Source organism: Dromiciops gliroides, chromosome 2 (assembly GCF_019393635.1).
Source record: "Dromiciops gliroides isolate mDroGli1 chromosome 2, mDroGli1.pri, whole genome shotgun sequence".
Classification (NCBI taxonomy): Eukaryota; Metazoa; Chordata; class Mammalia; order Microbiotheria; family Microbiotheriidae; genus Dromiciops; species Dromiciops gliroides.
The window spans coordinates 410223297-410295385 of NC_057862.1; the positions used below are offsets into that span (position 1 = coordinate 410223297).

The window sequence follows — 72089 nt, forward strand, 5'->3', positions numbered from 1 at the left end:
GCAACTGGGGTTTTTTGAGTAGGGAAGTGACATCAGCTCTTAAATTAAGGAAAATAACTTTTAAAAAATAAATCCAAGTTACAATTTTATTCAAGACTATAGCCAGATTTTTATATACTTTAGTGGTTTTACACTGCTGCTTGAACATCAGGCTAAAGAAACCCATAAAAAGTTAATATGTTAAAAACAGCAGGCATCCAGATGTTTGCCACTCATTCATAGAGTGGTCTGTGGTTGCTGTAACTGGTACTTGAGAATGTGTAGCTTTGTGCTTACCAGCTAGTACTGTAGAGGTCTTCTGCTCATTCACTTCTGTATAATTCACATAAATGTACAGAGGTTTTTTTTGTTTGTGTTTTTTTTTAACATTTTGATTTAAAATGAAAATTGAAGGAATTTAAATTTAAGATAAATAAATAATAAATTAAAAAACAATAAATTAAATAAATTAAAAAGAAATAAAATAAATAATAAATTTAAGAAAACTTATCCCCTGAAACCAACACCAAGACAAAAGTTCAAATTCAATATTGTATTATCAGTGTTAGGTAATTTTCACTGATCAGGGTCATTGGTGGAAAACAGTGACTATAAGAAGTTCTCTTTGGCAGTTTTGTAGAGGATAGATTAAAAGAGAGAGAGAGAGAGAGAGACAGGAAGCAGAGAAACCAATCAGGAACCCACTGTAATAGCCCATGTGAGTGAGAGTTGATGAGAACCTCAAGCAATCTGGTGGCTATATGAATAGGAAGACCTGGGTTCAAGTCCAGTCTTTGAACTTTCTACTGTGACCATGGCTAAGCCTCAGTTTCCTTATCTGTATAATTTGGATAATAGTACCTGTAGTATCTACCTAACAAGTTTGTTGTAAGACTCAAATGAAATTAAGGTATGGAAAGTACTTTGCAAACCTTGAAGCACTATATAAATGTCAGTTATTTTTATCCTCTCACCAAATAGACTTTAAACTTTTAGAATTATGTCATGTTTTTCCATCCTTGTATCCCCAACACTTAACAGAATAGGCACTTCATTAATGTTTGTTGAATTAAATTTGTCCATTCTTGGGGGCAGCTAGGTGGCGCAGTGGATAAAGCACTGGCCCTGGATTCAGGAGGACCTGAGTTCAAATGTGGCCTCAGACACTTGACACATACTAGCTGTGTGACCCTGGGCAAGTCACTTAACCCCCATTGCCCCGCAAAAAATAAACAAACAAACAAACAAACAAATAAACAAACAAACAAACAAATAAATAAATAAATTGTCCATTCTTGTTGAATGACACCAGGGAAAAATGGTGAACTATTTTCCTCCCTCCCTCCTTCCCTCCTTCCCTTCTTGCCTACTTACCTTCCAGGCTTCAGCCTTCCTTCCTTCTTCCCTGCCTTCCTTCTTTCCTAACTGCCTCCCACATTTACATAGCCTTTAAAGTGTTCACAGCCCTGTTCTAAGCAATGGGGGAGATATAAAAGCAAGTATTACACTCCCTAACCTCATGGAGCTTAGTATAGATACCTGACTATGAATACACCACATTATTGTAATCCCTGTCCAAAGCCCATAGGTATGGGACTTTCTCCTTACTGGTGGAGAAGAATGCTCTTCTCTGTGTGAGGGGTGAGGCAGAGCTAGTGAGAACCAAGGAGCTCCAGCCTTCATTCTTCTTCCAGACTCTTCAAGCTTTGAGTGGCTTAGGGCATTTCTGGTTTCTAGATTCAAGGAGGAAGATGGAAGAAGTCAACCCCACTTAGAAAAGACCCTGCAAATACATGAGAGGAGCAGACAGTCTCCATCCTGTCCATATCCTCAGCTTGCTATCTGTGAGGTGTTTCCCCTTGGGCAAGATCTAGGACATTCTTTTGGTTGATCTGAGTTATCTTTTTTTTTTTTTTTGGTGAGGCAATAGGGGTTAAGTGACTTGCCCAGGGTCACACAGCTAGTGTCAAGTGTCTGAGGCTGAATTTGAACTCAGGTACTCCTGACTCCAGGGCCGGTGCTTATCCACTGCGCCACCTAGCTGCCATGATCTGAGTTATCTTGCTCCGAATGGGGGAGCTCTTTTACTTTGTATTGTTTGGTTAATATTCTCTTCTGTATATTTTCTCTGATTTCTGTTTTGCTACTGATTTGGATAAATTGGTCTTCTTTGATGATTGCTATTTGCTATAGGTGCTCATTGTGAAACTGGTATTAGGTGAGAAAGGGATGGATGTAGACCTTGGGGTTCCCCTTGCCCCCAGTAATGAGAAACAGTGATCAAATATTAGATTGAACCAGATCATATTCCCTAAACTAACACTATTGAAGGGAATGACACCTTCTCTCTCTGAAGAGAGTACAGTGGCCTCTGGCCTGAATTTCCTGTTTCCCCTCCTGGCAGGAATTAAAGTCTCCTGTGGAGAAGGGTAGGGAGAGAAGAGGCTAGAGATGTCTACTCTGCCTCCCTTCAAGCCACACAAGGACAGTCCTCACCATACATGGTCCTATGCCACATCTGGGGTCTTGCTACATATGGACTTTTGATACATTATATTTGAAAAACATGAGGGAACTGCAAACAAAGTGTTATGTGAATTTTGGGGGCTGAGGGGAAGGTCATTGCTGTCAGCATGGATAAAGGAAGGCTTCCGGGAGGAGGTGGCATTTGAGTTGTGCTTTAAAGATTAAGTTGAAATTCGCCAAACAAAGAAGAGAAAAGAGGATTTTCCGGGTGTAGGGATTAGTTGAAACCAAAGCTTGGAGATGGGAGAGTATAGGGCACATTAATGGAATAGAAAGTGCAGTTTAGCTGCAAGATACAGTGCATAGAACAGGGGGAAAAACCCAACTGAAGGCTGGGTATGCATGGCGGTACCAGGGTTGTGGTGGGCCTTGAATTCTAGCAAGGCTTCAAACTTTATTTGGTGGGCAAGAGAAAGCCACTGAAAACTTTAAGCAGAGGAATGACCTGACCAGACTGATGTGTAAGTCGTTAAAATTTATTTTCAATGCCCCAGTCTCTGTTTTGTAAGCTCTCTCCTATACTCCACTGTCATTCTCTCCTTCCTTGGATGCCCAGAGTTTTCCTTCCCTTTCCCTAGAAAATTTGTTCTCAAGACTAGTTTGAAAGGCATTCACAGTCTCTATAATTTCTGCAGGAGAGATCTTAGTGAAACAGATGTTACATTTATTTAACAAGTGGGCCCCTGAAGTCTCTGAGAACTCTGGTTCTGGGGGCCCTTGTTACTTTTCCTGTTTTGAGTAATCAGTTATACAAATCATGCCTCAAAGTCTCTATTTAGTATAAATATTAGCAGACCATGAAAGAGACACCAATCTAATATTAAAAGTTGTTAAGATATGAAAGCCATGAAAATTTAAGAGGAAGTCAAATTGTAGTCCTTCTCTGATGTCCATATATATGTGAATATCATCCCATCATCTTTAGAGCTGGTTGAAGGTGTGAAGAAATCTTTTGGGGAAAACTTATGAGGTATGGAGTGGTGGTTGGGAAACTGTCCCTTGTCATATGGGCAGATGGAGTGAGGAAATTGTCAATCAGTCTTTGTTGAAGATTTTCAGCAGGCAGCCATGCTACCCTCTTGAGGGAGGTTGGAATCTGTTGAAGTTCAGCAGTCATCAGGATTCTTCTAGGACTCCTAGGTTTGGGGTCCCCATAACAATACCATTCCATGCCTTCTCCTTTCTGTATCCCCACTCTGATCCAGGCCCGTAGCTTGACTCTTTGTTCCCACTCTTGCCACCTCAGGAATAGCACAGGATTTCTTTTTCCATGCTTGCTTCTCAATTTTGCCTGGCTCTTTACCAGGTAATTCTCTCCTCCCCCTTTTAATTTTTTTCAAGTTCCTTGCCTCTTCTTGTACCCAGGCTCAAGGCCCAAGGGGAAATCCAGTGGCCTAGAGCTTTTCCCTATGAACAGGAGTTCCCCTAACTTCTCATTGTGGATATAAAGCTGTTCTGGAGTGTTTCCCTTAAAGGTGGGTAACCCCCATCCATATGGATCGAATTAATGAAAAAAGCAGTTAAAAATAACTACGTTTTAAACATTAATTTAAAAAAATTTTTGAATTCCAAATTCTCTTTTCTTCCAGCCCCTCCCCCACCCAATGAGAAGGTAAGCAATATGACACTCGTTATACATGTGAAGTCATGCAAAACATATTCTCATATTAGCTATGTTGTTAGAAAAATAAAGTAGAAAAAATTATGCTTCACTCTGCACTCAGAATTTAACAGTTCCCTCTCTGGAGGTGGAAAGCATTTGTAAAGGCATTTATTAAATTCTGACCATGTGCTGAGCACTATGCTAAATGCTGGGATATAAATACTAAAGTGAGATAGTCCTTACTTTCAAGTAGCTTTGCACCCTAATATTTGTGGGGGTGGCGATAAGACATATGAGAGGATTCAGTTGTATGGATGATAGAAAGAGATTAAAGTCTTAAGAACTTAGTATAGTGGATAAGGTGCTGATCTTGGAGTCAGACAAACCTGAATTCAAATATTGCCTCAGTAATACAAAATAAATTCAAGGTTATGGGGAGAGTGAGTAAAGGGAGTCATTAGCCCCTGGATGGATGAGGAAAGATTTCATAGAAGAGGCAGCCTTTGAGCTGAGCCTTGAAAGAAGGGAGGGAGTCTTTGGGGCACGGGTTGGGAAGAGCCTGTACAAAGGAATGGAGAGGGAAAATGGAAATTCTGACTGAGGAATAGCAACTAGGCAAATTTGGCCGGAACCAGAGTACTTTTAATCATCTCTGATGTTTACACAGCGTTTTATTTATTATTATTATTTTTTTAGTGAGGCAATTGGGGTTAAGTGACTTGCCCAGGGTCACACAGCTAGTAAGTGTTAAGTGTCTGAGGCCGGATTTGAACTCAGGTACTCCTGAATCCAGGGCCAGTGCTCTATCCACTTCGCCCTCTAGCTGCCCTTTTACACAGCGTTTTAAACTTTATAAAGCACTTTACCCATTATCTAAATGATCTTCATAACAGCCTGGTGAGGTAGGAATTATACAGATGAATATCCCCATTTTACAGATAAGGAAAATGAGGTCCTGAGAGATTAAATGACTTTCTGGTGTTCGCATAGTTCCTTATTTCCCACCTGCTGTACTCATCATTTTAGCCTTCTTTCTCCTGTCACGGTCATTTTAGACTTTTTTGGCTTCTCCAGACATATTTGCACTCTTTTTGGATTTTTTTCTACGTCTCCAAGCTGGGAATCTTCCAGATTGAGTTTGGGATTATTCTGCACTGCACTCCCCTTAAATTTTAAGCTTCTTGATGGTATATATGTCTTTTACATATATGCATCCCCAGAATTTAGCATAGTAGACACTTAACAAATGCTTATTGACTATTGATTTGTTTCAGAGATACCACGGACAACCGGGTCTCTTTATTGGAAGTATAACTCTCTTGCCACTACATTGCACACCTCAAACCCCCACCCCCCCATTGATATTTATACAGTATTTTTACTGATTCATTTAAATTTATTAAGTACCTATTACTTGGCAGGCAATGGAGGCTTTGGGGATAGCAGAAAAAAAAAACACACAGAACAACAAAAAACCCAAACCCAAACCCAAACCGAAACAGTTCCTGCTCTGCAGGGGGATACAACGCGTACGTAGATACATAAAAATAAACTGAATACAGAGTGATCGGAGGCAATGCGATTTCATGGGAAAAGTGCAGGGACCGGTCTTGTTTAATTCCTATCTGTCATTTATTTACCAACTGCTGCGACCCTAGGTTAGGCAAGGCACTTAGCCTCGCCGCTTCTCAGCTTGTAAAACGCGAAGGAATTGGATTGGAGGGCCTCTAAAATCACTTTCAGGTCCAAATCGAAAGTCCTATGCCCTCATGCTCAAAAAAACGCAGCCTGTACTGCCGTGGACAGCACAACTTCGCCTTCCCGCCAGAAGGGGGAGACACAGTTGGGTCTCGATATGCGCAGACGCGGCCAGGCTCGGTGCCTGCTTGAAGGGGGACGTAAGTAAGTCTTCCTCTGATTGGGTCTCTGTGTTTCTGGCTAGTCTCCAATCAGAGACGTCCGGTGGATTTACGTCACGGCATCCCAGGGTGCAGCCCGCGGAAATTTGAAATGGCTGAAGGGTTGGTGACGGCTGATGGCTTGGGGACTACGGAGCTGGGCCCAGAGCCCGGTACGCCCGAGGTGCCTGCGGACCAGCAGCAAGGTGCGTATCCCCTCCTTCCCCAAGGAGGCCACGCTGGGCCTGACGGACGGGCAGGGGCCACGGCTGTCGCCCGTTTTTTGCGCTACCTCCCTCAGGCCCTTCCGGGGCCCCGGGGCTCCCTCCTCTGCGGGGCGGCGCGTCCTCGGACCCCTGGAGGCCCTGCGGGAGGGAGCTTGGCGGTATCAGGGCCGGAAGGGCCCGGGGGTGGCGGTGTCAAGCCCAGGCTTGAGGTGTTTGGGTCGCGTTTTCTCATCCCTTCTGTCTGTGTGACTTTGGTCGGGTCACTCGACCTCTCTGGGCCTTATTTCATTTCCTTGGTCTGTGAAAGGAGGGGGTTGGTGTGGATAACTGATCTCTTTTCTGGAAGAGTAGACGGGGTGGGGACGGCTGCACAGCTGTTCTCAAGCACATTACATGCTTCTCGGGAGGAGTAGAAATAGCAGTAAAGGGAGAGGCGAATTTAGGCTTGATGTTAGGAAAAATTACCTGATTATTCAAGCTGTCCAAAGGCGGAATGGGTGGTAGTGAGTTCCCCATCGCTGGAGATTTTCAAAGCCACCTGTTTGGTCGTGTGTCAGGGATATTGTAGAGGAGCTTAGTGTTCGGGTAGTGGTCAGACTAGGTGACTTCTGAGGTGTTTCCCGGCTCTGAGATTCTGTGAAGTGCTCAGGGCCTGTCCAGCTAGAGAGGGGAGAGGGAAAAGTGTGGAGTATGTCTGCCACTCAGTGAAATGGAACAGATATAGTGTGACTTTGTGCAAGTGCAAACTTAGTAAATGATTATTGATTGAATGACATATGGTTTATTCCTGGCTAAGATTTAAAACTTTTAGGATACTCGTGTTCAGTCTTTGAGAACCCAGTTAACTCTACCACCCAAGGCATTAGAGGACAAAGATTACCATAGCTAATTGCCAATAAGAATACCTAGGATTTTTATAGTGCTTCAAGGTTTGCAAAGCTCTTTTCAAATACGGCATCATTTTATCTTCAATAAACCCAGGAGGTAGATGGCTAATAAATCTTGACCACCCAAGGTCAGACAGATGGTAACTGTGACCACCTGTGACCACCACCACTTCAGTGTTCAAAGCCATGGAGATGGGGGGGAGGAGGGTTGATACTGGTTTGGTTGAGAAAGTACACTGAAACAACAATGGATCCCTGAAATATTGAAGTATTATACTGTAAGAAGCAGGATGATCCAGTTTAAGGTCTAGGACCCAATTTCCTGGGAGAACAGTAGACTTGGAGTTAGAAGACTCAGGTTAGAGTCTTGCTTCTGACTTTTGACAAATCTCTTTCCTTCTGTGGGATTCATTTTCTTTCTTTCTTTTTCTTCTTTCTTTGTGGGGGTAATGAGGGTTAAGTGATTTGCCCAGGGTCACACAGCTAGTGTCAAATGTCTGAGGTCAGATTTGAATTCAGGTCCTCCTGATTTCAGGGCTGGTGCTTTATCTGCTGCACCACCTAGCTACCTCCTGGGCTTCGTTTTCTTTACTTGTAACATAAGAGAATTGGATTCAGACCTCTGATTTTCTGTAACCTGGGTTGAATTGTTGACTACAGGCAAGTCACTTATTTCTGAGTTTGAGAGTAGATTTTATTTTTCCTACTCATTTTGCTTAGGTCTTTTCTTTGTGTTTATTACATCCTATCCTGTAAGATATGTCTCTCTGTACACATTATATAAGTTCCTTAAGGGTGAGATTGTATTATTTTTGTCTTGGTATCGCCTGCCACCTACTTCAGTACTGTGCCCATAGTAGTTATTAAGAAATATTTCTTAAATTGAATTAAATCTCAGTTTCCTTCTTTGTGAAATGAAAAAATAAAATACTTTTTCTACAGGAAGCCTTCCTAAACTCATATTAATTCTAGTGCCTTCTGTCATTTCCTATTTATCATGAATATATCTTGCTTTGTATATTATTTGTTTGCATGTTGTCTCCCTCATTAGACTGTAAGCTCTTTAATGACAGGGATCATCTTTTGCCTCTATTTGTATCTCCAGCACTTAGCAGAGTGCCTGGCACATAGTAGGTGCTTAAAAATGAATTTATTGATTAATTTTTGTGAGGAAAGCCTTGAAGTTACATATAAATCTGAGTTGTTATTACCTTTCACACCAGTTCTTATGAGGAAAGTATTTTGTAAAATATAAAGTTCAAAGTAAGTGATTTATTGCTATTGTCAACTTTAAGGCTTCTCTAGTTTCAGTCTAGTCAGTTTTTTCATTCCTGAAACGTAGGTCCCTACTGCACTGTAAGCCTCCATTGCTGTACTGTAGGGCTAAGTAAAGCCAAGTGCAGGCCAACAGGGCAGTCCCAAGATTTGGAGTAGAAAAGAATCTAAGAAAACAGGAGCAGTGGGAGGTAAGAGAAGTAAGTGCTACCAGTATTTAGTACATGCTAATATTAACTTGCTCTGATGCTACTTCTGTCAACCTTAAATCCATCTATTGATACTAATGTAAACATTGGTGATGATTTTCAGTTGTTTTCAGTCATATCTGACGCTTCAATACCCTACTTAGGGTTTTGGCAAAGATACTTAAGTACTTTGCCACTTCCTTCTCCAGCTCATTTTTATAGATGAGAAACTGAGGCAAACAAGGTTAAGTGACTTGCCCAGGGTCGAGCAACACAGCTAGTAAGTGTCTGAGGCTAGATTTGAACTCAGGAAATTGAGTCTTCCTGACTCCAGGCCCAGTATTTTATCTACTGCACCACTTAGCTGCCCCTAAACATTGGCGTGTATTATTAATTGGATCATGTTATAGTATGGTTTGTTACTGTATAGAATACTATGTGGGAGACAGGCAAAATTGGGAAGTTGTCATGGAAAGATAATTCCTGCTTTGTTACTCAGCTATTAAGAGTAGAAACAAAGAGGTAAGCTACAGGAACTACTCTAGACAGTAAATGTTTGATATCATTATGATTAATTATTATCAGTGAGGGCCAGTTTATAGGTTGTTTTTTTTTGTTTTTTGTTTTTTTACAGTTTTTTAAAGTGCTAAGGTCTCCAATGAGGAGGAATACCATAGCCTATGTAAGATGAAAGTAAATCTTTTTCTATTAAAGGTTATTTTAATCACTGTATATTGAGTGAGCACTGTGAACTTGAAGTTGTATTAAAAAAAGAGAGGCTCTTAGTACTCTTAACAGTGCTAGTCTTTAAAGAAGAGTCATAAATCACCCTTTTCTCTATTTCCTAGCAAATTTATAGTATTGTTATGAAGCAAATACCATCTGATTATAAAATGTTGAGTAAAATGAAAAAAGTTAAATGATAGTAAAGAATTAGAGGTGTAGTCTTTGGAGAAAAGCATCTTCTTTTTTTTTGCGGGGCAATGAGGGGTTAAGTGACTTGTCCAGGGTCACACAGCTAGTAAGTGTCAAGTGTCAGAGGCCAGATTTGAACTCAGGTACCCCTGACTCCAGGGCTGATGCTTTATCTACTGTGCCACCTAGCAGCCCCGAAAGCATCTTTTGATGTAAAAATCTAAACTTGCAAATAGCTCTTAGGATTTTGAAACAGAACTTTTAATTTGATATGCTTTCAGGCTTGCTTGGATAAACTATAGTCCCATATGACAAGGAGAGAGGTAAATAAACTAATACCTGAATACTCATTTGTGCTTTTCTGTTGTTCAAATGAGTAAGTGCTTTAATTTTTGTATAATTGAAAAACATTGGAAGTGTTTAGGAAGTTGAATGTTCTTTATTCTTTTAGACTTATTCCAAGATGAAGATACATCCAGTGATTATGGCAGTCATGATAAGCCAGGGACCATTTTGCAGAGGTTTGTGCCAGAAGGGAATGTACCTTTTCCAGACATCTTCCAAACAAATCAGCTTTTGTTCTATGAGCGATTCAGAGCCTATCAAGATTATATCCTAGGTAAGTATGCACTTTGCATGTAAGATGTGTTTTCTTGCTTCTCATATTTTCCGTGTCTTTGTAATTTGGTGGGAATATGGTATCTTTTTACTGCACTGCGGTACCCTAGAATCTACTTTTGGAATTACTGTGTAAATAGGGCCCCTATTTCTGAGATAGGGAATGGAATCTTCTTTCCGTGCTATTCATTGGTTGTGGGACTTTGGGCAAGCAATAGAAACTCTAAACCTCAGTTTCCTTATCTGTAATATGAGGATGGTAATATTTTGACTGCTTCAAGGAGTAGGTACTATAAAGAAATGTGTTATAGTTATGCATTTGAGAATAGTCTTGTCAGTTGGCCTGCAGTGTTGTATTGAGAATGGAGTGCACACATCGAATGGTTGGGTGGACAGTAGTTTCCTTCTGCTTTATGTAGTATAAATTCTTATTTCAAGTATTTAATTTGTTTGTAGCTGACTGCAAGGCTTCCGAGGTACGGGAATTCACAGCTGAGTACTTGGAGAAGGTCCTTGAACCATCTGGATGGCAGGCAATCTGGCGCACTAATGTGTTCGAGGTGCTGGTTGAGGTAAATTTAATTCACTTGTTAAGACATTTGTCTCTAGCTAAAAGCACTTTACTTCAGACTGTTATAGCCAAAGTACTTATTTTTAATTAAAGTTTATGAGCTGATTGAAAATAGCATGTTTTCCACATCTAATTGCCACGGTGGATAAAGCATTCAAGCAAATTTTAAAAGCAACTGAAGGAAAGCTATTTGGGAATCTCAGTAGTTTAAGTTTCAATGTCCTCCTGGTAAGGGGAAGTTGACTATAGATCTATGAAGTGTAGGTGTTCTGAACTCATTTTAAAAAGAAGGTCTAGTTATAAAATCAACAGCAGTTTCAATTAATTTTTTGTTGTCTTAATTGTAGCACATTAAATAGCTCAAACCAAATAGGCAATATAAGACAGCCCATTTTTTGCTTAACAAATCTGTAGTTATGTGGTTAATCTCTTGGTAATGTGCCCCATTGCAGAAAGTAAAACAATCTTATTTTTCAACTGACTGGGTCTTTCCCATTAAATTTGCACTCTAATTACAGCTGTGAATTTTCTGAGTGTTTGTTAACTGGACCACAAAAAAACCCCGATAAACTGTAATGTTAAACCGACAAGTGTGAATATAAGAGCTATACTGCAACTCCTTTAGAAAAAATTTCACTTACTGCAGTACTTATGTACAGGACAGTGAATCAGATGTTGCTTGTGAATTTTTGGTCTTAACTTTGGATTTCTGTATTAATTTGGAATAAAGTTCAGACTAAGAAACTTTTAGTAGAATAGTTCTTTGAGAATAATTTTTTAATCTTTGAGATCAATATTTAAAAAAAATTTATATTTGATAAAGACATCTTTGTTTTTTCTAGCCCAATTTATATGGGAGTGAGGATACCTTCTGTTGTTTGATGACATCTCGGTACAGATTGACTTTAAAGTGGATGATGTCTATTGTATTCAGATTGTTAATTAGTGACTTATTTACCTTAAAAGATCCATGATTATATCAGTATGGTGTTCCCTCAGTATTGTAATAGAGAATTGTAGGGGTTACTTTGGCCAAAAAAAAGTTTTGTATCAATTGGTGATTAATTAATCTTCTGGTGGTGAACCTGTCTGTTCTTAACTATGCTCGTGTTTAGAGGATAGTTTGTTCCTGGGCTAATATCTGGTTTTTGTGAGGCAATTGGGGTTAAGTGACTTGCCCAGGGTCACACAGCCAGTAAGTGTTAAGTGTCTGAGGTTGGATTTGAACTCAGGTACTCCTGAATCCAGGGCTGGTGCTCTATCCACTGCGCCATCTAGCTGCCCCCCTGGGCTAATATCTGAAGCAGTTCCAGCCTGATAGAACTTTAGGAGCTTATGCCTTAAGAGTATAACTTTCAAAAATTTGAAGTTACCTTAATAACACCATGATGCATTGAAGCCAATCGGGTTTTATTGGAACCATTTCTAGATAGAGAAGGGTATTTGTTTTTTGTTGTTTTTTTCCCCCAAAATTTAGTTTTTAAAATTCTTAACTTCAACACAAAAAGATCATTTCCATAATACAGTAAAACACAAAAGAGGATTCTGTATGAAACGATGAATCTTCATGTCACGTTGCTTACTTTTTTATTAAAAAAAAGTTTGCAATAAATTCCACTTGTTACTTTCAAAACGGTCTTTCTTTAGATGAGGATTTTTAAAGGAAGCTTAGTCAGAAAAATAGCCATAAGATGAATATTTGTGGTGAAGAAAAATTAACAAGATTTTTCTCACACTTTGCCATGTTCTCTCTGAATGTATTTTTTTCCTTTACCACTGGGTACTAAAGAGGTTGCTTTCAATGCAATTTGAAAGTTTCAGAAGTCTTAAAGACCCTTTGATTATGGGTATAGTACTATCAGGCTATAAATTGTGACAGTCTTATATATATATATATATATGGTCTTTCTGTTGAAATTCTGCAGTATTAAAACTAATGACATTCACAGTAAACTTTTGAATTTAGGAAGATGCTTATATTTTTGGAGTCAAATATGGATATTTGTGATTTAACTTTAGAATCTCTCTCTTTCTCTCTCTGTTAAATGTTAGCTTAACCTTGGACTGTTCAGTGTTCTTTAAGCAGCACACTAATAACATTAGAATTTGCCTGACTATATATTTTAGAGACAATTTTGATCTGGTCTTTAATACTTTAATGGATTAGTGTTCTCTTTGGTGTGGGTCGTCTCACTGATACAAATCAAATACTTATCCATACCTTCTCATTTTTTCATTCTTGTGCATGTCTTTCTATACATCCTTCATAGTGAATCTATCCAACATGTTGGAGGCCTTCCTATTTTCTATTTTTTAAAAATAGTTTATGGGTAGCCATGCAGTTTGCAGGATTATAGATTGAAGACTGGCATGGACCTTAAAGGACACTTGCTACAAAATTTTCATTTTGCAGATGAGGCAGCTGAGACCTGGAGAATCAAAGTGACTTGTTCTAGGCCACCCAAGTGGTCGGCAGAGCCATCATTTGAATCCAGGTCTTCTAATTCCAAACCCAGCCCTCTTTCTGCTGTACTGGCAGCTTGGTGGCAAGTGGAGCAGAGTGATAGTTTTGGAGATGGAAGACTTGGTTTCTAATTCTACTTTTGCCATTTTATTTCCTGTGTGACCTTGGATTGTCACTTAACCTGTTTGAGTCTCACTTGCCTCATCTGTAGAAAAAGGAAAACTGCTGGGTGGCTAGGTGGCGCAGTGGATAAAGCACTGGCCCTGGATTCAGGAGTACCTGAGTTCAAATCCGGCCTCAGACACTTGACACTTACCAGCTGTGTGACCCTGGGCAAGTCACTTAACCCCCATTGCCCCGCAAAAAAACCAAAACAAAACAAACAAACAAGCAAAAAAAAAAACAAAACAGAAAAAGGAAAACTGCTAAGCTTCTTTCCAGCTCTAAATCTATTATCCTGTGATCTCTAATTCTTAGGCCATTATTTTCCCAACTTGCTGCATGACTGACATCTCTTTTTTAGCTCTGATGATACTGTTCATCCTAAACCTGATATATATTTCATTGTTGGTAATGGGCTGCACCTGAAACTTTATTCAATTTAAAGTAAAACTCCAAATACTACATTAAACTATGGAAGTCATCAAATAACTTATTTAAAAAGCCAACTGTAACTGCTAAAAAGGCAGTTGAAGTTAGGTTTAAAAAATTATTTGGAATTAGGCATTTTCAGGCAATCAGCAATCATTTATTAAGAACATTCCACATGCCAGGATCTGTGCTAGGTGTGGAGGATACAGAGAAAGAAATGAAACATTTTGTGTCTCCAAAGAACTTACCATCTTTTGATGGGACAGTCTGTGTGTTTAAGAATGTACAAAATAGGGGGCAGCTAGGTGGCGCAGTGAATAAAGCACCAGCCCTGGATTCAGGAAGACCTGAGTTCAAATCTGGTCTCAGACACTTGACACTTACTAGCTGTGTGACGCTGGGCAAGTCACTTAACCCTCATTGCCCTGCAAACAAAACAAAACAAACAAAAAAAGAATGTACAAAATATATAAAAATAAATACAAGCAATTTTTGGGGGTGTGCAGATGAGGATCAGGAAACGTTTCATGTAGAAGGTGATGCTTTTGTTAAGTTTTTGAAGGAAATGAGATTGTGAGAGGCAGAGATGAGGGAGCACATCCAGGCCAGGGGGAGTAGTCAGCTATACAAAGGTGGGAGAGAGAGTGTGTTGTATGAAGAACATTGAGAAGGTCAGTTTGGCTGGACCATAGTGTATGTGAAGGGAGTGAAAGGTAAGGCTGGAAAGGTAAGTTGAGGCTCAGTTGTGAAAGGTTGTAAATACTAATAAACAAAGGAGTTTCTATTGCATCTAGAGGTAATAGGAAGCCAATGGAGTTTATTGAGTAAAGGAGTAGCATGGTCATTCCCGCACTTTAGGAAAATCATTTTGGCATTTATGAGGAATGGATTTAGGAAGGGAGAGACTTGAGGAAGGGAGATCAGTAAGGAGTTAAGTCCTCTTTAAACATTATATACATATATATATATTTTAATTTTATTTAATTTTATTTTTTTTAGTGAGGCACTTGGGGTTAAGTGACTTGCCCAGGGTCACACAGCTAGTAAGTGTTAAGTGTCTGAGGCCGGATTTGAACTCAGGTACTTCTGACTCCAGGACCGGTGCTCTATCTACTGCGCCACCTAGCTACCCCAACATTATATATTTTTGAAGTCTCAGACTATAGATAGCATTTTTTTTACCTCTGATTTGTTAAATTTTCAGCAATTTTTTGTGTTTTCAAATGAAACAGAAAACCTACCTACAAACTCTGCAAAAGAATTTTGTAGACTGAGTTGGAAGGGACATTGGAGGCCATCTAAACTAAGCCACAAGTGAACTGGAATCTTGACATTATCCCTTACAAGTGATCTTCTAGCCTTCTTAGAAGACACTACACCCCTGCCTCCTGGGATCAGGCAGAATAATTCTGATTTCTCTTTCACATGACAGCCTGTCAAGTACTTGAAGATAGCTATTATTTCCCTTTCCCCAAGTTTTTTCTTTTTTGGGGTTAAAAAGCTGTAATATCTTCATTTTCTCTTTATATGATGTGGTCACTGTTCCATTGCCATCCTACTTGCCCTTTCCTAGATGTTCTCCACTTGTCAATACAGATCCTAAAATGTGGCATGTATAACTAAATATAGTATTCTAGATGTGGATTGAATGAAGCAGGGACTGCCACGTCCTTATTTACATTTCTTAATGCCGCCCAAGGTTGAATTAGTTTCTTTGGTTGACGTGGCATGTTGTTGACTCATTCTGAGTTTTCAGCCCACTGAAACCAAGCCTCCAGAGCTTTTTCTGATGAACTGTTGTTATCTAGTTGTGCCTCCTTCATCTTTCATTTGGGAGTTGTTTTTTTTTTTTTAAGGTGAAGTGTGTAACTTTGTATTTATTCCTATTAAATAGTATCTTATATTTGATCCATCATTCTAGACCGCTCTTTTGAGATCCTGGCTCTTATTATCCAGTGCATTTAGTTATCCTTCCTAAGCTTTGTGTCACTTATATACTTGATAAGCATGCCATCTTTTCAAATTGTTATATTATTTTAAATTTCAGGTCACAAATGTGGATTTTTCCTCTCTGAAAGCAGAGGTGAAGCTTACTCACCCTTACCTTTGTGAATCTCGGGTTAGTACCTTTACACTGGAATGCATGAAAGAACTGCTGGAACTGAAAGAAAACCTGCTACCTCTTCAAGAACTGTGGGTGGTGTTTGATGGTTCAGGCGAGTTTGACCAGACAGCACTTGCAATTGAACATGTCAGGTAAGAAGAGAAATGTATGAAAATGGTCTCATAACCAAAAATATTGGATGGAATTGAGGTAGCGAGGATCCTCAGACTAAGCCATCTAACTAGTTATTTTGTCTATTTAAAAATGCTTAACGGTAGAGGTTTTTTTTCTTTAAATATATGCTTGCAGAATCAGTGATATTAAAAAACAAAACAATTGGAGAAAAGACTTTTCTTTAGTGTGGTGAATTTTTGTAGGAGCTGGGTTATTTGGAAATTATTGCTAGAGAATTTTTAAGATTTTGGGAAGCTGGGGCTTATGGGCAATATCTGTGAATTTAAGGGAAAATAAATATTACATGTTCTGAGAGAATTCCAGCATTGACGAACTGACTTTTAATAAGATGGTAGAGAATGACATGTGCTATAAAAACTTGCCCTGATTTTTCCATGTGTCTCATATTTTCTCTCTTCTTTTTTTAAAAAAATCAGTTTTTGGGTTAATGCTGATTAAAACAAACCCTTTGTGCTCCTTCCTGTACTTTTTCAGAGAAAATTCTGTTTTGATCAGTACTTTTTAGCATAATTGATTTTAGCATTGTATGGTTACTGTTAACTTATTCCTATACTTCAAATGATATTAAAACAATATACCAGAGCCTATTTTTATTGACTTGTATTTTCCTGAATTTTTTAAAAACCATAAAATAGGATCACTTACATCTCAAATCTCATTTATTTTGTATAGCTGGTTTTTGGATCTTTAACTGATTAATTCAGGAGAGTGATTGGATGTTCCATTTCATTAAAAAAGGTTTAAATTTTTTTTTAAAGAGGCTTAATTTGGTTATTCAAGAAGAGAATACATTATTTTTACTTCTTAATTTTATCCAGAAACTGGAAGATAGTCCCTATGTGATTAGTAAACTACCCATTTCCATTATATTTTAAGAACTCCGTCCAGGTTTTATTGATTGAAAATCCTTCTCCTTGTCATCATCTTCAGCCCTAGATTGTAAGTAACATTTCTGACAGTGTACAAAAACATTTAGCACAAAACACCATCAGTGCTTCTATGCTAAATATATATTTCTTCCCTCAACTGTAGTATTTTATTTTTTTCCCAATTACATGTCAAGACAATTTCTGGAATTCATTTTTACAACATTTTGAGTTCCAAATTTTTCTCCCTCCCTTTCTCCCCTTCCCAAAATGGGAGGTAATTTTATATAGGTTATACAGTGCTATCATGGAAAACGTATTTCCATGTTAGTCACAGTTGTGAAAGAAGAAATGGATCAAAAGAAGAAAAAAACACGAAAAAGAATAAAGCAAGTGAAAAAATATGCTTTGATCTGCATTCAGAGTCCATAAGTTCTTTATCTAGATTTGGATAGTATTTTCCTTCCTGAGTCCTTTGTACTTGTAATGGATCATTGTGTTGCCGAGAAGAGCTGAGTCATTCATAGTTTATCATACAATGTTGCTGATGCTTTGTACAATGTTTTCCTGGTTCTGCTCATTTCACTTTGCATCAGTTTGTTTTTCTTTTTTTTGGCTTTTTTTTTTGGTGAGGCAATTGGGGTTAAGTGACTTGCCTAGGGTCACAGAGCTAGTGTTAAGTGTCTGAGGCTAGATTTGAACTCTGGTCCTTCTGACTCCAGGGCCAGTGCTCTATCCACTGTGTCACCTAGCTGCCCCTTTGAATAAGTTTGTTGAAATCTTTCCAGGTTTTTCTGAAATCTGCCTGTTCATCATTTCTTGTTGCACAATAGTATTCCATTACATTTATATACCACATCTTGTTCAGCCATTCCTCATATGACGGGCATCTCCTCAGTTTCCAATATTTGCCACCAGGAAAAGAACAGCTATAAATATTTTTACACATGTAGGTACTTTCCATTTTTTTATGCTCTCTTTGGGATACAGACCTAGTAGTAGTATTGTTGGACCAAAGGGTATGCACAGCTTGGTTGCCCTTTGACCATAGTTTCAAATTGCTCTTCAGAATGGTTGGATCAGTTCACAACTGCACTAATAGTGCTTTAGTGTCCCACTTTTCCCACATCCTCTCCAACATTTATCATTTTCCTTTTTTTGGTCATATTAGCCAATTGGATAGGTGTGAGTTGGCACCTCAGAGTAGTTTTAATTTACATTTCTCTAATCAAAAGTGATTTAGAGCTCTTCACATGACTATAGATAGCTTTGATTTCTTTATCTGAAAACTGCCTATTCAAATCCTTTGACCATTTATCAATTAGGGAATGGCTTGTATTCTTATTTAGATTTGACTCAGTTCTCTATATATTTGAGAAATGAGACCTTTATCAGGGATATTTGCTGTGAAGATTATTTCCCAACTTTCTTATGCTAAGTATATTAAGGTGGGTTTTTTTGGGGGGGGAAGGGGGAGTACTTTATGGTTACAAAGTACTGTATCTCATACTATCTTCTCAGTTGATCCTCTCTGACTTATTCAAGATCATATAGCTAGTGTGTGGGGAAAGCTGAGTCTTAAATCCAGATCCAACACCCTTTCTCTTTTCACCATAACATATTGCCTTTCCATGTCCAAGAAGCTGTGTTCAGCATTATTAGAAAAGTGAAGTATTCATCATGGTTCTACCAGTGTTTCTATTAAATAATGGAAACAATTTGAGGTAAAGGAAAACTGCTTGTATTTTAAGGAAATTATGAATAATAGTGTATGTGGTTGAGAAACTCTTTGGATTTGTAGATCTCTCAAACTCGTTAGAAAAATCCAATCAAAATATTCATGTTTGGGTGGCTAGGTGGCGCAGTGGATAAAGAACCGGCCTTGGATTCAGGAGTACCTGAGTTCAAATCCGGCCTCAGACACTTGACTTACTAGCTGTGTGACCCTGGGCAAGTCACTTAACCCCTATTGCCCAGCCCAAAAAAAAAAAAAATATTCATGTTTGCTTTACCAGTAAGGTTTTGGTCATAAGATCAACTTTTTGGGAAAATTATATAACTATTTCAAGATTTTTCTTTGTCATAATTTTACATAAGAAGCTGGTGTACATTAAGTGATTCAGGATATTTAGAGCTATTATAATTTTCTTCTGTGAGCTGTTATTCACTTTTTTGGGCTTAGGTTTTTAGGTATCACAAGATGTTATTAATCAGGCACCTCATTTCTTTGACCAGCCCATGTCATCACATGATGATTTATTAGTTTCAATTTAGATGACACAAATCTGGCATTTAGAACTTCCTGATTATGAACCATATGAAAATTAATGTGGCCAGTAGATCTAAAGGGAAAATTTAAATGTTTTTCCTGATATAGAACATGTGAATTTTGGCCATCATAGATACACACATGTATATTCATGTATATGTATTTCATACACACATATAAGCATATGGTAGTGGATATAGAACTGGTTTTGTTAACCATGAAAATCTGGTTTTCAGTCCTACTTGTAACACATAGTAGCTGTGTGACTCTGGGCCAGTCACTTAACCTCTTATTGTTTTAGGCAATTCTCTTAAGACTGTAAGTTGAAGAGAAGGTAACAACCTGCATTGGTAGAAGGAGTTACCTTATTCAGGAGTTCCCTATACCAGTGAGCTCACAAGTTTAAGCCCACTGTCATCCCAATTCTGAATTTGTAATACTTATTGTATGGTTTTTTTTTTTAATTGGGGGGGCAATGAGAGTTACATGACGTGCTCAGGGTCACACAGCTAGTAAGTGTCAAGTGTCTGAGGCCGTATTTGAACTCAGGTCCTCCTGAATCCAGGGCCGGTGCTTTATCCACTGCGCCACCTAGCTGTCCCCATAATACTTATAGTAATACTAGGCATTTGACAACCAGGGGCTAATTGTAGTGTTGTCTTGTTTTAACTTTTCATGCATTTATTTGTATTCTTCCTCCCAAAGTAATTAATTGTTCAGTCATTTTCAGTTGTGTTCGACTTTTGGTGACCCTATTTGGGGTCTTCTTGGCAAAGATCCTGGAATGATTTGCCATTTCCTTTTCCAGCTCATTTTACAGATGAGGAAACTGAGGCAAACAGGGTTAAGTGACTTGCCCAAGGTCACACAGATTTGCACTTAGCAGGGTGAGTCTTTCTTACTTCAGGTCTGGGGCACTATCAACTGTACCACTTAGCTGCCCTAGTTAATCATTACCTTGAGAAAAAGAACCATGCCATAATGCTCTTTGCATTTATTATAGTGTCTTACTTATTAATATTTGTTGTTTTTTTTTTTGGAAAAAAAAGAATCAGTGATTCTGGAAAAACTCCACAAGTAGGTAGAAGGAATTTTTACATCTTATTTCATGATTCTGAGTTTTTATTAGGATCTGAGGGAATGTTTTATGTTGTTTGGGATACTCCTGTAGTTGACATAACTGCTTTGATTTATTTGCAAGTTCAGTTTTTATTCTACCAAAAATTTTATATTCTGAGCTAGTGTCTGAATTTTTAATGTTTTTTTTTTTTTAGGTTTTTCTACCAGAATATTTGGAGGAGTTGGGATGAAGAGGAGGAAGATGAATATGATTATTTTGTCAGATGTGTTGAACCTCGATTGCGTTTGTAAGTGTATGTCATTACTGTTCTCAAGATGGCTTAAATCACTGTCTGCAGTGATGACAAGTGCTTTTAGCTAAATTTTATTTTTATTAAATTGTATGAAACTAGGGCTCATAGAGAAATAGGATCATTTGCAAAGGCCAAACCTGCCTTCCAGTCACTTGAGGGCATCACCTGGTAAAGTGGTGTTGGGGGCAGATTAGGGACTGGGGTGGGATGGGGATGGGTTCTTGAATCAGAGCTTATATAAAGTTAAGAAAATATATTAAACTGAAAAAACTCACATCACCATAATTGTTCTAAATGATGTCATTTAGTGAAAAGGGTGGTAGGTTTGGAGTTTGAAGGCTTGAGGTCAAATTTTGTTCTTGCCACTCACTTGCTGGGAAGCCTGAGACAAGTCATTTACCTCTTTGGGCCCTGGTTTCCTATATGCACAATAAGAGACTGCTGAGGTCTCTTCTAATGCTGAATCTATAATCTTATGAATCTCACTCTTTGAAAAAAATTCAAGGTATTTAAAAAAGTTTTCTTAATAAAATTACAGAATTTGAGAATTGGAAGTGACTTCAGTGTCTTTCTAGGTGTCATGCCTACACCAAAGGAATCCCTCTTATAAGTCCAGTCAGCAGGCATTAATTAAGCTGTATTGTATGCCAGGCACTGTGCTGAACTCCAAAAATACAAATACAAACAAAAAGAGACATAGTCCCTTTCTTCAAGGAGCTTACATTCTAATGGAGGAAGACAACACATGAAAGAGAGCTGAAAAGGAAAGGCAGAGAAAGTCCAGAGAGTCAGGGGTAGAACCTGGAGCAGAAGGAAGACGTAGCTAGCTAGTACTTTCTTTTAGATTGGAGTTCTTGGAGTAGCCATCTAATAAGGGGATGAGGCCACAGGGACAGAGTGAATTTCTAGAGTGAGATGGTCAGGGTAGAACTTCCAGGGTGAGAAGGCTGCTTTGGTGTGATAGTTAAAAGTGGAGCATGGAGAGGTGGGAAGACAACTGGCTTGGTCACTCTCCCTAAAATGGAGATTCAAGAAGTAGCTAATCAGAGGAAGGGGCCACAGGGAGGGGAGAAAATTTCTAGGTGAGAGTGCTACTGTGGCATGTTAGAGAAAGTCTGTAGAGTCAAGAGTGGAGCCCCAAGAAAAGTGAAGCTCTCTATATATCTAAATCTACAACAGATTTGGGTTAAAAGTAATATTGAAAAATAGTAAAAATTACTTGAATTATAGAATATTTTTCAATGAATATAGTTTTAGTCCAAGTTCAGATGGTAACACAAATTAAGCTAACAAAATATTGTCAGGGTAATTTATGAAGTAGAAATCCTTGGATTTGTTAAAATGACTATATAAGAATGAGATTTAACAATTGATAACCAATTAATATTGGTTATGAATGTAGGCTCACAAATGCTTAACTATTACTACGTAGGCTAAATAATGCCCTAATTAAACCATTTACACAATTATTTTGCAAACTCTTTTTTATGAGAAACTTGAGCTCTAATTATGCTCAAACCTTTACTAGCTCTCACCCTGGGAAAGTTTTCTAACCTCTGTATGCCTCCATTTCTTCAGCTGTAAAATGTGGATAATAATATAGCCCCTACCTCTCCAGGTTGTTGTGAGGAGAAAGTAAGATAATATTTGTAAAGTGCTTTGTAAACCTTAAAGCACCATGTAAGTGCTAGCTATTATTCATAGATAATTCAAAGATAAATGTATCTTGTTGTTGTTTTATAGTCTGTTATTGAATTCTAAAACATTAAAATGTAGGGTAGTCTGAATTCCAGTTTTGGATTACTTACACACTACACATTTTTCTATATAGCCAACTTTTTTCCTCCTTGAAATTATTTTCTTAAAGATCTAAAATGAATTTCTCACTAAATAAATTGTTCTATACTACTCTCCTGATTGCTTAGGTAATGCATGGTTTTGAGCTTTCCACTAGATGGTGCTACAAAACCAGATAACTGTTCTTGCACTCCCGAAGGGTGACTTAAACAGTGTTGAAATGTGAATAAAAGTAGGACTTGTATTTCAGAAAATATTTTTGAGGCTGACTTCTTGTATAGAAAGTGATTTGGTTTTATATGTTAATACATTAACCCCATCAATTTTTATAGAGGCTTAATTGCCCAAGGAAGGATATGTTGATCTAATTGGCCAAAAAAAATCCCAACAACAACAAAAAAAGAAAGATGAGAGAGACTTTAATAATAGTTCTTTTAGGTTTATTGTAATATATGATTTCATTTTTTTCACAAATAAGCTGGGATTTTTATTATCTCCTTTCCCTCTTAATTTATAAGTTGTATGCTTGGCAATAGAATGCCAGAATTGTAGTCAGCCAGAAAATTCTCAGGGTACAATATAATTTCTCTTAAAGAATAATGATTTATTTTTACCTAAATGACATGTAATAATAGTTGAGTGCTATTTATATCTGGAGAATTTCATCTTTACTTTAAAAAATGTATTCAGATTCAACAGTCTTATATGGCTAGACAAGAATAAATGATTTATACATATTTTGCAGAGCACCAGCAAATGATAAAGCAGAAGGGAAGAACTGTTTTCAAGACTTGAGAAGTCTTTCCTGTTGATGAGTCTTAAATACTATCATATAGAGGAACATTCTTTAAGAAAGTCTCAGATAAGAGTAGAGCTGGAATTAGGCAGTACTCAGGGAAAACCAAACTATACCATTATGGTTTTATAGTACACAGTAGATATTTTTCATTTCTAATTCAAAATATCATGCTTTAAAACTTGTTCTGAGTTACAGAGATGATTTTTTTCCCTTGTCTATCCAAATTCTAGAGAATCAATATAAAAAATTAAAAGATGATTGGTATAAGTATCAGAAATATTAGGATGCTTATTCTTGGACTCTGACTTTAATTTTTCACAACTTCATAAACTTTTGGTCAAATAACTAATGTTTTGTTTCTTCATTTTTTGTTTCTAAAGCAGAATTTTAGAATGGCTTTAAATATTCATAGATTAATCAATGCAGATAAAATGCTTTCCTTTCAAGATTCATCTGATGCTTTTATTTGAAAAGAAATGAGTTAATTTTATATTTATTTAAATACTATTTGTTTTCATCATAATTTGATGTTAATTTGTTTAGGATGTGAGTTCAGATTTTTTTCTTTATATTATCCAGGAACTGTCTTTTTTTTTTTTTGGTGAGGCAATTGGGGTTAAGTGACTTGCCCAGGGTCACATAGCTAAGTAAGTGTCAAGTGTCTGAGGCCGTATTTGAACTCAGGTCCTCCTGAATCCAGAGCTGGTGCTTTATCCACTGTGCCACCTAGCTGCCCCCAGGAACTGTATTTTGTAATTTGGTATTTATGTAAGGTTTTTGCTTTTTTTATTAAACCAGACCTCTGATTTCATAGTTACAGGGAAGCTCCTACTGAAGAACTTAATTTACTAATGCAGATCAGTACTTTCTTTGCAACTTAGAGAATTTTAGAATTGCCTGGGACACAAAGGTTAAATGACTTATTATAGGGACACAACTAAGATCTTGCAGAAGTGGGACTTGAACCCAGATTTTTCTGACTGATAATAAAACTCTTATCTTGAAACTGTTTTTGATGACATTCTTTTTTTTTTTTTTTTTTTGCGGGGGCAATGGGGGTTAAGTGACTTGCCCAGGGTCACACAGCTAGTAAGTGTTAAGTGTCTGAGGCCGGATTTGAACTCAGGTACTCCTGAATCCAGGGCTGGTGCTTTATCCACTGCGCCACCTAGCCGCCCCGATGACATTCTTTCTCTGTAGATGGTAATGATTTTACATCTTCTCTAAAAGTCATTAGTTTGAACTCCAGTGTAAATATATAAATTGGTTTGTTGATCTGAAAAGAGGTGAAATTTTCTAGTTTTCTCTGTGGTACTTTTGAGTAGGTAGCTAAGCAAATAGTATTAGTATAAAGTAGATCTATAGGGTTGTCCAGCTAAAACCATCTATTATTCTTTTATGGTATTTTTTTCAATTAAGTGATAATTTTCTATTTAAAATTCCAAAGGTTTAAGTTTTCTAAATTGTTTAATCATCTTCCTAAGTGAAGATTCAGCATAATTAGATATAGTACTGCTTAAAGGCAAAAGGAAGACTTGAATTTCTTGTGACTCTTAATGTGTTACAACCATAGTATTGTTTTATGTTATATTTTAGACTTCTGGCAAATACATTTTTAAAGTATTGTAGTTACTTTTTTTTCCCTTGAGACTTCTTTCCCTTATTTTGCATCCTTTCCCTTTCATTTATGTATTGTCAGTCATTTTTTTCAATTTTACATATGGGAGAAGAAAGGTTACTTTATGATAAGTTATCAATAGTATAAGGTGAAGAAGTATCATCTTTTCCTGATGGATTTTTAGTATTAGAGAAGTACCTTGGCCCAAGGGGACAAAAATAAAGCCAACTTTTAAAAATACTTAATGATTTTCCTCTCTTACCTGCCTTCTGGTAGATTGTCGTTCATGTACAATGGCTTAATTTAGAGTTAGAATACATTTGAGGGTGTAGAATATTAATACAAACATCTTCCTATCTATGTCTTTAGGAAAGGCCTATCCAGTCCTCTGAAAGGCAGTGATATTAATTATGTTTTTAAACTTCCAGGCATTATGACATACTTGAAGAACGGGTCCCTTCAGGGCTCATTGTTGACTACCACAATCTACTGTCTCAGTGTGAAGAAATTTATAGGAAGTTTTTAAATCTGAGGAGCAGTATATCAAATGGTGACTCTGACACTGAGTTGGAAAATGTTTCCATGGCAGAAGGGTTAAGGCTGTATTCTGAAATAGAACAGCTGAAACAGAAGTTAAAACTCATTGAGAACCCTCTTCTAAGGTAGTGTATTACTCTTAGAATGATAATATTCACCACATGGCTCTTGTTGAGAACTGACATATATTTGATACCTTTAAGATACGTGTTTGGTTATCAGAAGCACACTGGCATTCAAGCAAAAGGAGTTCGTCCCACTGGTAGAAAGATAACCCATGTTGTATCAACTTCCATGATGGCTAGTCTGCTGCATTCTCTGCTCAGGGACAAGCTTTATCTGGAGTCTCATGAAGAAATGGAAATTCAGGTATGTCCAGGTATATAAAATAGTTCAGATTTTTACAAAACCTACACATGATTTCCTAGAACTAGGACCTACACATAGGAGGTTCTTAATGTTTGTTGAACAAATGTATTGTCAAAATTCATCATCAGTGGCCATTTGTGTTTGATATCATATATATCAAAACATTTTTTTTTTTTTTGCGGGGCAATGGGGGTTAAGTGACTTGCCCAGGGTCACACAGCTAGTAAGTGTCAAGTGTCTGAGGCCGGATTTGAACTCAGGTACTCCTGAATCCAGGGCCGGTGCTTTATCCACTGCGCCACCTAGCCGCCCCCAAAACATTTTTGTTAATGATATATTATGATTTTCCAAGTTGAGATTTGAAATTATCTGCAACATCTTTTTCATGCTGCTTCGAGTTAGTTTAATATTTTTTTCTTTTCTAGTTTCATAATGACCCACTGTCAGCTATAAATGCTTGCTATGAAGGGGACACTGTCATTATTTGTCCTGGTCATTATGTGGTAAATGGCATGTTCTCCATTGCTGACTCCATTGAATTAGAAGGTATGTATAAAAGATCACCTAACCAACTGATGTGCACTGCACGCTTAAGAGAAATAAGTTACCAGCCTTGACTAGGGTTCAAGAATATAAACTTAGTGTTTGAATGATTTCTGTGAAAGTTTCTGGGTGAGTTGTCTTAAAATCTATCTTAGGCTTAAAGTTGGTTTTTGAGTAGTTTATTCTTTATAGTCCCATATTTTTGTGGTGTATTTGTGTTTTGGAAATATATTTGCAGACACAAGATGTAAAAATGGAAACATTTTTTGAAGAAACACTCCAAACATTTTCTAGGCAAATTGTGTGTGTTGAGATTTCATTTTTACAATTTATATCTGAAGTGGTTTTAAGCTTAGGGTTTCTCTTGATCTTCTGGCTTTCTCTTCTTTCATACATGTTGCAGGCATTCTATTGTAAATTCAACTTATTTCCCTGAGAGAAAGATGGGTATCATATTTTGGGAGTTGGCATAAACCAAACTATTGTTATTTCATTTAATTCTTTAAAAGCTTGGTGACATTACACATTTTCTTTGTACCTTGACTGATGTGTTCTTTCTTTAAAAAATTTTAACACTGAAAGAACCTGTTTAAAAAAATAATAACTTAGTAACATTTGGTCTTAGCATACATTTGGAGTGACTTCTCAATTTGGGTTATTTTACAGTCCTTTATCTTTGTCCAGTATATTTCCATAATGTGTCAAATATAGATGCACCTGTTCCACTATTTACCAAAACAGCTTCAAGTTAGCAATAAAACTTGTAATGCAAGAAACCATATATCATTTTGGGGCTTCTGCAGCTGTTCACAAACTGCTTAAGCTGTGTTCTTTATCTTTATCTTGTCAAAACTTCTTAATGGAAGGAAGGCTGGGAGTTTAATTTCCTGCTGTTCACCACTACATCATCTTATCCCCCTTTTTATTTTATGTGTATAATTTTCATTCTCTTCCTCCTTTCCTACATTTGATTTATAGAGCTGTGTATGTATAAATAACACATCTGCAAAATAAATCACTGCAATAAAAACACCTTTTTCTTTAGCATGGTGAAAATAATATTGGTATCATGGATTGTGTGGTAGATGAGAAGATTTCTTGAATTGGTGAGGAAATTATAGCATAATTGCTAGAGCATAATAAAATACCCATAGAGAATCCAAATAAAACCTTTTAGGGATGACTGTTGGTAGCTATGAGGGGAAAGGAGTGTGGATTTACTAAATGGGTATTTTTGGAAATTTGTAGTTTACTTGACTTGTTTCTTTGATATAAATAAATAGAAGTTGTAAGTACTTAGGTTTTGTATTCTACTAGCAAGAAATTGAATACCTACTGGCTTATATAATAAGTTCTTCTCTTATCACAATGTAAACTCCTTGAGAGCAAGGATTCTCTCATTTTTTATCATTATATTTCCAGCACCTGTCATGGTGCCTGGCACATAGTAAATGCTTAAATGCTTATTGATCATTAATGTATAGATCTGATTGCATTATTCCCTTGCTCAGTATCCTTCACAGATTCTCTCATATATAAGGTAAAATATGAACTACTAATAATGGCATTAAAAACTTGACATATAGGGGGCAACTAGATGGTATAGTGGATAAAGCACCAGCCCTGGATTCAGGAGGACCTGGACCCGAGTTCAAATGTGACTTTAGACACTTGACACTTACTAGCTGTGTGACCCTGGGCAAGTCATTTAACCCACATTGCCCCGCAAAACCCCCCAAAACTTGACATATTCTGGTTCCAGCCTGCCTTTTCAGTCATCTGTCACACTAATCCACTTGTATTATTCTATATTCTAGCCAGATGGAACTTCTAGCTCTCTCCTGACTTTGTCCTGCCCTCTTTAACCTCCATAAATTTGCTTTCAGCATTCCTCCATTCTTGGAATGAATTGCTTCCACATCTTACCCTCCCTTTTTTGAAATCCTTAATTTTCCTTTAAGGTCTAGCTCAAACTACTACCTTCTCTATGACACCGTCCCATTGTCCGTCCCTGTTTCTCTGTCTCTCCTCAGAAATAGATGTAATATATTTTTCCTGAGTCTCTTATGTCTTACTTATTTATCCACTTAATGCATCTTAACTTGCATGATTATTTGTATATGTGTCATTCTTGGCAGCTAGATTGTGCAGTGGATAGGGCCTGGAGTCAGGAAGACTGTGTTCAAATGTGGCCTCAGACACTTCCTAGCTGTGTGACCCTGGGCAAGTTACTTAACCCTGTTTGCTTCAGTTTCCTCATCTGTAAAATAAGCTGAAAAAGGAAATGGCAAACTACTCTGCTATCTTTGCCAGGAAAACCCCAAAGTGGGGTCACTAAGAGTTGGACACGATTGAAATGACTGAGCAACAGCATTCTTTCTACTAGCCTGTAAGGTCCTGGACTATATAATTTTTCATCTTTGACTCCTTAGTTCAAAGCACATTGCCTTGTGTATAGTAGGTGCTTAATATTTGTTAAATTCAGCCAATGCAGGGTATTGAGAAAAGTGTACTCTCGTTTTTCATCTTTTATCTTAGAAGAAGTTATTTATGCTTTTTGTCTTTACAGATATGTGTATTATGTGGGGTCTGGGTAGTGAGAAGTGTGTTCTTCAGGTACCTCAGGAGTAGCTGGCCAGCTGGGACGTCTATGCAGAATGGTCTGATTCAGGGTGCTCTCTGATGGTTGTCCTCCCAGGCTGAGCCCTACAGGCTTCTGAGCCTCAGTTCAGGGTCAGAGCAGCACAGCTACAGGGTCCAAAGATCCTTGGCTAGACCCTGCAGCAGGATCCCATTTCCTTGTCCCTGCTGTACACAGCTTCAGGTTCTAGGCTTCCCTAGATATTGGCTCAGTCCTGGTTTGTGAAGTGGAAAACTTCTCTGCTTTGTGCTTAAGGCTCAGTCTGCTGTCTGGATCTGTTTTCTATTGCCTACAAGCCTCTGGCTGTGGGGACCTGAACTGGTAAAATACTCAATATCATTTCTTGGATTTCTTGATCATTTTCAAGACTGGTATGCTTTTTTTTTTTTTTTTTTTTTTTTTTTTTAGTGAGGCAATTGGGGTTAAGTGACTTGCCCAGGGTCACACAGCTAGCTAGTAAGTGTTAAGTGTCTGAGGCCGGATTTGAGCTCAGGTACTCCTGACTCCAGGGCCGGTGCTCTATCCACTGCGCCATCTAGCTGCCCCAAGACTGGTATTCTTTTAAAAATTCTTGTTCGACTGGTTTTGAGAGAATTGAACTGTTCCACTGCTATGCATCCCACCATACTGAAGGGTGGCTCCTCCTTTGTCTTTATATCATGGTTATTTCCTTTCCTTACTCTGCCCAGACTGAACCCTATCTGGTGACAAAGGAAAGCAACCAAATTTCTACTGTAGAGATGCTCCCTTATAGTCTCTTCAGGTTTGAGGTATGTTTTGTTGTCTCTTCCTAAGGACCATCACTGGTTTTTGAATTACTTATGGTGTAACTTCTTTTTCATGATCTTGTTGTTTGTGGTGTTGTAGTTATTATCTATATTCTTTAAGTTCTGCTTATTTTGCTTAGTTCATATGAATATTCCACATTTCTCTGAATTTCTCATGTTCTTCATTTCATGCAGCACAATAATATCCCATTACATTCATATACCATATTTCTTTTTTCTTTCAGTTATAACCCAACTGCTGGGCACCCACTTTGCTTCCAATTCTTTGTTATTTCAAAGAATGCTCCTTTGAATGTGTTCTGGTATATATTGGACCTTTATTTCTTTCTTTGTGTTCCTGGAGGCAAATGCTTAGGAGTGGGATTGCTGCATCTAAGGGAATAGATATACTTAGTCATGACTTTTCTTTCATGTTTCAAACATACCCTGAATGATGGAGCTGCTCCAACATCTGCTGTTAGTGCCTTGCTCCAGTCTCTCCAGTACTGACTCTTACTGTCATTTTCATTTTTGCCAATTTTCTTGGAGTGAGCTAAAAACTCAGAGTTTTGAAACTTGTATAAATCATACTATTAGTGATTTGGAGTATTATGCTTTCATAGTTTCATTTATAATTTGCCAGTTTTCCTTTAAATATTATTTATCTATTGGGGAATGGTTCTTGGTGTTATTTTTTCCAGTACCCCACACATTTTGGATATCAAGCTTTCTATTGTTAATAATTCATGTAGATATTTTCCCCTGACTCTTCTATTTCTCTTCTAAATCTCTTTTAATTTATTCTTTCTAAAGCCTTTATATTTTATGTAGTTAGACTTTTCTGTTTTATCTTTTGATAATCTCTATTCCTTGATTCTCAAATTTTCCTGGAACATTTACTCTCTCTTTCTCCCCAGTATATCCTACCTTGTATTATGCTTTTCTCTGTATGTGTCATTATGCCAGTAGTAGAATATAAGCTTCATTTTTATTTTTGTAGCTCCAGTTCCTAGAACAATCCTTTGTCTATAGCAGGCATTTAATAACTGTTTGAATTGAAATGGAGTGATTGATCGATCATGCACATTAAATCAAGGAAATAAGTAATGGTCTAGAGCCTTGCAAATAGTACCAAGATCCACTGATCCTTTGATGCCCTATTGTGCAGTAAAGATGACGCTGGGTATTTGAAAACCATTACTTTAGAAAGAAAGCTCTGACAATATCCTACCAAGGTAGAATAGCCTGGATGAGTTCAAAGGTGAATCATCAAAAGGTTGACCACAGGGTAAAAAGATTTTTTTATCCATATCAGGTCATGGAGATAATTACTAAGGTGTGGGTATGTTATCTGTGTCAGTGAAAGCAACCTGTTGAAATTACAGATGTTTTGTATTATTTGAAGTAAGGTCTCAATTGTTCCAAGTAAGGCAATCTTAATCAAGGCCTTCCTTTTGTTTCATTAAAGTGCAACTTAAAAATTTACCCACTTAAATATGCAAATTTGGATATGTGGAATATACAAAAACACTTTCTTGTGTATTTAGTGCATAGTGGTACGTTCATACTTAAAATCACTGAATTGAGGAATTAAGACATGAGTAAGAAATTCTGCTCCTGACCTGTCTGGATATGCTTTGAGATGAAACAAACAAACAAATACATACTAATGCCATGCACAGAACATCTTTTTTTCCATAGTTGACCATTCAAAGGGCCTGGTATGTTTTCTGTTTTTTGAGTGAGATTCGTGGAAATCTTAGTCATAAACCTTTTAGCTATGTAACAAGGCAGGAAAGAGGATTTTAAAGATTTGAAAATTGAATAGTTGGATTATGACCCTAATAGAATGTCCACATTTTTCTTTTCTGTTGTAGACGTTATTCTTTATTTAGTGCCATAACCACTGAAAATGTTGTGTCCATGTATTATGCTTTTCTTTCATATAGAGTGGAATTAGCAAATGTTTTGATAATCTTTTTTCAGCATTTTGGAGGAAAAACATTAAACATAGTGCCTTGCATATAGTAGATGTTCAATAATGAAGGGAGGTTGGATTTTTTTCAATAATGAAGTGTATGGTTGTTATTAAAATGTATTGATTTGATTTAATATTTTGAGAGACTCGGGTTTGCCTTTTTAACCTAATTTAGACTGGTTACTGTATCCTTTTGATTCAATTTTTTATATTTAAGAATTATAGCAATTTTGTGACCAAGCTTGTTAGTGACAGTGATTGTTTCTGATTTGATTTTCTAGCAAATACCCAGATGGATGTGGCTGAAAGTCACAAGGAGTAGTTTGGGGAAAATGTTAGTGCCATTAGGTGACTGTAACGATTGGAATAACGCCACCTGCTGGATACTTACTGTAGAGGAGTTCTGCCCATGAAGGGAAGGTCTTTGAGGGCAAGACCAGGAGTCAGGAAGTGATGCGGGCTAGTGAGAGGAGGAAGGAAGAGACTGGCGCTCAGTCTCGCGCTTTTTCCTGGGGACGCTGGCGGAGAAGGGAGCTAGAAATGTGCTCTCCCTTTAATAGATAGGAATCTAGGCCTTTCTCTCTCTCTTTACCAAATTCTTATTCTCCTTAATAAATGCTTAAAAGTCTAACTCTTGCTAAAGCTTATAATTTATTGGCGACCACTCATTAGATATTTTAGACAGACTAGCTAGAATTTTAGCCCTTAACAGATGGCAACCACGAAGGGATGTCTCGCGCTTTTTCCTCCCACTAGCCCGCATCACTTCCTGACTCCTGGTCTTGCCCTCAAAGACCTTCCCTTCATGGGCAGAACTCCTCTACAGTAAGTATCCAGCAGGTGGCGTTATTCCAATCGTTACATGTCAAAAGGGAAACTTTACAATGAAGAACCAGTGGACGGTATCAATTCTTTGCTCAAATTAAACAAATTGTTTATCTAAATTCTTGCTGGATTGACTGGTTTTATAACTATGATTTAGAGTCCAATGAATCTTTCAAATTGAGTTTATATTTTTCCAATTCATCTTTTTTCTTTCATCATAGGATATGGTCTGCCAGATGACATTGTGATAGAAAAGAGGGGAAAAGGAGACAATTTTGTAGATTGTACAGGTGCTAATGTTAAAATAGCAAATGTGAAATTTGTTCAGCATGATGCTGTGGAAGGAATCTTGAGTAAGTATCTGAATTTATTGAGCTTTTAACCTTTGAAGAAATAGTTGGTGTTTCTTTATCAGAGTAACTAGTAAAACAAACCCTTAAGTTTGCATTACCTTTTAGTGAGTGGATGGACTGATTATTTTTATATTTAGAGTGTACAAGAAAGGAAACTTCTCAAAAAGTGTTTGAAAAATAGTTCATGATAAATTGCTTTTGTGTACTTGTATATTTGGCCCAGTTTTCCTTAACACACTTTTAGAATTCTAATACTTGTAATCTGTTTCTTTCCCTTAGGTTTAGCTTTCATCTTAAATTGGGACCGCAAGCTGCCATATTACTTGCCTCCCATGATCTATAGACTCTTTGTAGAACTTGTAGTTTGCTTCTTTATCCAGGATATTCCAGAAAGGTTAACATACCCACTAATGGAAATTTAAAAACTTAATTTTGTCTTTTTATGGCCATGAAAGTCCCTCTGTGTGTTGCGTCTGCATGTTAGAGAACAAATAAAAAAATTGTCATTTACCTGGTTGATAATGTTAGAATTGTGTTGTGTGAAGCATTGTTATCATCAATTTATAATTTAGTTTGGGGTATTTATCTCATGGAGACTTTAATTGGAAGCCCTCTAAAACCATCTAGTTTATATGTTAATATTAGAAAAGGCAAGATAACTTCTAATGCAGCTAACAGCAGATGAACATTTCCATCACAGGCATTCACCGTGGCAAGACCACATTGGAAAACTGTGTGTTGCAATGCGAGACTACAGGAGTAACAGTTCGAACATCAGCAGAATTACTAATGAAAAATTCTGACTTATATGGGGCCAAGGTACGGTATACAACACGTTTATTTATTATAAAGCCACCCAAATCCTTATTTTTAACAAACCAACAAAATCAAATGACAAAAGTTAAATAATCTTATTGAGCATTTTTGAAGAATAGAGGAAGAAGAAAAATAAACCCCTGAGTTGAGGAAGTTAACTTGCAGAGACATTTAATCTTTTAAAATAATGTTTCTTAGTTAACTAGCTCTTATTAGCCAAATATAAATCATTTCAAGTTATTGAATTTCTGTTTTCTTTCTGCACCTAGGTTCTCCTACTTCCCTAAGTGGTTGGTTAGTGCAATTTATTTATAGCAATTTGATGATAAGACCAAATTTTTCCATTTGATCTCCATATAGCCTAGTTTTATTCTGTTGAATAGCCACAGGCCATATAACTACTTCTAAGCTGATATTTGCCAGGAGTCAAAAGGGGAAAGACTAAGCAAGAGTGAATGGCTTGGCATAAGGAGTTACTACTAGCTGAAAAATAGCTTGATGTGATGGTCATAGTGCCTTGTGCAAAGCCTAAGATAGTAGGTGCTCAGTAAATGATAATACTACATTTGTTCATAGCATGTTTTTTTTTTTTTTTGTTTTTTTTTTTTGCGGGTCAATGGGGGTTAAGTGACTTGCCCAAGGTCACACAGCTAGTAAGTGTCAAGTATCTGAGGCCAGATTTGAACTCAGGTACTCCTGAGTCCAGGGCCGGTGCTTTATCCACTGCGCCACCCAGCCGCCCCCTGTTCATAGCATGTTAAAGTTTACAAAACCCTTTCCTCATAGCAGCCCTGAGGTTTTAGTACAAGTATTACTAAACACATTAAATTTTTTTTTTCATTTGTCAAGCATTTAATTTTTTCTCTGTTCGGCCTCTGTCACTGAAAAGAAATACACAATTCTTGTTTCATATAAGCATGATCAAGCAAAGCAAATTTCCACATTGGCCATGTCAAAAAATGAGTTTCTCATTTTGCATATTAGTCCATAATCTCTCTCATGAGGTGGCCAACATTCTTCATTAGTCCTTTGAAGAAGAATCATGGCTGATCGTTGATCAGAGTCCTTCTTTCAGAGTTGTTTGTTTTTACAATATTGATGTTATAGTATAAATTATTCTGCCTCTACTCTGTATCAATTTGTACAAGTTATCCCTGGTCTCCTGTTTTTAATTACTTATAGGACAATAATATTCTGTTACATTCATAGAACATAATTCTTCAGTCACCCCCAATTGATGGAAACCCTGGTAATTTCCAGTTCTTTGCTACTACAAGAAGAGCTGCTATAAATATTTCTGTACATACTGGTCCTTCTTCTCTTTTTTGATTTTTTTTGGAGTATAGGCCTTATAGGTCAAATGGGATACACTCTTTAGTAACTTGGGGACATAATTCCAAATTGCTTTCTACACTATTTAGACCAATTCACTGTGCCAACAACAGTGTCTGTTTCCCTGTAGCCCTTCTAATATTTGCCATTTCCTTTTTTTGTCAGCTTTACCAATCTGATGAGTGTTAGGGAGAACTTTGGAGTAGCTTTAATGTGCATTTCTCCAATTAGTGATTTGTAGCATTTTTTCTTATGGCCTCTAGATGACTTGGATTTCTTTCCCTTGAGAACTGCCTGTTCATATCCTTAGATTATTTATCAATTGGGGAATAATATTTATTCTTATAAATCTGAGTTAGTTACATGTCTTGGAAATGAGGCTTATCAGAAAAATATGCTACAAAGATTTCTTTTTTCCATCTGTGTTCCTTCTAATCTTAGCTGTATTAGGTTTTTGTGCAAAACCTTTCAAATTTTATATAATCAAAACTCCATTTTATTTTCTGTGGTTCTCTCTGTCCCTTATTTAGTTGTGAACTCTTCCCTTATCCATACATCTGAAAGGTAATTTCTTTCTTATTCCTTTAATTTATTTATCTATGAATTTTTATATCTATATCACACATCCATTTAGAGCTTATCTTGGTATAAGTCATGAGGTGTTAGTCTAAACTTAATTTTTACCATATTGCTGCTTATGAATTGTTGATTGATGGATGTTGCTATCTAATTTTCACAGCAGCTTTGATCAAATACTGGATTTTTATCCCAGTAGCTGGGGTGTTTGGACTTATTGAACACTAGGCTACTAGGTTTATTTGTTTCTATGTGTTGTATACCTAATTTGTTCTACTGATCATCTAATTTTTAATCAGTACCAAATTATTTTGACAATTATCTTTTTTTTTTTTTTTAGTGAGGCAATTGGGGTTAAGTGACTTGCCCAGGGTCACACAGCTAGTAAGTGTTTAAGTGTCTGAGGCCAGATTTGAACTCAGGTACTCCTGACTCCAGGGCCAGTGCTCTATCCACTGTGCCATCTAGCTTCCCCCACAATTATCTTTTTATAGTATAGTTTCAGATCTAGCATTGTAGACCTTCTTCCTTCCCACTTTTTTTTTTATTATTTCCCTTGAGATTCTTGACTTTTTGTACCTCTATATAGTTTGTATTTTTTATTCTAGTTCTCTAATGTAATCCTTTGGTAGTTTGATATGATACTGAATAAGTAAGCTAATTTAGGTGGTATTGTCATTTTTATATTGACTCAGCCAAACTCTGAGCAATTAATATCTTTCCAATTATTTGTCTGTTTTTTTTTCTATAAACAGTGTTTTGTAATTGGTTTATTTATGTAATATTTGTGTATATCTTGGTAGGTAGACTGCCAAATATTTCACTCATTTTTTAGTTGTTATTTTAAACAGAATTCTCTATATCTTCTTGATAGATATTTATTGGCAATATGCAGAAATTTTGGGGATTTGTGTGGATTTATTTTATATCCTGTAGATTTTCCAGTTTTCTTTTCAATTATTTTTAGTTGAGACTTTGGAGTTTTCTAAGTGTGCCATGATATTATCTGCAAAAACCAGATTTTGTTTATTTTCTACATATGTTTATTCTCACAATTTCTTTTTCTTTTCTAACTGCTATAGCTAGTATGTTTAGCATTTTGTAAAATAAGAGTTATGATAAAGGACTTTTTTAGTTCTGTACTATTTACCATATTTTTAAAAGAAAATATTTTTAACATTCTTTTTTTTAGACTTTTGAGTTCCAAATTCCTCCTTTCCTTCCAACCTTTCTTTTGCCCATTCAGAGTCAAATAATATGATATCCACATGTAAAATCAGCAAAACATATTTTCATATTAGCCATGTTGCAAAAAAAAAAGAGGAAGAAACAGAAAGTGAGAAAAAAATGCTTAAATCTATATTCAGAATTTATTACTTCTCTCTTGAAGTGGATGACATTTTTCATCATGAGTCCTTTGGAATTGTCTTGTATCATTGTTTTGATCAGAGTTAATGGTTAAATATCATTATAATATTGCTGTTACTGTGACACTGTTCTGGTTCTGCTCCTTTCACTTTGCATCAGTTCATGTAAGTCTTAGGTTTTTCTGAAACCATCCTGCTTGTCATTTCTTATAACACAATACTATTCTATCAAAATTATATTCCACAACTTCAGCTATTCCCTAATTAATGGGCATCCCCTTAATTTACAATTCTTTGCTACCACAAAAAGAGCTGCTATAAATATTTTTGTACATATAGGTCCATTTCCTTTTGATCTTTTTGGGATACAGATAGTGATGTTGCTGGGTTAAAGGCTATGCATAGTTTTATAGCCCTTTAGGCCTAATTCCTGATTGTTATCCAGAATTATTGGACCAGTTCACAACTCCACCAACTGTGCATTAGTGTCCCTATTTTTCCACATTCCCTCCAACATTTATAATTTTCCTTTTCTGTTATGTTAGCCAGTCTTATAGGTATGAGGAGGTACCACAGAATTGTTTTAATTTGTGTTTTTCTTATCAATAATGACTCAGAGTATTTTTCATATGGCTATATAGATTTCTTTTTTTTTTTTTAATTTTTTTTTTTTTAGTGAGGCAATTGGGGTTAAGTGACTTGCCCAGGGTCACACAACTAGTAAGTGTTAAGTGTCTGAGGCCGGATTTGAACTCAGGTACTCCTGACTCCAGGGCCAGTGCTCTATCCACTTCGCCATCTAGCTGCCCCTATAGATTTCTTTTTCTGAAAGCTGCCTGTTCATATCCTTTGACCATTTATCAGTTGGGGAATGGCTCTTATTTTTTTTAATAAGTGTGGCTAAGTTCCCTATATATTTGAGAAATGGAGCCTTTATCAGAAAAAAAACTATAAATTTTTTTCCTGAGTTTCCTGCTTTCCTTCTAATTTTGGCTGCATTGGTTTCATTTGTATAAAATATTTTTATTTCATATAATTAAAATTACCCATTATACTTTCTGGGATCCTTTCTATCTCTTGTTTGGTCATAAATTTTTCCTTTGGATAGATCTGACAGGAACAATTTTCCATGCTCCCTTAATTTGCTTGTATCACCCTTTATATCTAAGTCATGTACCCATTTTGACCTTGTCATGGTATACAGTGTGAGGTGTTGGTCTATGCCTAGTTTCTGCTAATGTGTTCTCCAGTTTTCTCAGCCGTTTTTGTCACGTAGTGAATTCTTACCCCTAAATTTTGGATCTTTGTACTGTACTATTTACCATGTTAAGGAAAGGTCCATTGAGCAGAAATGGGTGTTGCTTTTTGTCAGAAGTTTTTTCTGCATCTCTTGATATAATCATAGGATTATATATATATATATATGTATATATTTAGCATATACATATATATGTATAGCTATATATACATGTATGTATATATTTAGCATATACATATATATGTATAGCTATCTATTTGTGTACATGCACATGTATACATATCTATTTGCACAACACATGCATTCAGGCCCACACACTTCATAGATAAAGAATCAGAGGCTTCAAGAGATAAAATAACTCACTGTCAGTTCTAAAGCCAGCACCGGGCAGAGTAAAGACTTGAACCTATGTCTAAGAATTATGATTCCTGTTAGCTTCCCTTGATTTCATTTTCTGCCATTTTGTTGGTATCTCTGTAGGAGTTAGGATGTGGGCCATTTTTGTCTCTTTTCAGTTTATAAATGGATTTTGTGACCTGTGTCTAGCCTCTAGGTGAAGAACCTTGGTAAATTGCCAAGATGGTCCTTGCATTATCTGTTGCCAGATTTATATTTTGCTGGCATAGATTTTGAGAATGGAACTTTAGACATTATGACCTGAGTTTGAGTTTTGACTCCTATTTCTAACTGTTGACTTGGACAATTGCTTAACCTGTCTGGGCCCCATTTTCCTCATTTGTAAAGTGCTTTCTCAGCACTATTATACAATCATTTGAACCCAGCAATCACCTTTTTACCAAAATAAGGTATCAGAGGGGCAACAATAACCTATAAAACTTCACTCACTTATTTTGATTTCCCCTCAATTGAGTTTGTTGGAATTGAGTGGTCATTTTGAATAAGTTTTGTGTCTTCTAAGGAAATTGTTAAATAACACATTTTATAGAATCAGAAAATTGATCTGCCTTGAATGAAAGAAGCCAAAACAGGGATCAAGTGTTGAAACTCTAAGGCAGTGTCTTGTGTGTGAAGGCAATAAACATTGTCATACAAACTGGTGAAAACAACAAATGGAAATGTTGATTAGGAATGCCTAATAAAATTCATTTGTAAAGTACTTTATTTGTAGTTTTTTAAAAAGAGATTAAATATTAATGATAATCTAGCTTTATATCTCTGCCTTTTTTCATTTAGTTTTTTAAACTGTGATGACTAATATCTCAAACTAATTTATAGGGTGCAGGTATAGAAATATATCCAGGGAGTAAATGTACTTTGAGTGACAATGGGATACATCATTGCAAGGAAGGCATACTAATTAAGGTGAGTGTAAATCGAAGTATGCTCTTTTACAAGGTTAGATTGATTTCACTTATTGAGTAGTTGTTTTATTACATTCCTTTGTTCTGTTGCTTTTGGGTTCTGAAAAACATTCACAATGTATGAATTTCAATAATATCAGTAGTTGGTGATTGGAAGTTTTATGTCTCTTATAGGGAATGTTTTTCTTTTCCCTATATCTCTAGATAATGGAACAGAAAATGCTGTATGTCATTCAGAGCTCAGTCTGTGCTGTAACATATTAATAAGCTTAGCTTTTTACTTTATTTTTAGACTAGCCTTGAAAAAAGTGAGGAGAAGATTTTAAAATCAGGCAGTGTTGGATGTGACAGTTCCTTAAAACATTTGTTTTCAATGTCACAGGACTTCTTAGATGAGCATTATGACATTCCCAAAATTACCATGGTGAATAATGTCATACATAATAATGAAGGCTATGGTGTTGTCTTGGTGAAACCCCAAATTTTTTCTGACCTGCAAGAAAATGCTCAAGATGGATCTGAAGGTACTCTATTAATTCTTTAATACAAAAATACAGACCTAATGCCTGGGCTGGGTGAAAAAGTGGGGTCCTTATCTGAATACATCACATCCCCCTCTTTTAGATTATTTACTTCTTTAGAATAGAGACTGTGTTCTTTTCGATTTTTGTATTTCATTAACACTTAGAACAGTCCATAGTAGGCAGTTAATGTTTGTTTTGATGAGGAAGGGCTTTGTTAGCTGTTCCCAACATTGTGGGGATAGATGGAGGTAGATGGTCAGAAGAATCAGGAAAACAAAATTGGGGGGGGGGCAATTGGGGTTAAATGACTTGCCCAGGGTCACACAGTTAGTAAGTGTTTAAGTGTCTGAGGTCGGATTTGAACTCAGGTCCTGCTGCCTCTACTTTTTTTTTTTTTAAGTGAGGCAATTGGGGTTAAGTGACTTGCCCAGGGTCACACAGCTAGTAAGTGTTAAGTGTCTGAGGCCGGATTTGAACTCAGGTACTCCTGACTCCAGGGCCGGTGCTCTATCCACTGCGCCACCTAGCTGCCCCTTTCTACATTTGCTTTTTTTTTTTTTTTTTTAATTTTTTTAAAATTTTTTTTATTTTTAGTGAGGCAATTGGGGTTAAGTGACTTGCCCAGGGTCACACAGCTAGTAAGTGTTAAGTGTCTGAGGCCAGATTTGAACTCAGGTACTCCTGACTCCAGGGCCTGTGCTCTATCCACTGCGCCACCTAGCTGCCCCTCTACATTTGCTTTTAATCAACAAGCATTTAAGTTCCTATTATGTGCCAGGCACTGGTTAGAGGCTGGGGATTCAAGTTCAAAGAATAAAGAAATTCCTACTCATAAGGAGCAATCTAATGGGGAAGATAAGTACAGATATAAATATATACAAAATAAATATAAAGAGGAATAACAAATAAATACAAAGCGGTTAAACACAAAGTTGGTTGAGAGGGTAGGCACTAGGAATTGGCAGGATCAGGAAAGGCTTTATGCTAAAGGTGGTATCTTAGCTGCATCTTAAAGGAAGAGGGGGTTTCTGGGCTGTGGTGAGGAGAGACAGTTGCCAGTCCAAAGACACCTCGATGGGAGATGGAATGAAATTTGTTGGGAACAGAGAGAAGGACAATTTGACTGGATCCCAAGGAAGGAGAGTAATATCCTTTGAAGATAGGTTGGGGCCAGGTTGTATAGGGTTTTAAAAACTAAGCAGAGGAGTATATTTTTTTTTATTCTTGAGGTAATAGGAAGCCACTGGTGTTGATTGAGTAAGGGAGTCACACAGTCATCTCTTTTTTTGGGGGGGGGGTGCAATGAGGGTTAAGTCACTTGTCCAGGGCCACACAGCTAGTAAGTGTCAAGTATCTGAGGCCAAATTTGAACTCAGGTCCTCCTGAATCCAGGGCTGGTGCTTTATCCACTGTGCTACCTGGCTGCCCCCAACACACAGTCATTTCTTAAGGAAAATCACTGGCAGCAGTATGGAAGAGAGCTGGGGAGTGGTGAGAGACTTGAGGCAGGGAGGCCAAATAAGAAATCATTGAAATAACCTTGGGCCAATGGTTCCCAGTGCTTTTTGTTCCTTGAACCTTTTTCAGCAGCAACAAAGAATGTTGTGAACCTCCGGGGTAATTTAATATACTACTTAGAATGTTCTTTGCAATTATTTACTTCTTAAAGCACCATTAAATCATTTTTAGCACAAACTCTTTGGATTATCATTGAGTGATAACCACTGATAGAGGCAGTTTGGTGATGAGGACTTGAATTGAAGTGATGGCTGTGTGATTTGAGGGAAGGGGTGTTGTAGAGGGAGAAACAGCAAGACTTGGTATCTAATTGGATCTGTGGGTGGAGAAAAGGAGGAGCTGGGGATAAATAAACTCAGGTTTATCCTTAAAAATGAAGCTGTGAACTTGGGAGAATGGAAGGAACAGAATGTCAATAGAAATAGTGATATTTGGAAGAGGAAAGAGTCTGGGGTGAAAGATGGTTAAAAGTAGGATCAGGTAGGGGCAGCTAGGTGGCACAGTGGATAAAGCACTGGCCCTGGATTCAGGAGGCCCTGAGTTCAAATCCAGCCTCACACACTTGACACTTAATTAGCTGTGTGACCTTGGGCAAGTCACTTAACCCTCATTGCCCCACCAAAAAAAAAAAAAGGAAAAAAAAAGGTAGGTTCTGGAAGACTCTGAGGAGAGAGTGTGAAGGAGGAAGAGAGCAGATCGAAGGATTTAGTGTTAGAGAGGATTGTAGAAATCTTGGTTCAACTACTTTCTGCAGATGAGGAAACTGAGATCCAGAGGGTTGAAGGGACTTGCCCAGAGTCAGAGTGTGTCTACAGCTTGATGGTGCAAGCAAGAATAGGACTTGCAGAGAATTCTTTCCCCAGGTTTTTCCATTTTTCTTGCATATGAAAACTAGAGTTAACCCAATGCTTTTGGATGGTTCACCTAAGATATCAGGGCTTCCTGGCCTGAATCAGTCCATTGCTTATTTCCAAATGGTAGAGAAGGCTTTGACATTGAAGTGGATATGTAGGAATTTAAAGTTCAGGTCCTCTTGTAGAGCAGAAGAGCCAAACACTCAGGCACGATTAGGCTCCTGAGTTAAAAAGAAAAGGAATGAGAGCCTGGTGATATTGGGAAGGCAAAGAAATCTTAATCTTATTGGTAAAAAATCTAGTCATGAAATTAAAAATTCTTAGAATTGTTAGATGATAGAAGAGATCTTGGTCAGAACAATAATTTGAAGTTATATTAGATGATTATGTTGAATATTTACATTTTAGTTGATTTAGTTTTTATGTACAACTTAATTTCGGTTAATTTGTTCTTTTTTCCCCAAGGAAATAAAATACTTAAAGTTCCGACAAATGAAGAAGAAGGTGCAGTGGAGAAGGTGGGACAAGAAGAGCCAATGCAGTATGCATCTGGTGAATTGGGGCTGTATGCAAGACTTGACCTTTGTGAGCAAGCTGAACAAATAGAAGGCAATTGTGAAATTGTCAATGAACTGGTGGCTGCTTCCACGAGGAAGGGCCAAATGAAAAAGAAAAGATTAAGTGGCCTGGGCATCACCGAAGCTGATGATAACCTAATGTCCCAGGAGGTGTTTGTTTCTATTGTGGGCAATCAGTTCAAATGGAATGGGAAAGGACGTTTTGGTACTTTTCTTTTCTGATGGAAATTGATGCTTAAAAATGTTGGATTTGCACATGCTACTGTAGTAATCACTGCTGTTCTCATAGGTAGCTTGCTTCATGCCTGGTATTTTGTATTTGTTATTCCTTTTGTATTTGAATGAACGCAACAGTATTTATTCTTATCTGCAAATGTTGCACAGAAATTATTCTCCTTTTATAAGAAAGGTGAAAAATAAAGAGTTTTTAAAATGAGCCTTGGTAGGAAGTGGAGTTGGGGCAGGGATCACTTGCCCAGAAACTCTGCTTTCCTTGTATTGTAATTGACTTTTATTGAGTACATTATGTAAGTGGGTAGTGTATAACACTTTAAATCTAGCTATTGAGGGAGGGGACTGGAAACAAGGGGCATGACCAATAGAGCAATAGGAGATTTCTTATCCTTTTTATTTCTCAATCCTGATTGTGGATCTGATTTCTGTGCGGTAGGTTGCTTATAGGCTATGTTATATAGTAAAAGCTTTTATGATTAGGAAGTTGCCTACCCTAATCAAACTCATTTTTGTAAGAATGAGTAGGATTGGGGCAGCTAGGTGGTGCAGTGGATAAAGCACTGGCCTTGAATTCAGGAGGACCTGAGTTCAAATCCAGCCTCAGACACTTGACACTTACTAGCTGTGTGACCTTGGGCAAGTCACTTAACCCTCATTGCCCGGGGGGGGGTGTGGGGGGGAGAGAATGAGTAGGATTTTTTTGGAGGGGGGGAGGCAAACTGTGTAATCATCAAAACATCCATAGATAATGTACTGATTTTGAAACAGAACTGTGTCATTAAGAATGTGCATAGAACTCTTTCACTATTGCTGAATGTGAAAAACTAAAAGCTAGTGCTTTTCTTTTACTGTGACAGTATTCTGACCAATTTTTTTCATTTACCTTTTTCAAGATGAAATGAAATAATGTTAACATATCTATTTTGGGTTCATCTTCTTGATAGGACGAAAATAAAAAAAAACACTTGTGTATTTGAAAAATTTATAATGTAACATTAGTATGCTTCTCAATTAAAATTATAAAGAGATTATATTGAAATTTGAATCTAGTCATATCTTTTTAAACTCTTCAGGCAGTACCAAGGTTTAGTTTAGGACTGTTGTAAGTGCCCTAGCATCATTTGTGTTCTAAAAAGAATGGTAAATGTTTTTAGATTGTTTCGTGCTAACCCTTTTTCTTGCAGGTGGATTAATGCTAATCCTTATTTTTCAGATTCCCCTACAAAGAATTTATTATTTTGTTATTGAAAGGTGATTTTTTTTAACCCATGGCAAAATAGTTTTTGTGTTAGATGGTTAATTAAGAAAGTAATGCTGGGGCAGCTAGGTGGCGAAGTAGATAGAGCACCGGCCCTGGAGTCAGGAGTACCTGAGTTCAAATCTGGCCTCAGACACTTAACACTTACTAGCTGTGTGACCCTGGGCAAGGCACTTAAACCCAATTGCCTCACTAAAAAAAAAAAAATTAAGAAAGTAATGCTGATTACTTTCACATTAGCTTCAACCAAATACTAATTTAAAACCATCTACTTAACTAATTTTCATCAAATTGGTTTTTCAATTGTATTTCTCCTTTCATGTGGAATCTTGGTTTCTTTTTACCTCATGCAGTTTGCATTCCCAAGAGAATCTTGTATAACTAGTAGTATTCTAAAAACTTTTGGTTTCTGTGCAGCATAGTGTAGTGGAAAAAGCACTGGGCTTGCTTGATACCTGGGTTCAGAGGCCACTTTAGACATTAATTACCTGTGTGATCTTGGGCGAATCATATAAGTTCTCAAAGCCTCAGTTTCCTAATCTGAAAAATGGAGATGATTTTATTTTCCACTACTTATCTTGTGAAGAAAGTATTGTGCAAACCTTAAGGCACTATATAAATTTAAGTGGTAGTTATTTTGTATTAGTGCTTTAAATTTTAATTTATTATACTTTAGCTTAAACTGAAGTTTAACTGTTTTTTCAAGTGATCCAATATTTAAGTCCTCAGGCCAAACTTATTTTAAAGAGGATGATAGTAAAGTAAATCATGAAAACTGCTGTTAGTTGTCAGTCAACAAAATTTATTAGGCACCTATCATGTATGTACTAGGTGCTGTGCTAAGTTTTGGGAATTCAAAGGCAAAAAACAATCCCCGCTCTCAAGGAACTCACAGTCTAATGGGAAGGACAACATTCAAACTATTAAGTACAAACAAGATATATACAGGACAATTTGCAGATAATCTCAGAGGGATGGCACTAAGATTAAAGAGGCCTGGGTAAAGCTTCTTGTGGAAAGTGGTACTTAAGAGCCAGAGAAGCCAGGAGGCAGAAGTGAGAAGGGAAGTGTTCCCCAAACAGGGCACAGCTGGTGACAATGGACAGAGCCGCAAGTTGGGAGAAGGAGCTTTGTGTGAGAATAGTCAGCTGGCCAGTGTCACTAAGTATGTATGAGTATGTGTGTGGTGGGGGGAAGTGAGGTATAAGAAACCTGGAAAGGTAGTAGGGTACCAGGTAATGAATGGATTTGATGCCCAAGCAGGATTGTGTACTAGAGAGAGTGCTGTATGTGTACTTCACATTTACGCTGAGTGACTTTAAGATATGAAACATTGGGAGAAAAATAACACTTCTGCCTAACTTTTGGCTAGCATTTTCTGTTCTCTTATGGGCCGAGTGTGGTTTTATGATTTTCTCAAATTTTATGCATGCTCTGACACTTCTCTTTATTCATATGAAATTATTATCTTCTTATTCTATGATAACCATGAAAGAATATGTAATTGTATTTTGCCAAAATTGCCTTACCCATGTATAGCACTTATATTTGTCATCTGTTATGATTTATTCTTCATCAGTAGTCTCTTATCACCTGATCTTTTTTGATTCAAATGAAAAAGTTTAGTGCTAAGTTGTACTTATCTGCCATTTGACATTGCTTTTGATTTTGGAACAGTTTAAGGGAAGCTGACTTTCTAGGAGCATATCTTTACTATTAAATTATGACTGCAGGTGATGGGAGAATGCTTTTTAGCCATCCAATTGTAAATTAATTCTTCATATACTTGTCATTCTTTCTCTGAATAGGAATTATATGAACATCAGTGGTGCATATTCCGTATTATCAATTTTTCTGTAATGTAGAGAACAGGCATGTGCAAATAGCTTCCACTTCCTGAATTTGGTGGAGATGAAGGGGAAAGTTGTGTAACTGTAAATGTTTACTATCTCTTAATCTATATGTGTTTCCTTTGAATTCATCTGTTAGCAACTCGTGACAGACTTATTCTGGATGAAATTATCCATAGGTTTTGACTGGAGTTAAGCTAGGATAAAGACTATAGGATTAGGACCTTCATTCTCTTTGATAGATCCATTTGCAAAAAAAAGGGGAGAAATGTATACTTTATTGTCAACTAATTGACAGCCAAGCAAAATTGCATAGTACTCACCATCTAGCTCATTTATATTTAAATCCTCGTTATATTAGGGAATAAATAGCAAAATATTCAGAAGCATTGAAATAAAAATCAGTGGGGAAAATATACTACTTCATGTTGTTAAAATGCTTTTAGCATGACTGGTTTCTGTTCTAGCCATTGAAATTCCAGCTAACTATGATCTAGAATTCGTGATGCCCCAAATTAAAGATTTTTTTTCCCCATCTAGTATTGAAGTCCTACTTCTTGATTAAAACTGTTCAGCAAATCAGATCCTTATCTGCTTTTAAAGTATGTACATGCATGCAAACATGGTTAAGAGCTTTGGGCTACATAGGATATCTACTTTTTATTTTAATATTGGAATTCTGTGTACTTTTAAAGAACAGCTGGAATAAAAGTGGTCCAATTAGTCTATTAACAATCTGTCATATTTTAATGGGAGGCAAAAGACATTGCTGGTACTAGTGAATGTTGCTATATAGACAAGTGTTCTTAAAATGTTGTCAGCCTTTAAGCTACTTTCTAAATAACAACCAGTGACATTTTCCACATAAGTTTTTAAAAATCCACTTGCTATATGTGTTTGTTTAGATCTTTAAAAAACTTTGCAAAGGTGTCATGGGTAAGTACACTGTATAACACTAGTTATATGGTACACTAATGAAGAAGTCCCGCCTTTCCATTACCTCCTCAGTACTAAATGAACAGCAGGGAAGATGAGCAGTTTAACACTTTCTGAAGTAACATTAAGCTTTACAGCACTCGAAATCTATTTAATTCCCTGTCATTGCTTCAAAAATGCATTTCAAATCTGTTGTCATTGCTAAAATGTTCAGTCATTGAAAACCTTTTTGTAGAATGGAAAGAAAGAAAACATGAATTTATTAAGCACTCTCTATTTGCTGGGCCCTGTGCTAAGCACTTGGGATACAAATACAAGTGAAGAGAAAGTCTTACTCTCAAGGAGCTTACATTCTAACGGGCGCAGACAACACACAAAGAAGAGTTGTCAGGCAGAGTGGAAAGAGGGGAACGAAGGCATGGATTGAAGTCTGCAAGTTGGGAACGGTGGGGAGGGGAATCAAGGACAGTCTGGGCCTCTCTATATAAAATGGAGGACCCTGGGAGGAACTTATCAATGGGAAAAAGGGGAAGACATTTCAGAAGGATATTCCAACCAGACAAAGCCATTGGAGTGGTTGCATGTTCAGTCCATTGGTGAGGAGACCCAGGTCCTGAGTGAAGTTCAGGATGAAAGAGATAGATTCCTGGTTTTAAAGTATGGCAATGAGGAGCAGGGATAGGAATGGAATTTTGACTTTGTGTTTCTGTCTTAAAATTGCAAGTGAAATAAATCTTGTTTCTCACTGGAGGGGATTAACATTTTTGATTTTCACCATATTTTCAATACTAAATTTGGGGTCTAGAGTTTCCTTAGGTATTTCAATCTGAGGGATTTATGCTACCATTTTATATTCCCTGTTTGTGGCCACCAGAACATGTATTTCAAAGACATTTTCCCCTAAACTAAATCCAATTGTTCTTTTAAATAATAATTTTGTGAAGCCAGTGTTATGTAATTTATGTTGTCCCTTAATTTGAAAAACCAAATCAATGACTGTAATTCTTTTTTTTAATCGATGTAAAATGCTTATGTCCAGACTGTAATTGACTATTCGGCAATTGATAGGGGGAGTGTTTCAGTAGACTGTTGAATAAAATTTCTAATTTGCTCATAGTACTAAGCTGATGAGGGGAGGAGGAAAGAAAATGTGCTCTGGAGAACACTATAACCTAAAAGCTTTTCTGGAGAGGAAGCTGATGTGAATTGATAATGCCAGACAAGTGCTCACATTGAAATTAAGTACAGAATGTCAAAATGGCAATGATGTTGGAGGCTGGAGAGGCTTGAGAATATAAAGGTGTATTGATAATAAGGCTTAACTTTTTTCCCCAGAAAAAGTAATATCTGTGTGTAGACCTTTTTTTAACCACATTTACTCAACACTTGGGATATAAATTATAGGCAATTTATTTTTGAGGAGAGGGATGCATTCTCTTAAATATTAGTTGGATTGTCTTAGCAGAAGGTATACAGTAAGCTGTTTAAGGTAATTCCATTTGGACCTCTTCCTTAAATGCTTGAGGATAAAGAAAATAGCAGTGAAATGAGAGTTCTGGGGGATATCTAGGAATAAAGATGTTAAATTTATTTTAGTCCATGATTCCTATCAGTAACTGGGGTGGAGCTACTAAACATCACAGCGGAATCAGACAAATCATTTTTCTTAGAGCTCTTTTTGTGATGCTTGTTGTCTATAAGGTTGCTATGGAAACTCCTGAAGGTATATACCTGGTTAATAGCTAAGCATGGTAAGATTTAGTGGTGGAAAATTATTCCTTTTGTATTTTTTCTGCTCCAGTTTCACACAACCCTGTTTGAGAAAGGAAAATATGAAGCTTACTAGTAGCCTTTTTCAGTCTTGCTTAAGTGAAAATAGAAGGTCATGAGGTATCTGTTAGGTACCACTACCCTTATGTGTTATAGTTTAATTTTTGATAAACTTAGAAACATTGTTTTATACTGATGTTTCACTAACCAACCCATCATCTAATGTGACTATACATTCATCTATTGATTATATTAGATGAAGAGTTAATAAAACATGTTTGTGTGAAAGCTGGAGTAGGACAGTGAAGGAGGAAAGATTGCAAAGATAGGTTGGGGCCAGATTGTGAAGGGCCTAGAATTCTAGGCAAAAGAGTTAGACTTCTACTTCCTTAGCTCCTAGTCACCTGATTACCCTTGAATTTTGGTTTCTGACTCTACCACTCTACTGAAAATATTCTTTCTGGTTTTACCAATTGTCTGTTAAATCCAATGGCCATTTCCCAGTTTCTCATTCTTAAGGATTCTGAAGATTTTGATAGTGTTTGACAAATTCTTTGACACTTGCTTCTGCGATACTTTTCAGCTCTCCTCTCTGTTCTATCTCAGTTTCCTTTTCAGCATCATCCATCTCTCTCCTGCCTTCTTTGCCTAGGTGAACCCCTCCACCAAGACTGGCCTTGGCTCTCTTTGTATTCTTCCCTGCTGCTCTCATTGGTCCCCATTGTTTCCATTTATCATCTATATACATATAACTCCCAAATCTACATATCTAGCCCTAAACTCTTTCCCAAACTCCAGTATTGCATTACCTGTTGGTCTCTGTCTTTATATCCCATAGGCATCTAAATCTCAGCATATCTAAGATGGAATTTATTTCCCCATTTCAAACTTTTTTTTTTTTTTGAGAACACCATCATCCTTCTAGTAATTTTGGATTGCAACCTTGAAATCATCTTTGATTTCTCTCTCTAAATCCAGCTGTTAAATCTTTGCTAGTCTACCAGCACAATGTCTGCAATGTGTCTCCTTCTGTATACTCACATGGTCACCTCTCTAGTTCAGGCCCTTATTAGCCCTCATTTGAACTATTTGAATAGAATTCTAGTTGCTCTTCATGCTTCCACTCTTCCCTCCTCCAATATATCCTCCACATAGCTGCCAAAATAATCTTCCAAAAGCATAGGTTTGACCATACTGTTCTCTTCCTCAAAAAAAGAAAACTCCATTTCTTTTTGCCTTTAGACAAAATAGTAACTCCTCATCTTGGCATTTAAAGTACTTCATGGTCTGGTTTCAGATTCCTCTTTCTACAGTCTGTATTCCAGCCAGGCAGAGCTATTTGATATTTTCTGGACCTGACATTGTATTTCCCTCTTTCAGGCTTTTCCCTGGCTATACCCCCGTGTTTGGAACACACTCTCTTCTAACACCAGCCTCTTTGAATCTGTAGCTTCCATCAAGGAGCATCTCAGCAGTTAAGAAAATGCAAGATAATTTAGGGGGAGAGCACTAGGAAGCCTTCCTTATCCCATTATTGTTCTGTCTCTAAATTATCTTGTATTTACTTAACCATTTATTTGTCTTAGTCCCCTCTCTTCTGATCCCCAGTAGAATGTAAACTTTTTTTTTTTTTTTGGTGAGGCAATTGGGGTTAAGTGACTTGTCCAGAGTCACGCAGCTAGTAAGTGTCAAGTGTCTTGAGGCCGGATTTGAACTCAGGTCCTCCTAAATCCAGGGCTGGTGTTTTATCCACTGCACCATCTAGCTGCCCCCAGAATGTAAACTTGATAGGGTTAGGGACTATTTTTCATTCTTTTGTCTTTCGTACCCTAAAAACCTTTATTTATTCATTCATTCATTCATTTATTTTTGCATGAGGCAATTGGGGATAAATGACTTGGCCAGGGTCACACAGTGTCAAATGTCTGAGGCCAAATTTGAAACTCAGGTCTTTTTGATGACAGGGCCAGTGCTCTATCCCCTGCACCCACCTAGCTGCCCCCTTACATTTAAAAATTAAAAAATTTTTGGACCAGTCCTGTGACTTCATTGGCATAGGAAGCTTTCAGGAAATTCTCTTTTATATCATAGTTTTAGAGAACTGCCTAAAGTATTGAGAGATTGAATGACTTGCCCAATGTTACACAGCTATCACGTATCAGATCTGGAACTTGAATCCAGGTCTTTGCTGCATCTGAGATCATCTTTCTATCCACTATGCCAGGCTACTTCTCCACATTCCATTTAATATGTGCTTAATAAATGTTTATTGCATTGAATTTGATCTTCCTATAGGTGGTAGGGACACTGTTAAATGTCTTCAAGAGAGTAATAACAGGAAAATATTTTCTGTCCATATGCCACATCCTCTCCTCCCTTGCCCCCTTCAGTAAACGTCAGTGACTCCCTATTTTAGGATCAAATATAAAATCTTATGTTTGGCTTTTAAAACCTTTCATAACCTGACCTTGTCTTACCTCTTTTCTGAGTACTTTGTAGTACAATGACACCGGCCTTCTTGCTGTTTCTGCTCCTGGATAAAGTCCTACCTCTTTAAGAAGTTTTTCCCAGTATTCCTTAATCTTAGCTCCTTTCCTATGAAATCATCTTCAATTTATCTTGTACATATTTTAGTTGTATATAGTTGTTTGCATGTTTTCTTTTCCATTAGACTGAGTACCTTGAGAACAGGACTTCCTTTTTTTTTTTTTTTTAATCTTGGGCTATCCTTGTACACAGTACTTGGCACTTGGTAGGTGCTCAATAAATAATAGTTGACTAATTAGACTGAGTAGGAAAATTAATCTGGCAGCAGTATGCCTAGTGGTTAGGAGGGAGAAGAGATGAGTTGGGGAGTGGGATGAGGGTTCTATTGTATTTTTCCTCTAGCTAGTTGTGCCAGAATTCCTGTAAAAATCTTAAATTTTAATCAATGGTTGGCTTTTCATCCTTTTTCTATTAATTTTGGTAACTACAGAGGCATTGATTTACAGTTTTGAGAATGTTTTAAGATCAATGGCAAAGACAATGCACCAAAGATATACACTCTTAAGGTAAGATGAGAAATAATGGGTTATATGATACAACATAGGTTATCTGTTAAAGAAGTATTGTCAATAGATTTGAATCTGTTCTATTTTAAAATTAGTTTTAGGGCAGGTGGGGTGGAAACTGGGGATTGGAAACTATGCTTTCGGTCTTAGAGGTAAGGTACCAACAAGCTAAGATGTGATACAGTTGATAGGCTGATGCATGTCAGTCACTACAGAGAGAAACTTTTAAGCATAATACTTCATTGTACCTAACCTGCTCTGAGTATTTGTCTGACTTATCCAAACTGCTTGGCAGTTAATATCCTCTCCTCTGGAAATGCCCAACTACAAAATTCCTTGAGAATGGTTAGTCTAACATGCTTCCTCTTCTCCCTTCCTGCAATGCTCCTCCAAAAACCCAAACAAAACCAAAAAGCTCCTAATTCCTCTGTAACTTCCTTATTTCTGTTGATACCACCACCATCTTCACAGTTACCCAAACTTGAAACCTTGGAGTCATCTTTAACCTTTCCCTTTCCCTTTGCACTCCTTCCCCGCTTCTTCCTCCCATTCCAAATCCTTTGCCAAATCCTGCCATTTCTCTTCCATGTTACCCAAGACTCTCAGACCCTAACACCCTCAGCTTATGCTATTACAGAAGCCTGATTGTTATCCCTGCCTCTAATCCTTTATAATTTTCAGCCACCTGCCAAGTTAATATTCCTAGTTCTCAGGTTAGACACAGGGCCCTGCTCAGAAACCTTAAAGTGATCCCTTATTGTCTCTAGTATAAAATGCAGATAGCTTGGCATTTTTTTTTTAAGTGAGGCAATTGGGGTTAAGTGACTTGCCCAGGGTCACACAGCTAGTAAATGTCAAGTGTCTGAGGCCGTATTTGAACTTAGGTACTCCTGACTCCAGGGCTGGTGCTCTATCCACTGCGCCACCTAGCTGCCCCAATAGCTTGGCATTTAGGGCCCTCCCCATTCTGATTCCAACCAGCCTTTCTAGCCTTATTCCATACATCCCCTTTCCTGTAAACTGGATTGTTAGTGTTCCCTGTGAGCATGCTACACTCCTGTCTTTAAGTATTTACAAGCTGTTTTCCCCACGCTTAGACAAATCCTTCACAGTCCTTGCCTGCTGAAATCCTCTTCCTTTCAGGCCAGTCTCCGGTCTCTGATCCCTACGACCTCCAGGCAAAAGTGATCTTTCCTTCAGCTTTTCTAAAAGTGTCTTGTCTGGATTTCTTCTTTGCCCATAGCACATTCCATGTATCATACTTACTCATGTGTTCCCCATTAGGTTGTACGCTCCATGAAGTTGATTATGGCTTTTCATCTTTGTGCCTTCCATGATAAAAGGTGACCAAAAACTCAGTTGGGTGGAACTTGGCCAAATTAATGCCTAGCAGAGCCACCAGAAACCTCTTCCATATGGTTGTTTACCTTCTTTGTGCCATGAACCCTTTTGGCCGGTGAAGTTTGTGGACACCACAGAAAAAAAAAAAAAAATATATATATATATATATATTTTTTTTTTTTTGCGGGGCAATGGGGGTTAAGTGACTTGCCCAGGGTCACACAGCTAATAAGTGTCAAGTGTCTGAGGCTGGCTTTGAACTCAGGTCCTCCTGAATCCAGGGCCAGTGCTTTATCCACTGCACTACCTAGCTGCCCCCAGAAAAATATTTTTAAATGCGTGAAATAAAATAAATAGGGTTACAAAAAACCCAATTCTATTGAAATGCACTTATCAAAATATTAAAAATAAAAACATTCATGGACACAATGATAAGAACCCTTGCTCTAGTGTTATCTAGAGGATTTTTCTGTCTACTCTCTGCCTCAAGGAAACATCTCCATCTTCTTCCTGACCTTTCCCCTAGAATTCTCCGCCAAGCACCAAACTACTATTCTGTCAAATATATTCACTGGCTACCTTGGTGGTGGTGGTGGTGGTTGTTCTCTCAAGATTACAGCATATGGGAACCATGTACTTTTATATTTGTAAAATACTTTTAGTTATAGAAAATATACTCATCTATTCTGTCTTACTAGCATGTTTGTTCATCAGGAGTTATTGATGGTTATGGGCAAGGGACTATTGATGCTAACTAAAATAATTTTTTCTGGAAATGCAAAGCTCTGGTGTTGTGGCAATGCCCACATCTATCAGAGAAGCACAATCTCATGTGAAGCCTCTGCTGATGGATGTAGCAATATTTGTCTAATTAAGATTTATATTATTCATTTCAAGCTTATGAAGATATTCTTTCCAGGTGTTCTGCCACACTATACTTAGCACCTAATAGTAGCTTTAAGATCCTGGGTAAGTCATTTAACCTCTATTTTTCTCAGTTTTTAAAAGTTATTAGATGGGGATGATAATAATAGCACCTATCTCCCAGGGTTGTTGTGAAGATTAAATAAGATATTTGTAGTGTGCTTGGCACATAGTAGGTACTTAATATATTCTTTCTCTCTCCCTCCTTCCCTCCCATTTTGTAGTCGAATCAGACACAACTGACAAAAGACAATTGGATGATTAGATCACAAATATAGTTTTGGAAAGAACTTTAAAGGTCTAGTCCAACTCCCTTATTTTACAGATGGGGAAACTGAGGCCCAAAGGATAAGTGACTTCCCCAAGACTGCAATGTAATTTGACAGAACCAGGATTTGAACCCAGGTCCTTTGACTCTAAATCCCTAGCATACTTTCCCCTCCTTTCTAGAGAGACTGTTTCATGTTACAGTATAGTGACAAAATGGAGAAACCAGAATTTGTATTTTTTTTTTGGGGGGGGTCTAGTTCCAACTGTTAGCTCAATATTACTAGGAGCTTCAAATGTTGGTATAAGGCTGAGCATGCTCTGGCACTGCTCACTGGTTGGGCTTACAGAAGCACAAGCCTTGCTGCCTTTCACTGAAGTCATCTAAAGGGGATATAAACCCAATTTGGATGGTTTTTGTGGTGACTATTGGAGAATTCAATTGTATCCCTGAAGAAAATTGCACCAGGAGTCAGAAGATCTGGATTGAGATTCTCTGTCACTAGCCTCAGTTTCCTTTATAAAATGAGGGACTTTAGACAAGATGATTTAAAAAATCTATTCTGGTTCTAAAATTCTAGAGTTCTGGGAACTCTTCAATCCTCATGACATTCAGGGAAAAAGATGGATAGATTGGTTGACAGTGGTGAGGGAAAACTATAAAAATTAATGGAGAGCAAAAGAACTGGTGCCTTGAAGTATATATCCGGTCTTCATCACCCTGTGCCTTTTGGGTTGATGTGACTGTCTTTACCACTTTCCTTTATGTTAAAATTTCTGTGCTGGGGGAAGAATACTTCTTTTCCAATTTAGATTTTATAATAAAAAGGAACCAGCTCAGCTGGGGCCCCAGATGCAAGTTAGAAAAGCTATAGTACTGACCTAATTTATTAAAAAAGAAAAGTTGCAGGAATGAAGTTGTCTGAATGAACAGTCTGATTTGAGATTCTGCCTCTCAGCCCGATTTCCAAGTTTTTGATTTTATTAAAAAAAAAGAGTAATTTTGGAGGTTTAGATTTTTAATAAGTGGCAGCAGCTAAAATAGAAGATAAATTAACCATAGCCTCAAGCCTGGAATGATCCAGGTCCAAGGGGAGCAGAGAAATGAAATACGGTGAAAATTAATATCTGAAAAGTGAGCTTCTGGACATGATCACCTCTATGAGGCTGCTTCCCTGGGTTCAGAATGAGTGCTGATAAAAGCTGCTAGATTGGGTAGGTGAATTCACTCAGTTCACCCAGTTTAAGACTTTCAAATCCATCTAAGGGCCAATGTGTTTGGGAATGGATATTTGATAATAATTTGAGGATATACTACTACTCCTTTTAAGAGAGAATGTCAGAATTGCCCATCTCACCAGACAAATAGTTTTTAAGAGTTTAGGGGCTCTAGTGAATGCCATGACATCAGCTTCTAAAAGTTTAAAATGTTTCCCAAATGATCCTGGATTCTCATATTATGGATTCTAGTATTTGTTTTAAATATTATAATTTTTTCTTCTATTTTTAGCCTGTTAACACTTTTCAAGAGAATAATTTCCCTACAAGGTTACTTGGTGTTGCATAAAGAAGGCCTGCTTTTTTTTTTTTTTTTTGTCTACAACTACATCTTTCTAGCCACAAAGAAGGAAGTCCCTTTGTTTCTCCTGTTTTGTGGTTTGGTCCTAATTACTAAGTTGAGATGTCTTTAGATAATCACTTCTTAGCCTTCATCTCCATCCTGCAATTTTTGGAGGTGTTAAAGAAAAGGGTCCAGGCTTATTGAACTCTGTTAACATACAGAGAGATTAAGAATTGGGGATCTTTTTTCTCAGTAAATACTCTTATTTAAAGTTTTGAGTTCCAAATTTTATCCCCCCCTTCCTCTCCCTCCTCCCTGAGGTGGTAAGCAATCAGATATAGGTTATGCAATTATGTAAAAACATTGCCATATTAGTCATTTTATACAAGAAAACTTGAATAAAGGAAAAAATGAAAGATTGAAAAATAGCATGCTTCAGTCTGTTCAATCAATATCAGTGCTTTCTTTGGAAGTGGATAGTATGTTTTATCATTAGTCCTTTGGGATTGACTTGGATCATTGTATTGCTAAGAATAGTTAAGTCATTCATGCTTCTTCATCAAACAATATTGCTGTCACTATGCACAATATTTTCTTGGTTCTGCTCACTTCACTATACATCAGTTCATACAAGTTTTTCCAGGCCTTTCTGAAATCATCCTGCTTGTCATTTCTTTTAATTTAATTTAATTTTTTTTTTTTTTAGTGAGGCAATTGGGGTTAAGTGACTTGCCCAGGGTCACACAGCTAGTAAGTATTAAGTGTCTGAGGCCAGATTTGAACTCAGGTATTCCTGAATCCAGGGCCAGTGCTTTATCCACTGCACCATCTAGCTGCCCCTTGTCATTTCTTATAGCACAATAATCCATCACCATCATATACCACAGCTTGTTTAGCTATTCCCCAATTGATGGACATTCCTTTGATTTCCAATTCTTAGCCACTACAAAAAGGGCTACCATAAATATTTTTGTACAACTAGGTCTTTTACTCTTTTGGGGGTTGTCTTTGGGATATAGACCTAGCAGTGGTATTGCTGGATCAAAGGGTATGCACAATTTTATAGTCCTTTGGGCATATTTCCAAATTGCTCTCCAGAATGGTTGGACCTTTTCATAACTCCAGCAACAGTGGATTAGCATCCTTGTTTTCCCACATCCCCATCAACATCCAATATTTACCTTTTTTGTTATATTTGCCACTGGTCAGTTACATCTTGCTGTTCCTTCCCCATACTGGCTGCAACCCATTTGATGCTTAATGTTTTCTATTTTTTATTCTTTTGACTTTGTTTTATTGTTTCTTGATGTTGTTAGCCTCCACTTAACCAATTCTAATTTTTAAGGAATTATTTTTTTCAGTGAGGTTGTATACCTCTTTTTCCATTTGGCCAATATTGCTTTTTATGGAGTTATTTTCCTCTGTGAAGTTTTGTGTCTCTTTTACCATTTGACCAATTCCATTTCTTTTGGTGTTATTTTCTTCAGTGTTTTTGTGTCTCCTTTATCAAACTGTTAATTATCTTTTCATACTTTTATTGCATTGCATTAATTTCCCAGTTTTTCCTCTACCATTCATTTAATTTTCAATATATTTTTTTTACTCTTTACAACAACAACCTCAACCCAACTTTCTTTAGCTCTCTCTCAGGGATTCTTGTTGGGCTTGCGTCCAGTCTGCATTTTTCTTTGAGGCTTTGCTTGCTGTCATTTTCCGAGTTTGTCTTGAGCCATGTCACCATAGTAGATTTTTATGGCCAGGTTCTTTTTTTATTGTTTGCTCATGTTTCCAACCTATTTCTTGATTTTGAAGTGAGGGATACTGTCCCAAGTTTCAGGCCTTTTCTCCTTGCTGTTTTCACAGCTAGTTCTAGAAGTCTGTAAAAGTTCAATGCCTCCAACGTGGAGTGATCCAGGGAGAGGAGCAGCCATGCTTTCCTGTTCTATACTCTAATTCTTACCCAAATAGGGGACCTGCTTCCTTTCAACCACAAGTGTTAGCATTCCTTTCTACCCTAGACTGTGACCTGCAACTGGGCAATAGGCAATGGAGTTACCAAATAGCAGCAGTAAAGGAGTCCCCTGTAATCTCTTTCTGACCAGTCCAATCCCTTTACTATCTCTGGAGGTGAGAGTTCCCAAAACTGCTACTGCTTCTGTTGTTGACACTGCTGTCTCTGCTTCCAAGGCCCACAGCTGGTGTTGCCACTGTGCTGCCCTCCTTGCCAGCCCTTACCCCACTGTACCTATGTAGATACACAAACCTTTCCTTCCAACCCCCTGAGTTGTCTTGGGATGGAAAAATTCCTCACCCTGACCTTTTGTTGGCTATTCCACTGCAGAATTTGATTTGATGTTATTTTAAAGTTGTTTGGAGGGGGCAGCTAGATGGCGCAGTGGATAGAGACTAGCCCTGGATTCAGGAGGACCAGAGTTCAAATCCTGCCTCAGACACTTACTAGCTGTGTGACCCTGGGCAAGACACTTAACCCCAATTGCCTCACCAAAAAAAAAAAAAGTTGTTTGGGGGGAAATGTTGGGAGAGTTTGGCTAGAATGCTCTTTGTACTCCCCCATCATGTTTCTGCCTCCTCATACTCAATGTTTTCTTGGGATGTTCTTCTTTCACTAAGTTGACTCTATTGGCCTGTTATTTGTACCAAGCCATCCACTTATAAGAACCTCTTATAACATGACACTGTACTAGGTATTATGCCAGACAATTTATTCAACCATTTAACTTGACCAACACCTATGGAGTACCTTATTGCTTGCAAAGTACAGGAGTTAGTATGAAGGATACAAAATGAATTCAGTTCAGTCCCTGCCTTCAAGGAGCTTATTTTCAAAGTCTGCTCTGAGCAAATAACTGCAAACAACTAAGGAGCCACTGCCACACAAAGACATAAATGGCATTCCGATCCATTCTTTGTGCTGCATGGCTTTGGATTGTTTCTAGAGTGGGGATGGGTTGCCAGGATGAGCCATCTGCTTCGTCTAGTCATCCTTTTCACATGGTTATTTAGAAGACAGTTGGGTGGGGTTAATGTCTGGCTGTAGAATGGAGTCTTAAATGAGATAATATTTTTAAAACAGCACAGTGCCTGGCACATAGCAGGTGCTTAATAAATGCTTATTCCTTCCTTCCTGTGTAGAATTAATTAACCCTTATAGAGGTCAGACCCAAGAACTTAATCTAATTTACTGGGTTAGCTTCATGTGTTGAAATTGGGATAGTTTTGATGTGGGGTCTCACTTATCCTATGCTAGCTCAGGGCCATTCTTCCCTACTAAGGTGATGCCCTTTATAAATAAGGTCTGCAACACTGGAGCAGTATAGGCCCTCAAATTTAATAGCAAGGGGCCATGGTCCTACTTGCGTACATGTCCTACATGTCCTGATTGCCCTTCTGCTTGCTTCCTCTTTCTGGGCTTACATTTAACACTGTGCTCAATGACCCATTTTCCATTAGGCCTGTCACCATTAATCTTTCTGTGTTCCCTTCCCCCTCCCCTACCCCCCCATCCCCCCAAGGTCAGAGGAAATGGGTGAAAGCCAGGGAGAAAATAGCAACACCTTTGGAGCATATAGAACTTGGCTCTAATTGAGCTTTTCCTGTTGATTGGAATCTATTTGCATTCATTTTCAAGGAGGAAGATTTTTTTCCCCTTTCCTCAGATGGCCCTGCACATCCAAGTAGAGCATCTGTGTGTGTCATCAATGATGTTGTTTAAGAAAAAATAGACAAGATGTATTAGTCAAACTGAAAAAATAATGTGATCTCTGATCCAAAAGAGGTCTCTCTGATATGAACTAAGGAAGCTGCAGCAGGGGCAGTTTCTGCCCTTTTTGTCTCTCATTCTGTTTGGAAGACAAGAGATGGGTGGGGAGGATGGTAGCTGGAGGGGGTAGAAAGGGAACATTTATATTTCAGTCTCATAGATGAAAGGTTGCTTTGTAGTAATACAGCTGCTTTCATCAAAGTGGTTATGAAAGCTTTTGAAAACATTAACTCATTAAGGCTCCCATCCCTTTGTTGTAGGTGATAAGTAGCATTCATCTTCATCATCATCAAAGTTAATACAGTCTTAGTAATTTTTCTTTGTCATTGTAGGCCACAGACTTCAGTCTCTCCAATGATGTGTTCAACACTATATACTATTGAAGCAGAAAACCAGGTTCCTGCCACCTAGGAGTTTGTACCCTACAAATAAAATAAGAGAGCTGTGGACCCCTGGAGTAAGTAGATGCATAAGAAGGGGAAAGAGGACTTCCAGTCCCTTTCAGAAAAGGCTTTTTGTGCTTTGGTTTCCATTTTCACATTTGTTAGCATTGTTTGACTTAGAGATCCTTTGGAGAGTATTTTGAACTTCTACTCTACACAGATGCATACAGAATATACATTCCTTGTCCTCAGAACCTATTACTTTGATAAATATTGAGATCAGGAGCCAAGTTCTGATTTCTATACTTTTTTCTTGGTTCACAAGACTCCCTGCTTCTAGGGGTTGTTGTGAGGAAATAGCTTTGGGAATTGTGAAGTGCTAGATGTCAAGAATTGTCACTGGCGCTGTTGGAGTACTTGGCATAGAGGACAGAGGTACTGCCCTTGGAGCAGTGACCCAGGTAGCTCTCTAAGATCATAACTTACCAACTAATCGTTGCTGATTTGCATTGGTAGAGTGGGGGTTCCCACACTGGGGGGTTCCCTACATTGGTAAAATCATAGATCCAGAATCCCAGTCCCCCAAAATGTTATAAAAATCATGCTTATTTAAAAAAAACAGATTCCATTAATAATTATAAAAGTACTTTATGCAAAGTGCTGTACAAATTTAGCTAAAACAGTCGTTTATGCCCTTATAGAACTTATTGTTTAGTAGGAGGATAACACTGCAACATAGCTATACTAACTATATAATATTATGAATATAGTTCTTTTAGGTATAAGACAAAATGTCATTTCCTTAGACCTCATTTGGTCCTGAGACTACATTACAGACAGCAGGATATCAGGGAAAGCTGCATGGATGTTCCGGCATTTGAATTGGGCTTTAAAGGATGAATAGAAAATCAGTGATAACTCACATTTAAGTTAATTGACACTTTAAGGTTTGTAGAGTTTTTACATACTTATGAGTCTCATAACCTGTGATGTTGGTACTATAGATTTTACCCCCTTTTTATAGATAAAGAAATATACTCATGGTTATGAAGCTAGTAAGTGCCAGAGGCAAGACTCAAACCGAGGTCTTTCTGACTCTCAAGTCCAGTGAGCTATATGATATGCCCCACTATGTCTCAACTCAACAGGGTAGAATGAACAAAGGGATGGTAACAAGAAAGTGCAAGTGTATTTTGGGGTTGGAGAGAGGAGGGAGCAGAGAATTGTCCAGCTTCAAAAACTATAGAGTGACTGGAGGGAAATGAGATGAGTTAAGCTCAAGATACCAAGCAGAATCACAAAGAGTTCCAAAAGAGGAGCTCATTTTTTTCCTTTAAACCTACCCTTCTTCCTAACTTCTGTATCTGGGAAGAGCACCACCATCTTTCCAAATATCCCAGGTTTGTAACTTTGGAATCATTCACTCACCCAGTTGCCAAGGCTTGTTGATTTTATTTCTACAACATCTTACCCTTCTTTCCACTCACATAACCAATACCCTAGTTCAAACCTTCATCACTTTTTACTAGACTTTTGCAATAGTTCCCTAATTAGCCTTCCTATCTTCAGTTTCTTGCCTCACCAATCCACCCTCCATACAACTATCAAACTGATTTTCCTCAGTTACGGGTCTGACCAAGCCACTGACCTGCCTAAGAAGCTTCAAGAAGCTGTCTGTCCTAGGATAAGACATACACTCTTGTGTCTGACATATTACATTCTCACTCCACCTTCTTACTCTCTCACCGCCACATTCTTACTCTCACCTACCTTTCCAGACTTATTTTATATCATTGTCCTTCACACTTTTCTGTATTTCAGGAAAGCTGTCCTAATTACTGTTCTTGGTACCTGACATTTCATCTTCTGTCTCTGTGTTTATATAAACTGCCCCCGCCTATGTTCTCCCTCCTCACCTTCATTTCTTGGAATCTCTCACTCCCATCAAAGCCAAGTCAAGTGACGTTTCCTACATGAGACCCTTCCCGATCTCCTCAGTGGTAATTTTTCCATTCTGCACGAATTCCGCACTCCCTGAAATTATTTTGTATTGACATATTTGAATATGTTGTATACCTGTTCCTCTCCTCTCCCTGATTCATGTAAACTCCTTGAGGGAAGGCAGGGGCCATTGCCAGTCAGTCAATAAACATTTATTAAGCACTTACTGTGTGCAAGGCACTGTGTTAAGTAAGGGATGGGGATATAAAGAAAGGCAAAAGACCATCTTTCTTCTTAAAGAGTTCACAGTTTAATCAGGGAGACAACATGCAAACAGATATGTACAAACAAGCTATATGCAAGATAAATTGGAAATAAACAACAGAGGGAAAGCCACTAGAATTAAGGGGGATTAGGAAAAACTTCTGGTAGAAGGGGAGGTTTTAGCTGGGACTAGAAGGAAGTCAAGGAGGACAGGAGGTAGAGATGAAGAAGGAGAGCAAGGAATGGGAGATAGCTAGTGAAAAGGTGTGGAGTCAGCAACTAGGCCTTTATAGTAGAGTGGGGGGATATAAGGTGTTAAGAAAACTAAACAGATGGTGCAGGGGTTGCAGGTGATGAATGTCTTCATATGCCAAACTGAGGATTTTATGTTTGATCCTACAGATGACAAGGCAGGTAGGTGGCACTATAGTGCACAGAGTGCTGGGCTTGGAATCAGGAAGACTCATCTTCCTGATTTCAAATCTGGCCTCAGATACTTCCTAGCTGTTTGACCCTGGGCAAGTCACTTAACCCTGTATGCCTCAGTTTCCTCATCTGTAAAATGAGCTGGAGAAGGAAATGGCAAACCACCCCAGTATTTTTGCCAAGAAAACCCCAGAGGAGGTCATGAGGAGTTGGACGTGATTGAAAATGACTGAACAACACAGGTGATAGGGAGCCACTGAGTAGGAGTAGGAGATAACATGGTGGTCGTGATTGAAAATGACTGAACAACACAGGTGATAGGGAGCCACTGAGTAGAAGTAGGAGATAACATGGTGGTCAGATTTATGCTTTAGGAAGATCATTTTCACAGTGGAGAGGAGGATGGACTGACACACCAGCAGGATATTGTAATAGTCCAGGTGTGAGATGATGAGGGCCTGTGCCGGGTTGGTGGCAATGTCAGAGAGAGAAGGGGCTATGGGAGGTGTTATAAAGGTAAAATCAATAGGCCTTGGGGGTAGCTAGATGGTGCAGTGGTTAAAGCACCGGCCCTGGATTCAGGAGTACCTGAGTTCAAATCTGGCCTCAGACACTTGACACTTACTAGCTGTGTGACCCTGGGCGAGTCACTTAACCCCCCATTGCCTGCAAAAAAAAATCAATAGGCCTTGGCAACGGATTAGATGTTGGAGTGAGAGAGAGAGTGAGGATTTGAAGGTGAGGCCTGGGTGAGAGAGAAGATAGTGGAGCTCTCAAAATTAACAGAGAGATGAGGATAGGAGAACCAGAAGAGTAGTGTCACAAAACACTAGGGAGAAGAGGGTGATCAACAATGTTAAAGACTGCAGAGAACTCAAGAAGGATGAGAATGTCAGGAATCAAGAGGATGAGACAAAACCTTTAGATTAAGAGATCGTTACTAACTTTTAAGAGAGTAGGTCTGGTTGAATGCTGAGGTTGGAAGTCTAACTGTAGATAGAGCGTTAATAAGAGTGGAAAGAGAGGAGGTGGAGGCACCTATCATAGCCTTTTGAAGGCATTTCACAAATAGGAGGGGAGATATGGGGTGAGAGCTAATGGAGACAGATCAAGTAAGGGTTTTTGAGAATCAGGGAGACAAGGGCATGCTTGTAGGCAGTCGGGAAGTAGCCAATAAAAAGAGAGATTTTATTTTTATGTATCTAGTGCCTTCCAAATATTAGGCACTTAATGCTTGCTGAAATGAACTGAGTAATATTTGTTTAATTAAATTGCTTTGCATGTGTGATTTCCAAATAAATGGTTCATGTTGCTGATAGGCTGACTTAGCTGCAGGATCATTTTCTTTTGTCCAATCCTATGATTTCATCAGTATAGGAAACTTCCAACATAAACTTAAAATTACAAAGTGGCCTCAAAGGTTCTTTGAGTCCAACCCCTTACCCCTGAGACATTGTTCAGGCTCTTCCTCCAACCGTTCAATAGCTCTAATTATTTGAAATTTCCTTCTTATGTTAAGCTTAAACTTGTTTCTCTGAAACTTCCTCTAGTCCTATTTCTACCCACTGGAGCTAGGCTACATAGAATAAGTCTGTTCCTTCTTTCACAGGCCTGCAAGTACTCTAAGACAAATTTCATATCAATTTCTTCCAGCTCAAGGATTCAGTTTTGCCCAGCCACTTCTATTGTGACACGGAAGCTAGAGGATCACTGCGGTGAGAAAAAAGGGGAATTTCCACCTCAGGTATCATTGGAGCTCAAATAGAAATATCCCCAGTGCATGTATATTTCCTGAGGCAGAGGGTGACTACTGAAAGAGAGAACATCTAATCTGCCATGAGGGGTGAACCACCCAGTGATGCTGTCTTAGGTACAGGGTCTGGGTTTGGGGCTATTCTGAAAATAGGCTGAGACAGCTCCCAAGAAGCTACTTTACTGTTTGAGTAAGGATTTTTGAAATGTTCTTTGAAAAAGAACTGGAGAGGGCTGGAGAGGGTGGGGGGAGGCATTCCTCTGGTCTTCATTAGATTTCTGAATCATCCATAGCTTCAGCTCCGCTCCACTGCAATGGCTGGGGATAGAGCTTTTCATTTCAACCTAAATTGAGGAAACATGTGTGGCTTGACACAGGGGTGATTGAGTCCAGGTTGTACTAATCTTCTAATGTTTTTCTAAGTGCCCTTTTCAGGAACAAGCCTGTAATTCTATTATCCAGTTGACTAGAGAGGAAAATTAATTTTGGGGAGTATAATTAGGAGAAGTGATCTGAAGAAATCAACCACTGCATCTTGAAAGAGGGTTCTTTTTTTAATTCTTTTGAGTATATAAAGGATAAAACCCCTACAGTTTGTGAAATAAAGATAGAAACACTAATTCAAAGGAATGGATCTCATGTCCATCCATTGATTTGACTTTTACAGAGTGGGACCTCCTTAAAATAAAAACCACGACTTTGAGGGACATTTTTTTTTTTTTTGCGGGGCAATTGGGGTTAAGTGACTTGCCCAGGGTCACACAGCTAGTTAGTGTTAAGTGTCTGAAGCCAGATTTGAACTCAGGTACTCCTGAATCCAGGCCTGGTGCTCTATCCACTGCGCCATCTAGCTGCCCCCTTTGAGGGACATTTTTATGACCTGAGTTTTAATATGTGCTGAAGAGGCTTAAAAGAGATGGTCTATGAGCACAACCAGGTCAGGGCCCAAATCCTTGAACCAACTCATTTCTATTAGTTAGCAAATTAGTAGATGATGTCTTCACATTTATTTATGTTCTCCTACTGTTTGTACTGGTTTATTTATTTAACGAGTGTCCCTTGTTCTTATTAGGGGCTATTTGTCAGGGTTAACACATAGCATTTTGATGTGTTAAATGATAAATTGTTTGTGGATTTACTTTTTGATTCTCAAGGCCAATTGGTGGGGGATGTTCTGGATACCCTTTTGAAGATCACCTAAAAGAAACAACATTATATAGTCCCATTAGGTTGGGAATAGCAAATCAATTAATTGTGCTTATATTGTCTGTTCCTTTTGATAATTGATAGAATGGTCTAATAATAATAAATAGATAATAAAAAGTTCAAAAAACTCTTTACAAATATCTCATTTGATTTTTTTTTTTTGGAGACAATCAGGGACGAGTGACTTACCCAGGGTTAGACAGCTAGTAAATGTCTGAGGCTGCATTTGAACTCAGGTCTTCCTGACTTTGGGCCCAGCTCTCTATCCACTGGTCACTTAGCTGTTAGTGTTTGATGACATACCACATGAATAAAGACTGAAAACCAGCTATAATTCTTAGTAGGAAACAACAATTAACAAATTCCCCAATATCCCTAGCTAGGCTTCAAACAAATGAGCTAATGGATTGTTTAACTATATGATGAACACTTAATTCCATATTAGTGACCATTAGTGTCTATCAATACATGAATCTGCAATTGGATTGTACAAGTATGTTTGAATTTCCCATCAGGGAGTCAGCTTTTGAACAACTCTAATCAGGGGAAATAGGCAGATTTCAACTTAGCCCCTGGTATGAGTTAGAAACTGTAAGGTAGAATTTCCTAATTGTTATTTCCTGATGTGATTAGTTGACATTCTGAGTTTAGGAAAGATAATAATAACAATAACAATAATAATAATAGACAACATTGATATAGCACTTTAAGGTTTTCAAAGCACTTTACAAAGAGTCTCATTTGGTCACAACAACCCTGGGCTATTATTATCATCTCCATTTTACAGTTGGGGAAACTGAGGCATAGAGGGGCTAAGTGACTTGCCCAGGGTCACCCATCTGGTTAAGAATCTGAGGTGGGAATTGAATGCAGGTTTTCCTGACTCCAGGTCCAGTATTCTATCCATTGTGCCTCCTAGCTTCCTCTAATAATAACCAACATTTTATATAATGCTTTTCATATATTATCATGGTTTATTCTTTCAACAACCACAGGAATTAGGTGCTATTATTATCATTTCAATTTTACAGATGATAAAATCGAGGCTAAGTGACTTGATCAGGGTCACACAGCTAGTAAGTGTCTGAGGCTGGATTTGAACTTAGATCTTCAAGATCCCAAGTCTAGTACTGTGGACAATGTGCCACCTAGTTGCCTGCATATTTATTGGACACCCACTATGTGCTTCTTTCTGTGATAGGCTCTCTGAGAGTATAAACAAAGTATAACAAAGTTCCTGCCTACATATAAGTAACACATAGAACACTGGACTGGGAGTTAGGAGAGCTAAGTTCAATTCCTTGTCATTCCACTGACTTGGCATCTCTCAGTTAATAATCATTCCTGATCTTTGTTTATCTAGTTAATTTTTGGAATATGGACTAAACTAACCATCTTGTGTCATTGTGGAAAAAATAGTTCTCTAAGTTTCATGGAATCCATAGCTTCATTGCTGTGATTAATAATCAACAACAACAATAATAAAGTCTCTTTCATATTTGAAGATCTTCCTGGCAGCAACATTTCTGATTCTGGGTTGCCCTATAGTTGTTAGCACATTTCCCTTTTAAATGTAAATCAATAGTAATAGAAATTCATAGATCCTGAGAGTTGGACATGAACTCAGAGATCATTTAGTCCAACACCTTCATTTTACAGATAAAGAAATGTCACCAGAGAAGGTGACTGACTTATTCAAGGACATGACACTAGGAAGTACCAGACCTGGGCTTTGGACTATCTTCTGATTCCAAATTCAATGTTCTTTCTACTGTAGGATAAAAAGAAGAGGAATAGCATTAGAATATTCTAAATATTACTTAAAGAAAGAGGCATTTTTTTTTTTTGGTATAGTCAAACCTAGTTGAGGATGTGGGGGAAGATCAGTCTGAATTAGTGAAAGAACTCAAATATAAAATATTTTAGTAAAATACATATATATTTGCTATTCTACACAAAATTAACAGTCTCTTGGGTATTGCTAAATTGGACTTGCTTTAATAAAAGTATTTATAGTTAGTTCATTAATTATTTGTATGCAAATGACTAAATATGCAAACATAAATTGTCTAAACATTTCACCTGTAATCTCTTTACCCTATTCATTTGCTCAGCAAACCCTTTCTTATTAATTGATTCAAAGATTGTTGGATCTTGAATTAGTGGAGTTTTAATTACCTAGGGCTTTAGTTATCTTCTTCCAAAATCCTCTGACCTTCTAGCACTACTGGTTTTTATCCGGTTCCTTTGAATGGGAGGAATTCTAGTTTTCCACTTCTTCCTTTTCTTCTTCTCTACTTCCATTTTGTATTTCAGGTTTCCAGTACAACAGCCTAACTGTACATCTGGGACTTAGAAGGTTGGAGGCAGAACTAATGAAGGAGTCCATCACCCAAGTGGTACAAACTATTGAGAATTAACATCTACAATGTTGATTCAGACCATTTGATTATGTACAAATGTCAGGTTTGGTCACCCTGTCCTGTACAGTGGTTAAGTGAGGCGTTAAATGAAGTTGTTTTGATTCTCCTCATTGCATTTTTCTTCTGAATCAATAAAGAATTTGCTCCCCTTCCTTTCTTTATCCCCCCTCCCCCAATTCCATACTCTTTCATTGATTTTTTTCCCTCCCTCTAGGCATATAAAGTACTTGTATTTCTTTTTTTAATGACAAATCAATTTCAACACCTTAATGTAACAGAGTTGGGAAAGCAGTAACAGTTTAAGGATTTTACTTGTGCTCTCTTCTAATCTTTCTGTTTAAAAAGCTCAAGTCATCCATGATTGATGGAGGACATTAGTGAGGGAAGTTAGCATCATTTTGATTTATTCTGTTTACACTGGAAGCTGCTTTCTTGCTTGTCTTTGGTTAATAATGAGAAACAAATTGAAGGGTGGAGTGGAGAGGAAGGAAGGAGAGTGGCAAAAGGTTAAGAGATTTCTCTTTTGTTAAGTGGATCGGGGAGATTCTGTTGAATTCAGTGTCACTCTAGCACTGAGGGCCCAGCTGAGGCTTAGAACACATTAGACAGGGCAAGTAATCAGAAAAGTGTGGCTAGATGAGCTGCAGCTCAAAGTTAAAGTGGCCACATTTATTTACCTGGTGAATTGAGTGTAAGGAGGGTGAAGGATGGAGGGAATCTAGGAATTGATGAAAAGCCATGGGATTCTAGAGTTTTGGAGTTGAAAGAAACACCTTGAAGGGCTTCCATTCCAGTGGGACATTGATGAAGTCATTGAATTTCATAGATATTTATTATGTACTTGTTATTTGCTCAGTATTGTGCTGGGCACTGGCTACGAGGACAAACATTAAGCAGTCACTGTCCCTTAGGACCTTAGTGGGCATTTGGGGTGGGATAAGGTGAAGGGAACACATCACATACATAGACAAATAAATACAAGATAATTTGAGGAGGGACAGAGCTCCTGCTCTGCTGGGAAGATCAGGAAGAGCTTTGCATATGGGAGTGGCACCTGCCCTGAACCTTGAAGGAACCTAAGGATTCTCAAAGGTGGAGGTGGGGAAGGAGGCTGGTGCAGGCATCATGGACTACCAAGGCAAAGGCTCAAATCATAGGTCAAAGAATCTTAGGTTTTCAGTTCATGTAGCAGGCCCCTTTGACTGGAGTGTAGTTTGTGTGAAGGAGAATGATATACAATTCTGGAATGGAAAATAGGAGTTAGATGGTGGAGGCCCTTAAATGATAGGCAAAGGAATTTGTATTTTATCCTCTGAAGGTTTTAGGAGCCTATGGTCAGACCTGTGCTTTAGGAATGTGATTTTAAGAACTTTGTGAAGGGTGAATCAGAGAGGGGACCAGCTGGAAGCTGGGTGAGGAGGGTATTTCGATAGTCCTGGTAAGGGGTGATGAAGGTCTTAACTTGGGTGAAATTTGTATGTGTAGAAAGAAGGGAATGATAGATAGAGTAAATGGGCCTGGGGTCAGGAAGACCTGAGTTCAAAATCCTGCCTCATATACTTACTAGCTATATGACCCTGGGCAAGTCACTTAACCTCTGCCTGCTTCAGTTTCTGAATTTGGAAAGGGGAATCATAATGGCACCTACCTCTTAGAGTTGTTGTGAGGATCATATGAAATAATACTTGCAAAGCACTTAGCACAATGCCTGGTACATAGTTGGTGCTATATCAGTGCCACTTCATTTCTCAGAATCCCTTACTCTCATCAAAGCCAAGTCAAGTGTCATTATTAATGAATTTGTGAGATGTGAAGGTAGAATTGACAAGACTTGTCAACTGATTAAGATAACCTGTCTTGAGTCTCATCAATGAATGAATGAATACAGTAGCATTTATTAATTTATTAGTGAGACAAATGCCTGAGCATACAAATAAAACAACAATTGTAACAACTGATACTTATATACAGAGGCTACAGAGATCTTAGAGCATCACAATAATCCTGGGAGGCAAGTGCTATTTGTTATCTACATTTTACAGTTGAGGCTTAGAGATGGTAAGTGACTTGCCCAGGGTCACACAGCTTATTATATTTCTGTGGCAGAAGTTAAACTCAGATCTTCCTGAAGGTTGTCTCTGCCTTCAATAAGCTCACACATTTTAGAAGGAGGTCTTGTGAAGAGGGGGTCAGCCAAGGATGTTTTGATTTGAGAAGCCACAGGGATGGTCAGTGGAACAAGAGAGCAATCCTCTGATTCCCCTCTCCCCCAAAGGGGATTGTGTTGATTTGATTTCAGTTCTTTGTGGAAGGGGTGTGGATGGTGGTGCAAATCATCCAAATGGCCAAAAATAGGTGGGGTGAGGGTGAGGATGGCAGAGAGTTCAGGGCTCTTCCTGGGCATGGCCCCTGGAGATCTGGTTTGGAGGGTGGAATGATGGAAGTATTAGAGAGGAAAATTCCAGCTCTGGTGAAAATGAGGATATGTGGGCACGGGGAAGTCACAGGCTTACATGTTTTCTTTATGTGGACAATGAGGAGGCTGGACTGTGATCCCTAATGTCCCATGTGACTCTGAATTACATGATTCTATTGCAGTTTCTTCATTCCAAATCCATTGAGATTGTTCTGGAAAGACAGTGCATTTGGGTAATTGAAGCTTGCCTCATGATCTACAGGTGGGGAAACTGAGGCAGCAGAGAGCTTGATGACCTGCCCAGGGTCACACAACCAATAAGCATGTGAGGTGGGATCTGAACCCAGTTCTTCCTGAGTCCCAACCATGCTTCCTCTTGTGCTCATGTCCCTGCTGCCACCTCCTGTTTCAGTTTTTAACAGTTGGCTTCACATTTCAGCCATCCCAATTTGTCATTATTATTTTAGGGATAATGGAGATGCCACTGGGAACCTGGAAGCAGATAACTGGTGTTTACAGTTGATTAAACACTTAAAAAACTAAAAGAGACATGCTTTGGCTTGCTCCCTGCCTACCTGTTACCTGTTAAATGGAGTGCTGACTTAACCTCTGTACTCTCAGAGAGCTGGGAGAAAAAACGAACATTTCTACAGGGCTTTCAGGTTTACAACAAACCCCCATCAGAAAGAATGCTAGTAAAACCAGGCTCATTTTATATTTGAAGGAAAAAAGGCTTAGCGAGGGACCTTGAGGCAAACCCATTTGTTTTATGGGCAGGGAAACTGAGGCCTAGGGAGTGTTTATTAGGAGGCATTTAACAAATGACTGTTGAGTGATGGACATACTCAAGGTCATGTTTGGAGTCAGGACTAGAATCCAGTGTTTGATACTCTTAGAGTGGTACAGGGGCTCAAACTTTTCCTTTTTATGGCCTGGGTACATCATGGAAGAGTCAGTAGTCTTCTCCATGCAAGTGTGACTGAGAGGATAGAATTCATGGTACATAGCTAGCTAAAACACTCTCCCTGCAATCCTCTGAGATAGCATGGTGTAGGATTCTCACCACTTCCCTAGGCTATCTTGTTAGGCTTATTCGAGTGGCATAAACACTTTCTCTAAGTAGTAGGTAGCAGGTTTCACAGTCACCACAGCAACAATATTTATATGCAGAAATCTCATGATGACTTAAGGTTTGGGTGTGTCTTTCTATGTTTTTTTGAGGGTTATTCCCCTGGAGGCTCAACCAGAATGAAGGAGAGAGGTTGATGAACAGTGCACTTATTTGCACCAGGTAGATTGTGCCAGTTTCCAGTAGGTTAAAGATTAGTTTTAGTAGGTTAAAGGTTGTTTGCCTTGTATGAGGTATAATAAGTTTGTCTTA

At 37.8% G+C, this 72089-nt stretch overlaps 1 protein-coding gene across 1 annotated transcript; it reads left to right on the forward strand.

The window, feature by feature from the left end:
• The first annotated feature begins 6109 nt into the window (after window positions 1-6109).
• SHCBP1 (SHC binding and spindle associated 1) lies at window positions 6110-43753 on the forward strand. The gene is made up of 13 exons (XM_043987053.1): window positions 6110-6212; window positions 9950-10117; window positions 10573-10688; window positions 15790-15998; window positions 20451-20543; window positions 25192-25425; window positions 25504-25669; window positions 26095-26215; window positions 32645-32776; window positions 33477-33595; window positions 39362-39448; window positions 39830-39971; window positions 42809-43753. The coding sequence occupies exons 1-13, from the start codon at window positions 6119-6121 to the stop codon at window positions 43141-43143; spliced, it is 2016 nt and encodes a 671-aa protein (XP_043842988.1). The 5' UTR covers window positions 6110-6118; the 3' UTR covers window positions 43144-43753.
• Window positions 43754-72089: the final 28336 nt, after the last annotated feature.

Excerpts from the sequence above, each read along its gene's own strand:
- SHCBP1 (XM_043987053.1), top strand. The coding sequence starts at position 6,119 with ATGGCTGAAGGGTTGGTGACGGCTGATGGCTTGGGGACTACGGAGCTG. Across the intron at positions 6,213-9,949 it reads GCCTGCGGACCAGCAGCAAG|ACTTATTCCAAGATGAAGAT; the intron begins GTGCGTATCCCC and ends TTATTCTTTTAG. Across the intron at positions 32,777-33,476 it reads TGCTGTGGAAGGAATCTTGA|GCATTCACCGTGGCAAGACC; the intron begins GTAAGTATCTGA and ends TTTCCATCACAG.